General features: G+C 42.7%; 1 protein-coding gene across 1 annotated transcript; it reads left to right on the top strand.

Moving 5' to 3' along the window:
* Positions 1-26,441: 26,441 nt before the first annotated feature.
* LOC141573290 (anoctamin-6-like) lies at positions 26,442-48,505 on the top strand. The gene is given in 9 exon segments (XM_074371191.1): positions 26,442-26,691; positions 38,318-38,370; positions 39,264-39,551; positions 39,777-39,820; positions 39,822-39,886; positions 42,120-42,145; positions 42,542-42,630; positions 47,606-47,740; positions 48,430-48,505. Coding segments are annotated over 9 exon segments (1,026 nt in total).
* Positions 48,506-72,089: the final 23,584 nt, after the last annotated feature.

Raw genomic sequence — 72,089 nt, 5'->3', positions numbered from 1 at the left:
TTTGCTGCTCTCTCTAAAAACTGCTTTGACTTACGTTTGTATCCCAGTCACCAGTTCCAGGGCAACAGAATAAGCATACCCTACATCCCTTTGCACTCAAATCTTCCCCAAAGAGCAAGTATTTGCCCATGAAAATGCCAGCTACTCTTCTAAGGCCCCTTAAATACCCAGCAGTGTGGGCAGTGCACTCTTGATCAGGGACAGGAGGAGAGGGACCAGCGGCTCTGGCAGACTTGGCCCGGTGTGGCAGCTGTGCTGTGGGTGTGTGGTGGGGAGGGCCATGCAGGGAATCCTGTTTGAGGGGCCTCTGTGCACACCTGCATTATGGTCTGAGGTTTCATATAAAGGATCCAGTCCTAACTGGTCAGATACTGCCCCTCACCCTCGGGCTGGAGCCACAGGGAGCTCAGTACCTCCAACAGAGACTTGCCCGGTGTGGGGAAAGGTCATAGGACACTCCGGGGGCAGGGGCAGTGGTGCTGGGGAAGGCAGGGAGTGCAGTGAAGGGTGGGAGGAGCAGAGCCCCTTGCTCTGGAGTGAGGGTTCTAGGGGAGACCACAGAGCAAGGCACACACCATCCCCACCCCATACCCCAAATTCCTAGACCCACCAACACAGGGGCCGCTCTGCACCCTCTCACCGTGTCTCTCCTGTGAGACCACACCCAACCCGGTATCTGGCACCCTATCCCTACCTCCCCTCTTGGGACAGACACCGTCTTCTTGGAAACTGCCCAGCAGCGTGAATTCAAGGCCGGAAGTGGGGCTGGCAGATCTGCACTTCAGGTGCCCTACATGGACAGCCATGCATGCCTGGGCTCAGTCCTCTATCTTGCCCACAGGCAGCCTGGGTCCACGTCTGGTGCAAGCGGAGGCCATGGAGCCCAGGCTGAGCCCCACACAGGGACACGTGAGGGTGCCCCCACCCTGCTGCCCTGCTGCCCCGCCCACTGGTGGCAGCACCGCCTCAGCCTCCGGCCGGTGCCACCTGCAGGTGAGGACTTCCACACGGCCCCGCCCTCCCCAGCCCCGCCCAGCTGTCCCATAAGCCTCCCCCCAGCCCCCGTCCTGGCCGCGCCCTGGCTCCCATTGGCTCTGCAAGTTCTGCCTTCGCACGTCTAGCCTCGGGAGGACACAGACGCAAGCGCTAGGGGAGGGCCCCGCGGTGTTGCCATGGCTACAGGTGCCACGCTCCGCGCGGGCTGGTGTGTGTTTCTGGGGTGGGGAGCAGGCTCCAGAAGTGTGCCGCTGCCCGGGACCATGGCGGTGCTTCCTGCTGGGGATGGCAGCTTGCTCGGCCGGGCGACTAGTTCTGGCCTAGTCAGTCGGTGGCTGACTTCCTGTCTGGGTCAGCATCCCATAGACAGTAAAAGTACGTCCGTGCCGTCCGCGGGGCTGGTGGACATGAACCGGGGTGGGATCGGGGTTGGGGTGGTGGCCGTAGAGGGGCTGTGGTGCCAGGGAGCGGGTTGGGGCGTGGGGGGGGACACGGCTAGGTCACAGCCTCAGGCTTTCCTCCCCCTCAGGCCCTGGGGCTGGGGCCGCGAGTCTGGGTCGCCCTGGGTGGCTGCGGCCTCCTAAAACCCCCCAGGAAGGGCAGGGGGAGGACCCCTCTTAGATGAAGCGGGGCCTTAGCCGGGTTTTGAAGAGCCCCAGAATCAGATGTTGGAATGGGGTGGTTTTTCAGCCTTGTTTATCTGCAGGGAAATTTCAATTCCATCCAGATATTGGTTCCTTCAGTCAATCTCAGGAATAAGACACAAGGGTCAGTGCCGATTAGCTGTTATCTAGGGCTTGACCCAAAATAGACTGTGCGGGGTGTATGGATGGTAGATGGGACCCTCCCGCTCAAAGTTAGCAGACTTCTGGGATTAGAGGCCCCAGCTGAGGATTACATCCTCATCTGCAGTAATGGAGGTTGTGGGAAACACACAGAGAAGGGAGGGGTGTGGCAGCGGTAACTCATTACAGAGTCCAGGACCCTTGCCTGGCTCTTGTGTAGAAGAGTCTCACCTAGGATAGGGCAACAGTTATCAAAGTGTATCCAAGTCCCATGAGGTGCAAGACGATTTTCATAGAAATGCCAGGATGTCACCTGCCTTTTGCACACTCTTGCTCTCCCGAGTTCCTGTGCGGTTTTCCAGGGAAAACCTGGCCTGTGATATCACAAAACAAGGAATGCAGAGGCAGATGGAATTCAGCTCTCACCAGTCCAAAAGAGATTTGCAGAAATTAAAATCACTGCTCTTCTTCTCACTGATTTTTGTTTTGAAAAATAAACTTATTTTTTGTTTAAGAGTATTAATGGTAACATGTAGTAGGTTGTTAATATTTTTAAGTGAATTCATACACTATTTTTAAGTTCTTATTTAACTTCTAACACAGGACCTATTGATAGATTTAAATCACATAAATAGCAACCTTTTGGAGTTCTCAGTAAGTGCTAAGAGTGTACAGGGTTCTGTAGACCAAGAAGCTTGAGAGCTCCTGGAGAACGGTTGCTCAGATGCTAGTCAGGTGCTTAGCAGTGTTAGACGGATGCCAAGATGTCTTCCTCAACTGCTCCCAGACTAGAAGTAATTGGCCACATGGAGATGGGTGGGCAGTGCCTCCACTTTACAAACCAGAAGCTGCTGAATGTGTCCGGAGTCTAGGCCATGGTCTGTGCAGGGATTCCTGTTCTATCTGTTATATCTAAGCCGGGATTCCTGTGCAGAGGCCTGTCCCTGAAGACCCGCTCTCCTTTGCTCCCTGCCAGGTAACTGCTGAGTGACGTCAACCCTCCAGAGGTCTTCAGTCTCCATAGGGGCGTCTGTATCCACATCACCTTCCTCCTGAAGACCCTGCTGAAGATGGAGGAGTCGGTACTGGTGCTACCCCCTTGGGGCCGCTTCTACCACTGGCAGAGCCCCGACATCAACCAGGTTCGGATTCTCTGGTCCAACTTCTTTGATCTCCCAAGTCTCAACAGAAACATCCCTGACATTGAGTATGAGCAGTTCACTGCAGGTGAGGTGGTGGTCATTTAACTGGGGCCAGGTAGTCATTGTTATGGTTCCGATGTGAACGTTGGGCCATCTTGCTTTGGGCTTGTTGGTCTGCTTAGGGGCCCTGCTCATGTTTCCCGCACTGCAGGTGAATTTGGTCTTTCCATAGTTTTTCTTGGGAAATAGATTTGAAGTGTATGAGCTCTGTGTCCCTTCCCCTCTGTAAACCCTGGCCTCCTGGTGAGATGGAGCAGTAAGAAGAAGACCACTGCCACAGAGGCCTTGTCCCAGTAGGACTCACTTCCTATGCAGCCAGGGCCGTTCTTACCTGTAGGAAAACACAATGTGTGTGTAGCATGGGTCACGTGCTGGAGAAGATATGTAACAGCCCATTCTGTATAATTTGGTCCTGCTCAATCTTTCCATTTTAATTTTTGTGGGAGGGAAGAGTTGAAGATTTTCTTTGAATAAAGGTATTTAAAGCTTATCATTTTTTTTAATTGAAGTGTGGTTTATTTACAATGTTTTGTTAGTTTCAGATATACAGCTATTTTGTTAGTTTCAGGTATACAGCATAGTGATTCAGTTGTACATATACATAGTCTATTCTTTTTCAGGTTCTTTTCCATTATAAGTTGTAACATACTAAATATTGTTCCCTGTGTTCTACAGTGAATCCTTGTTGTTTGTCTGTTTTACACATAGTAATTTGTATCTGTTAATCCCAAACTCCTAAGTTTGTTTTCTAAGTCTGTGAGTCTGTTTTTGTTTTATAAAGAAGTTCATTTGTATCATTTTTTTTTAATTCCACATATAAGTGATATCATATGATACTTGTCTTTGTCTGACTTATTTCACTTTAGTGTGATAATCTCCAGGTCCATCCATGTTGCTATAAATGGCATTATTTCATTCTTTGTTATGACTGAGTAATATTCTGTTATACCTAAATACCACATCTTTATCCAGTCATCTGTCAGTGGATGTTTAGGTTGCTTCTATGTCTTGGCTATCGTAAACAGTGGTGCTGTGAACACTGGGGTGCAGGTATCTTTTGGAATTAAGGTTCCTTCTGGATATATGCCCAAGGGTGGGATTGCTGGATCAAGTGATCTCTTTTTTTTTTTTTTTTTTTTGTCTTTTGAGGAATCTCCATAATGTTTTCCACAGTGGCTGCACCAAACTACATTCCCACCAACAATGTAGGAGGGTTCCCTTTTCTCCACAGCCTCCCCAGCATTTATGGTTTGTGGACTTTTGAATGATGGCCATTTTGACTGGCATGAGATGATAACTTATTGTAGTTTTGATTATCATTTTTCTGATAATTGAGTGATATTGAACACTTTTTTTTGTATATGCCTATTGGCCATTTGTGTGTCTTCATTGGAGAATTGTTGCTTAGTTGTCCTGCCCATTTTTGGATTTGGTTGTTTATTTTTTTCTTATTTCTGTGAACTCTTTATATAGTCTAGAAATTAAGCCATGGTCAGTCTTATCTTTTGCAAATATTTTCTCCCATTCCATAGGTTGTCTCTTTACTTTGCTTATGGTTTCTTTTGCTGTAAAAAAGCTTATGAGCTTAATTAGGTCTCATTTGTTTATTTTGGTTTTTATTTCTGTTGCTTGGGTAGATTGTCCTAGAAGAACATTGTTGAGATGTATGTCAAATAATGTTTTGTCTGTGTTTCCTTGTGAGAAGTTTATAGTGTCTTGTCTAATGTTTAAGTCTTTAAGCCATTTTGAGTTTGTTTCTTTTTGGTTTTTTTTGCAACTCTATTGTGTGCTTTTGATTTGTGGTTACCTTATTTTTCAAGTATATCAGCCCATTACTATATCTATTTCCTTTAGGCTGATAATCACATAGGCTCCAACGCATACTGAGAATAATGAAGAAAAAAGAAGAAAGAAAAAAATCTATATTTTCTTGCTCCCCTCTCCCATTCCCATCTTTTTTTTTATTTTGATGTCCTTTTTCTTTTTTACATCTTCATATTTATTCTCTTGTAACTCGTTATTGCATTTCCAACTATGGTTTTCCCGTTTAAACAGCATCCTGCTTCCATTCTGTTTCTACTAGAAACTTTTACTGTCTCTGTTAGGTTCAATATTGCTGAGTTATCTCCCCTCTCCCCTCCCCCCATGCCTCTGAATCCTCAGTCCAGGAAAGCCAAACCATTCTAGCCTTCATTGGTTCTGGGAAAGCAATCTTCAGAGTGGGAAAAAATTGAAAAATAATATTCTGTGTGTTGCTTTCTACTCTTGTCCAGAGATGAGAAACATCTGAAGGTGGAGGAAAAAATTTGGAGTTGAGGGACACAAAGTCTGTTTTTCTTTTGCTACTGAAGAAATGATTGCTTTTGTAATTAATGATGGTGCCCTTTAAAGTGGTGAGATCGAGATTCCACAGCTTCAGCGCCTGTGAATAACTAGCCGGGAGAAAGCTCTCCAAGGGCCCTGCAGTGGGAAAGGTAGCCCCTCTGAGCACCTGTTGTTCTGTATTCTTCCTGCCTCCACACGTGTTCACTAGGCACCATGCAGGACGATGCAGTTACCCAAGGTGAAGGATGGGGAGACCCCTGCTGGGTGGCAAGCCACAGGAGCCCACCCTTGAAGGACAAAGTGAAGAGTAGTGGGTCGGGCGTAGGAACAGAGGATGGTTGAGACCCAGGATGGTGTCCTGGAGTCCAGCAGGCGAGGCTGGCGGGGCAGATGGAGCCCTGGGGCATGGGCAGTCCTTGAGGGATCTGAAGCAAAGATATGAACCAAGAGACTGGATTCGTGTGGGGGTATGGCGCCCCCGGGAGGACGCGGGGCAGCACAGCGAGCCCAAGAGGAGAAGGCACTTCCCCAAAGCTGGGTTGACAGGTCACAACCAACTCACTGGGGACCCAGAGGCACCGAGTTATTTTTAACTTTTTGTCCCTCTTCCTGGAAAAAACTGCTTCCTGTTGAATAGCCTGTGTCGTTAGTGAGAATTAAAGACATGAAGCAACATTTCCTCAAAAGTCATCCATTGTGTAAGTTGTTAATAAGGGTCAAATGCAAACTTGAATAGATTAAATCAAACATTCATCATCGGATTTTAAAATCCTTTAAAATTAAAAATTCTTGCTGCCTTTGTTTTTCATTTCAGGGTTCACTTGGTGATAATAATAGTAACCAAAGCAACAGCAAACCCTTACAGAACTCTGTCCTGCTGTTCCAGGAACTCTGTGTTCACGACAACCCAATGAGTTGGCACCACTATGAGTTCCACTTTACAGTTAAGGACATTAATTAATCACACAGCTAGTAAGTGGCAGAGCTGGGACTTGAACCCAAGCTGTCTGGCCCCAGAGCCCCCTCTCAGCCCCTTCACTGCAGCTCATCACTTGGCATGCCTGACACAGGCCAGCATTTATGAGCAGCATGACCTTGGCCAAGGCTGCTTCATCTCTTGGTCTCTGTTTCCTCATCTGTAGAATGGGGGTGTGGGCAGTGAACTCTGTGAGCTCAGTGGTCACTTCCTCCAGCTCTTCTATTCTACTGCTTTGAGTTAGTTTAGTAAGTATCCGAGCCCCTGCATGGCTCACTCATGGGCTGGCGCTTTGCTAGGCTCTGGGTTACGGAGAAAAGTAAGATCAGCCTGCTTCTCCAGGGAGCTTGTGTCCCTCCAAGGGAAACAGCTGTGAGGCCCAGGCTCCCTTGCTGGCAGTTGGGGGCTGGGCAGGAAAGTCTGATAGGAGAAGATGGAGGCAGAGCCCCTCCAAGAACAGTGGTGGCCACACAGCTTTCAGGAGTGGGAGATCTCTGTCCAGGCTGCTGAGAGGGGAGTCCTCATGAGGCCAGTAGCCCCCCAACCTAAGTCCTCATGACAAAGATCGAGCCATCCCTGCAGTGTCAACATAGAGCCAGTCCATCCTCATCATTGTGCCTCTGTTCTCCTTTGTCCTAGGGCCTCTCTTCCCCTGACACCCAGAAGACTCTTCTCCCTCTCTTCTCTGAGTGTCCCCTCACTTCACCCATGGTCCCTGCTTCCTGGGCAACCATCTCTGGAGTTGATGCTTTGCCCCCTCACACCCCCCGTTTGATCAGGAGCCTGGGTTGGCCTCCTTGTGCTCACTTTCCACCTTCAGATCATTGCTTCTCCTCTCTTGGGAGCACCTGGAAAACCCAGATCCTTTCCTAGCAGTACCTGCCACCCTGGCCTCCCTGCTCATCTGCCTCAGTCAGGAGCACCTGGACCACCAGCTCTGTATTGCCTTGCCTCCTACCATCAGGACCTCAAAGTTGATTCTCCCTCCCCCATGCAGTATGGCCACTTTAGGGTATCCTCCTCCATCAGCCTGAGCCAGCCACCCACCATTCACCCTACCCCCGGGTTCATACCCAGGCATGTCTCCACCCCAGGTCCAGCCTCTCTCCTTTAAGTGCCCAACTCTAGCTATCCAGCTGCTTCTCCACCAACCTCCCTGGCCCTTCTTCACCCTCACTGGGGCTTCAACCGCTGACTCCTCTGCTTTCCTTACTGTCCACGTTCCTCTTACTTCCACTTCCCCACCTTCCAGCTCTGCATCCACAGTCAGCACTCTTTTTATGACAAACAAAACTCTCTTGACCCTTGATCTTTTCAGTTCCTCACCAGGATGACTTCCATCTCGGTTCACCCAGCTCTATTTGTTCTGAGCCTGCAGGCAGCAGGCTCTCCCAGCACAGGTTTCTAAGACTACAAATCAATGCCCACCATGTTGACACTGCCAGGCAATCCTCCAGGATTTCTCTACTGAGCACATTTCCCCACTTGTCACTCAGTGGTGTCAACATTCTCTGCTCTCTGCACACTTCTAAGCTTCCCTCTGTCTCTACCCTGACTCCCAGCAGATGACCTTGCCTCCTGCTTCAGAGAGAATGACATGTTACTGGAAAGGAACTCACTTACCTGCAGCAAATCTGCTCACCTCACCTTTTATCTGTCCCTCTCCCACCTGGACTCTAGCTGTACTTGTTTGTAATTTAGTGAGTTTACTTTACATATATATACACAATTAAAAGCATAGCACACTATAGGCCACCTTCTAGGGCTTACTTTTTCAATTTAACACAGAGTGTGTGATTCATCCACTTTGTTGCATGTACCTGCAGTTCAGTTGTTTTAACTGATCTTAAATGTTGTGTGTGTGAAAGTAACACAAGAGAAGGGTAAGCCAGGATTCAGGATGCTGGTTATTCCTGTGAGAAGAGGCCAAGAGCTGGCTAGGGCAAGAGGACACAGTATGTCACTGTCAATAGTCCTGTTATGATGCTGGGTGATACGTTCATAACTGTTTCTTATAATATTAAGTTTAATACATAAATACTTCTGACAGGCACCTAAGATGAGAATGTGTCATGAACCAAGACATACAATGGGTAATATTACATCATTATTATTATGTAAACTTGCTATAAAATATATTAATCATAATCCTACATAATGTGTTATGTGTTATATATTATATAGATACATGAATTATGTATTATGTATATAAATACCTACATCTGTATTATATATTATCTGCTAATTAATAAACAGAACATAATATTCTAGTATATCTACTATTATGTATTATTTAATAAATAATAACATACTATATCCTGTTATATGACATGGCCCATAATCTTTAATAAAAATAAAAAATATGTCACTATATATAGTGGTAATTAATAAAATTAAATAAAAATGCCTGCAGGTTTTAATGCTGACACCGCTCCAGCTGTCACTGCCTTTTCTCTTCCCTTTCATGGTCGAGGTCCACACAGTGCTATCCATTCCACCTTTCATCTCCTTACCCTGAACATTCCTCCTCCTCCCATCCCATGCTGCCTTCTGCCCCGTGGCCCCTCTAGTCACCAGCGGCCTCTGGGGCATTGATTTCCAGGCATGGTCTCAGGCCCCAGCTCACCTGCCTGTCCACCACCTCTGCCACCGCTGGCAGGGTTGGGGCGGGGGGCAGAGTGCACCTCTTGTCCTGGAAGAGAACACAGCACAGACTCAGTGACCCACTGCAGGTGTGGCTGGGACCTGCAGGACTGAGGGGAGAGCCAGGCTGTCTGCATCCAGACCTGGGGCACTTGGAATGTGAAGAAGCCCAGTCCTCACTGCCCCTGAAGTAAGGAAAACACCCTCAGGTGGGTTAAAGTGCTTATGCCCTAGGTCTGTTGGCTGGAAAGGACAAACGGGCCCCTAAGGGGAGGGTAGTTGATGTTCCAGGCCCCACCAAGGCCCTAAGGGCTGGTGGGGAACCAGGCTGGATGCTCCACTGGACCCAGAGCCCCCATGGGGGTGGGGCCTTCGGGAACAAGCAGAAAGCCCTCGGTCTCTGGGGGGGAATGGGGCAGTGTGGGAGCATCCCTGCAGTGAGTCAAGTGACATCAGGGCCTGTGGGATCCGTTTTTATGGCCATATCGAGCCTCAGCAGAAGCCACAGCAGGAGTGGATTCCTGTCTCTCCAGCTGTCATCCTCGTGTCTGAGTGCCAGGCTTCAGACCCGATCCCCTGGGGCGTTAGGACAGTTATAGACAAAGTCGGCTGGGGGATGCCTCAAGAGGGCGTTACTGGCCTTCCTGCCAACACAATTACACGAAGATTGAAGAATCTGTTGATGGGAAGAAAACAAGGGCCATGGTCACATCTGGACCTCAATCTTAGATGTGGTGCATGGGTAACATTTATCAACAATCCAGCGAGGTTCTGGCCAGAGCTAGAGGACAGGGCAGCAAACTGGGATTGGCACTAAGGAGCATCGTGGTGTAGAGACTGGACTGGGGGCCCACAGGCTCCTCCCAGAAGGAGCCTCAGTGTTTGGGAGATGGCTAACATGCCTCCTTCGTGTCACCAGCAAGTGATGCCGCCTGTGGAAAATCAGCTGTAATCCTGAGCTGGGTCAGCCCTGGGTGATGTGGTAAAAGCTCCTACAAGAAGGGGCGCCAGACAGACAGGGAACCAACCAACAGGCTGGTGAGTTTCCTGCCTGTGTTTATCATGCTTTTGTAGCCAAGAATGCGGAAAGAGCTGAATGGCTCACCATGAAGACTTTAACAACTTGAGAGGGTTCCGTGTCTCACTGCATTTCAGTGTCACCCAGAGGAATTAGGTGGTGTTTAGACCCAGGGAAGGCTAATGGCCTCTCAGTTCCTCATCAACCTGGCAAACCCACCAGCCATCTATGGCCAGACCTTGGCAAGTGCCTTCCCTTGTTATAACAAAACCCTTACCACCCACGCCTGTGGTGAGCTTTTGTTTTTTTAATTAATGGGAATAAATATACTTTACAACCTCCTCAGACCTTTCCTTAGGGTTTCTGCCCTTAGACACCAGCAAGGGGGCCTGCTGCCCTGGATCCTGCACTATAGAGGGTCCCTCTGGCCCTGACACTTCCTCTGGTCACGCCCTCCATGGTGTGGAGTCAGCATGACCAAAGGGACATGGTCATTGGCTGCATCCTGTGCTCTGGAAACACAGGACCCTGAATGCCATGTCTTAGCAGCCCCTGACCCATTTCTAGTGTCTGCACCGGCTCTCCCTGGAGTTCAGATTCCCAGAACTCACAGAGAGGCCAAAGGGCAGCTGTTTGCATGGAGGGTATGGGCAGAGCCCAGATGTGAGGTCTGAGTGTCCCCCTGTGCACATCCAAGGCCCCTTGTGGCAAGGGATGGACCCAGCATTGGGAAGAAAAGGGTCCAGCTAGTGACCAGAGACTGGGAATCAGCTCTCCCTACCCAGTCACTTTCTTTGCGGGACTCCCCTGAGTCTGGGAATTCTATGTTTGAACCTGGTCTTCCCCCTTATAATTAATGTATATTTGTAAAGGCAGGAGTTTAGCACCTACTGCACTTAAAATGTTTACATGTATAGGATGTGAGCTCCCAGGTATGCTCTGGCCCTGCACTTCCAAAGGTCCAAAGCAGTTATGTTGGCTCTACTGAGACTGTAAGTGGCAAAGACCATCTCCAGAGAGGAGGGGCTCCTGCTTCACGCTCCAAAGTCAGGATCTTCTGAGTGGGTAAAACAATGGACACTGAGACCCTCAATTTCAAGTTGATTTAGAATAACACCAAACGTGTGTATGAAGTGTGCATGCACTTGCACGCAAGCGCACCTTGTGACATGTATGGTACATGACTGTGACTGTGTGTGTGTATGAGTGTGTGCGCGCACCTGGGGATGTATGTGGTTGTGTGTATGTTGTGTGTGTGCGCACCTGAGGACGTGTGTGGTTGTGTTTATGGTATGTGTGTGTGTGGTACATGACTCCATGTGTGTGTGCGCATGGGGATATATGTGAAGCAGAGTCAGTGTGTCTGCACGTGTGTTTGTGTGTACGTACATGCATTAGTTTTAATAGTAGAAGCTATCCTTTAGAATTCTGAAGTAGTAAAAATTTTCTGATGTCCTTCACTGTATAATTCAAAATTAAAATAATCTTCAATCACCAGAAATTTATTCCCCCCATATTCTGATTTTTTCCCCATATTGATTATGTCTTCATTTTACTGATGAGAAAACTGTAGCTTAGAGATGTTAACTGAGTCACTCAAGGGCATGGAGCTCGTGAGCCCAGGGCCAGGACACAGTCCAAACCATGCTGCTCCAGAGACCTGGAGCCCTGCTCATGATCACGAGTGGCCTCTTGGCTGAGGGAGCAGATTCTGATGGGCTGTGGCCAGCATGCAGGCTGCCCAAGCCGGGGACTCGGGATGCCAGGCAGATAGTACCAGACAGCAGACAAAGGTGAAGGGCTGCTCAGAAATCAGATAGGTTCCTAGGTCTTGGATGAGTAAGGAGGCTCACTGCTCATCCATGATCCCTTTGCTGGTGGCTAAAAGGGACAAAGGCCCATGAGAGCACTTCTGGAAGCTGCCTGCCAAAACCTGGAAAAGGACTGCTCAGGAATGGCTCTGCAGTAGGAGCAGAGGAAGGAAATGTCGCCTCCTGGTGGACATCCTTAGTGATGGCAGTAGAAGGCCTAGCAGCCTTGGTATGAAGGTGGCAGGACAATGTCCTAGTGGATAATCGTTTTCACGTGTCATAAAAATCATTGATTCATAAATTTTTTTTCCATTTTGGGGTTTATTTTAGGATGGTAAATATGGTCTCTGTTACTCTATATTTACTGGATTTATTAATTTTTTATTGTTCATTTTCTCTTCAATGATTTGGAAGCTATATTGGCTTTTAATGAAAATTCTCTCTAAATTTTTATAAATCATCTCTAAGTTCATAACTTTTTATGCAATTGGATCAGTATTCCTATAAGAGTCTCAAAAATGAAATAATCTATTAGATCCTGTTCCTCAATAATGATACATTTAGCATATCTTACCTCTCTGCTTTTCCAAATTGTGTATGTGTGCGTGTGTGTTTGTGTGCTTCAGTTACTACTTTTTAGACAGTTGCTTTAATTTTGTTACGTTAACAATGAAAATATAGGTATAAACTTCTTGGAATTCATTGCTCACTACCACTGTTTAATCCCATGTATTTCCCACTTTTGAGTTATTTACTTATCGGGGATTTCCAAATCAACTGGACACATGATTGGCTAATTTTTTTCGAGCAGTGGACTTGGAACCCTTACATGTCTATATGCAGTTTATGTTCTCTTCATCAACAACTCTCAGCATGTTGTTGATGGCCCAAGCCTTGTTTTAAAATATGGCATTGTTTTTCATCACCAAAAAAAGAAAAAGTTTTCTTGATTTAAAGTGTTGTCTTTTTATGACTGGATAGTCTTGTCCGGTGAATGGATATTAATAGAGATTTCCTTAACCTTACTCCTTTTTTACGCCATAACTTGGATTCATTGAGTAGAATGTTTTTAACATTTCTCAGATGGGTTTCTGCTTTGACTTCCGCTTTAAATCATCACCCCACTCTTTTTCTCCATGCTTATTCCTGAAAATTGATCTATCTATCAGATTAAAGATGGTTCCCATCAGAGAAGTGTGGCTTCCTGCCAAAGGTCCAAAGGAAGAGAAAAGAAAAGATTCCTGTTTCTGGTGGTTACATTTTGTCAGTTTAGAGATCTAGTTATTCGTGTGGCTGCGGTGGAATCTGCAATGTCTTGGCTCAGAGTTTCCTTTCTCTGGCTTACTAGGGGAGCTGCATTAGCTGGGGTCACGGTGCTATGGCCATTGTCAGGATCTCAGTGCTGAGACAGCCCCTCTCCCCCCTTGTTATTTTGATCTTGCAAACTGGGTCCCAGCTATGTGAACCCTGCACCTGGCGGCCAGGGTTACCCCCCACGTGACGTGTCCCCAGTTCCTCGGCTTCCCTCACTGCTATCAGCTAGCTCCAGAAAGAGTACGAGCTGGCTTCCACTGTGGTCCTTCCTCCTACCTCTCCAGGCAGGCGATCCTTTCCCATTAGTTGGCCCTAAACCTTCTCTCCTGCACTACATTCGCTGAAGGATTTCCTCAGAGTTTCCAGCAGGTAGATGGCGCTCTTCTATGTTTGGACCCCTTCAGTGCTTGCAGTGGAAATTGAGGAATTGGGAAGGAAGAGCTTGGTGGTTCTCTGGATCTAGGGGCTCCCTATCCAGCAGATTCAACTAACAGTGGATTGAAAATATTCGGGAAAAAACAGAAAGTTTCAAAAAGCAATACTTGAATTTGCCATACACTGGCAACTACTTACATAGCATTCATGTTGTACTAGATACCATGAGTAATCTAGAGATGATTTAAAGTATGCAGGAGAACACAGCAAAAGAGAATGTGACAACGAATGTATGTGTATATTCATGTATAACTGAAAAATTGTGCTCTACACTGGAATTTGACATAATATTGTAAAGTGACTATAACTCAATAAAAAAAGCTTGTATATATATATATATAAATTACATGGGAGGGTGCACATAAGTTCCATGGAAGTCCTATGACATTTTATACAAGAGGCATCAGTATCCATGGATGTTGACATCTGAGGGGAGTCCTGGAACCAGTGCCCCATGGTTACCAAGGGATGACTGGAAGTCCAGACTCCTTATCCCAGCCTCTCAGGTCCCCACGTGGTCTGAATCCTGCCTGTACTACACTCCCCCGGTCACTCTCCTCCAGCCCTGCCAGACTGGCCTCTGATTCTTGTACAGACCACACTCACTGCATTTCATGTCTGGCCCCTAGAAATACCTGTTACTTTCTGAGCATGGCTCCACTTTAATAAAACGGGCTGCATTGTCACTAGAGAAGACAGTGTGGAGGTTCCTTTAAAAACTGAAAATGGACTTAACTCATGATCCATCCTTCCCACTCCTGGGCATATGTCAGGAGAAAACTCTAATTCAAAAAGTCACATGCACCTCAATGCTCACAGCAGCACTATTTGTAATAGCCAGGACATGGCAACAACCAAAATGTCCATCGACAGGTGACTGGATAAAGAAGTAATAGTATATTTATACAATGGAATACTACTCAGCCATTAAAAAGAACAAAATAATGCCATTTGCAGCAACATGGATGGACGTAGAGATAGTCGTTCTAAGTGAAGTAAGCCAGAAAAAGAGAAAACTGCCATATGTTATCACTTATATGTGGAATCTAAAAAAAGACACAAATGAAATTAACTACAAAAGAGAAACAGACCCACAGACATATAGAAACAAACTTATGGTTTACCAGGGAGAGAAGGGGGTGGGAAGGGATAAATATGGGAATTTGAAAAGTGCCCCTCTTGGGGAGTGATGGAAATGTTAGCTATCTTGATTGTGGTGATGGTTTTCTGGGTGTTTTACATCTATCAAATTCATCAAATAGTACATGTGAAATATGTGTAATTTACTGTGCAGGAATCATACCACAATAAAGGTGTCTGTAAAAAAAAAAAGAAAGAAAAGATTGGTGGCATTGTGTCCTACGTTTTTATGTGTCTTCAGTGAGTGGGTCTTCAAGTTACTGGTCTGCCATATTTTCTTAACCAGAAGTGCCCTCCTTCCCTTTTCTTTGATAAACTGTCAGTGGGTGGCATTTATTCCCGTGACTTCAACTGCTCTCTGTCCACTGATTAACTGTCAAATCTTTTCCAGCATGGACATCTCAGTTCAGTCCCAGAAATATACTTATAATTGACAAGTAGACATTCCCACTTGATTAGCCCATAAAAATATCAAGCTCTGTATGTTTGAATTTATACTCGCTCAGAACTAGGTTTACTTCTTCAAACAATGGCATCACTATCCCATCTGTATTCCGTGCCATGCATCTGGGAGTTTTCCTTTACTTTTCCACTCCCTCACCCCCGTCAGTACTACAATTCTATTCCTTAATGTCCCCCAACTAAGTCCCTGCCCCTCGCTCCCCACTGCATTAATTCACACCCCATGATAGTCTCCCCAGTGCTGTTCTTTAGAGTGAACAATCCACTTTTCTCACTTTTAATGACTAATCTGTGCCACTCTCCTCCTTAGGACCCCAAAGAATTCCCCACTGCGTATGTGAGGAAGTCCACGCTCCCTGATTTAACGTTACACCTTCTCATCACCTAGATGCCGCTTTTTTTCAGCCTCAGCTTCCGTTAGTTCCTCACAGCCTCTAGCCTCACTTACCTTCCTTCCCTAAGTGCAAAATGCTCTTAGACATGACCAGACCTCTGCACGAGACACGCAAGCTGCCAAGAATCCCGTCCACACCACACACTCTCCTGGTCTAGAGATTTCCTGGAATACTTCAGATGTCAGTGTAGGAAACATTTCCTCTCTGACACCTTCCCTACCTTCCAGAACCCTGCCCCAGGCAGTGCAAGAGCCCCTCTGAACATACAGTATACATGATGCCAAGTGACTCTTACCACATTGTTGTGAAAACCTATTTAGATTTGTCTCTTCTGCGACACACTGTGATCTCCTTGAGAGATGGGTGGCTGTGTGGTGTTTGTCTAGACAGCTAATGTCTGGCACAGACCCCGGACCATCAGAAACAGTCTGCTGACTCATCAAGAAGAACTGTCATCTTTGTGATATAAGAAAGACTACATGATCTCTGATCTTACACCATCTGGCAAGGGTCAAAATAATTTCACATACAACTACACAGGCAAAATATGTGTATTCTTCTCTTTGTAAGCCCGAGATCATAGGCATCCTGGAACCTAGGTGTCACTCTAAGCTGTCTGTCCCCTAGGCTGTCACGTCCAGCTTCAACATATTTTTTAGAAGTTGTAAGGATACGTGTACATCACCCCATCTTACAGCAAACAGTGCTTCAGCCTGAATAAGTTTAATGTCCATATGAAAATCAGAAATCTTCCAATTTGAAGCCTGAAGAAACATTTCCCCTCTCTCCTTCCAGTCTGTCTGCCATATGCATCCCACATCCCCACTGCTGACCTGCATCAGACCATCTTCCATCTAGAAACATTTTTGGTGGGACACTTGGATGAGAACTAATTACAGCAGTAATGAAAATGATCCCATCAACGTAGGCTCTGTACAACAAGGATGCTTTGACCAGAGACCTCAGCTGTGGCCTGCAGGGTCTGTTCATGTGTTCTGCCTGGCTTCCCTACAGACGTTCTGCAGAAAATCAAGCCTGCAGTTAAAGTCATAGAAGGCCCAAGAAATCCATAAAAATAGAGTGAGATTCATCTCCTTGGGAATATTTTTGAAAACCATCCACTAATAGAAGAAGAGATTTAAGAGGTTTGTTTCAGAGCAGATGATGTCCAACTGCAGACTGGGTCAATTTTGTCATTTTTGCTCACTAGTTGGCTTTCTGCTGCTTCTAACACACCTCTGTTTAAAGAAGTGGCCTGAATCGCCACTCAGAGCAGAAAGGTGAGCTAGGCCTGGCGACAGCCAAGCTCCTCTGCTGTGTAGAAAAGCGTTGAGAAGAAAGGGATGGCCCAGGGCTTCCTCTGACTCTCTCCCTCCGTTATAAACTCTCTGAAGGGAAAATGGAATAAAAATTCTTAATTCAATATGGTACTGTCAAAGTATAAAAATAATTGTCTTTGGAGGGAAGGGTACACTTCAAGGGTTAGAGTATGTGCTGGGTTTAATTCCCAGTATCTCAAAGTAAAAAAATAAATAAATAAATAAGAAAAATTCTTTTAAAGAAAGAAAAAGAACAAAGAAGAAAAGAGATCTCAAACAACCCAACTTTAAAAAGAAAAAAAAAATTTTTTTAAAAGTAATCAGCTCTGTCTTTTGCTAGTTTAGGAGTTTGGGATTAACAGATACACACTACTATGTATAAAATAAATAACCAACCCCCAGGTCCTTAAGAATCTACTTCAACCTTAATCCTTTCTCTTTTGTTCCCTAAGCAACCCGTGGAAGCCTCTGAAATTCTCATCTTATAAAAGAATTCATTTAAAGGCGGTTTGAAAGTTACTGGTTAAAACAGTTATTTGTGGTTCCATGAATATAGGTATTAAGAAAGATAGACAATAAACCAGTAAGCAAATAAATATATGATGTACTGCCAGGTACTAATAATTGCCACAAAGAAACATAAAGCAGAATAGGAGAGGAAATGATTGAATAGGAAATATGTGCATGTTATTTTAAATAATGTGGTCAGATAAGTCCTCTCTGAGGGTAAAATAATTTGAACAAAGTTCTGAATGAAGTAAAAGAATAAGCCACGTAGGTAACAGACAAGAAAATCTTCCCAGTCCAGGAGAAGTGTAAGTGCAAGACTTGGAGTTACAAACAGAGCTGTCCTGGTGGGTACCATCTGGGCAATGAAGATGGGCTGGAGCAGAACGGTGAGAACTGAGGCTGCAGAGACAGGTGAGGGACCGGATCACACAGGGCCTTGGTAGGGAGTCTGGATATCCTTCTGAATACAATGGAAAATCATGAGAGTATTTTGCAAATCGGAACAACTTGATCTGGTTCATACTTTAATAAGAACATTGTGGGTAATGTTTGGGGAATAAACAATGGAAGCAGGGCAAGGTAAGCTGATGGGAAGCCAGTGGGAAGAGTGCTGCTGACCTGGAGAGAAACACCGAAGTTGGGCTGGGATGATGGCGGGAGATGGGCTGAAAGGGGGACACGACTTGACGATAATGGTCACAGGCCTTAGTGCTCCAGTTGGACACAGAGACACAGAGTGTTTCAGGTTGATGGCTATGTGATATTTGGAGCTAAGTCACAGTTTTTGTGCAGGGACCTGACAGGAGAATAAAGTGGGGACGTCGATGTTGGTAAGAAGGGTTGGTGGGCGTTGAATTCCCCCTAGAGCCGCACCTCTGTTTCTCTGTAGATGAGGTCAGCAGAGCAGGGATGGGTGTTCCTACTTCTGCAGAGAATTGCGTGTCCTCCTCATAGACAAATTCGAGAGGCCGACCTGCCCATCCAATTGCAACATTTTGAATCTGCTTCTTTCTATCCAGGAGGAGATTTCTGACTAAGATGCCAATCAAAAATTCCCGTGTCCAGAGTTAGAGCTCTGTGCCTTTGTGATGATCTCAGAGATGCCTCCACAGAGGCTCGGTGTGCTCTCTCTCCCTCAGAACACACAGTTCCCCTTCAGCCTGGTGGGTCTTAGCAGACAAGGTTTCACAAATAGCCCCTCTCAGGGCCAGGGGGTCAACCTCCCACTGGGCCAAGCTCTGAAAGCAAGCATGAGGTCCAGGCAAAGGAGCTGGCCATTTGCGATCTTGGTAAGGGCTTTCTCCAGGGAGCCATCTGGAGGAATACATGATGACAGTCTACAAAAGGGTGGGAGGGTTGATGGTATAAATGGATTTTAATTTTTGCTCTGAATCTGCTTCTGTCCTTCCATTTTGTTAAGGAAGTGTTCTTAGGCTAGCCACGATTCTCCCTTGTCTTTCTTTCTATTTGATCATCTAAGAGGTTTAGATAGGGTGTTTGTTTTAGGGTAAGAACCTTTAAAAAAAAGTCCTTGCAAGTAGTATCTTATTGGGCATTTGGACAAGACAACCAGTAAATTATCCCAGCAGTATTGAACCCTCTTGTTCCTCCAGGGGGTCTGCAAAGGTATACATGTTCCAAATCTGACCTAAAACCAATGAGTCTTTTTTTTTTTTATCACTTCACCATGGACAAAAGATGTCACTAAAGAAGGTGAGAAAAGAGCAGGTCCCCATCATCCAGAGGCCCTCCCAAAGAGCCCACAGAAGAAAAGAGGAGATGAACGAGAGAAACACTTTATTTATACACACGGAGTAGCCAACCAGAAAAGCAACTACCATGTTAAATGGTGAAAGTGAAAGGCTTTTTATCAACCTAACTTAATAGGGCAAAGGGAGAGGAGAGAATTGGCTTCCATGTCAGGTTTTCTTCTACATCTATTGAATCTCAGGTATCTCAGCTTAAAGTGCTTTTGTATTAACCGTGGGTTCCATCTGTCTTTCCATTCCTCGAACTTTGTTCTTCTTTTTCAAGATTCACTCACCTATTCTGAGCCCCTGGATTTTCCACGTGAATTTTAGATTGATTGTCAATTCCTGCAAAACACCACCTGGGATTTGGGTAGGCATTCTTTGAATCCTAAGATCTATTCTTGGACTATTGTCATCTTAGTAGAATGAAGCCTTCTGCTCCATGAATATGGGATTATTTTCTGTGAATGTAGGTCTTAATTTCTCTCAACAAAATCTCTCATCTATTGTAGTCTTCAGTGTCCAAGTCTGGTACTTCTTCTTCACCTCTATTGGATGCTATTTCAGAACAGACATGACCTCCTGGAGAACCTCTGCTGCCACGGAGCTGACATGGAACTGAGTCTTGAGAAGGCTTTGCTCTTTATGGATTCTTAACTCCTGTAGAATTCATATTTTACTCTCATAAATGCTTATTGTCCTCATAATAAATCTTTTAAAAATAGGATAAATTTACTTTAATTATTCCATAAATGAGTAATGAATGGGTTACAATAACATAGGATTTTAATCCTTTTAAAATTAGTAGAGCAATGCAGACACATTACAAAAAATTGAAATATTACCTAAAAGAGAAGAGAAGAGATTTGTAAATCCCATCCACAGAGGTGACTGTCATTAATGATTTGGTGCTTATCTCTCAGTCTCTGTCTGTCAGTATGTCTCTTTCCATCTCTGTCTCTCACACACTCACAATCATATTCACTTACATCTAAGTTGATTTCATACATATGTGGTCTTGCAGATGGGACCCTGGATGCAGATGGTGGGTCTGCATACTTCCACCCTGTGGCCTCCCTTGACATTGGGTTGAGACCAGGCACCCACTTTTCCAACTGCACAGCATTCATTCATTTACATGAACCAGAACGAATGGACCCCATCCCCTCTCAATTTACCTTAGTGTTGCTTTAATTCCAACTGTTTCAACCAGTGCTGTGATGAACACCATTGAAAAGACATCTTTGAATATGTGTGCAAGGACTTTAGTGGGATGAACTCTAAGGATCCTGGGGAAGAGATGCACCTGTGGCCCTTTGATGTGGGCTGTACCCTGTTCTCTCGGAGAGGAGTGTCCATTCACTCTTCCCTCCAGGGTATCTGCTGGAGCCTCTGCCTGCTCACATTGTCACCAGGGCTGGTTGTCACCCAACTAAACACCTGCCAGTGTGATGGTGACAAGTGTTGTTTCCATAGTGTATCCTTCTGCCTGTGTCCTCACCTGAGAGATCAAGCATCTCTGACACACACTGGCCACCTGCACTGCCTCTCATTGGAACTGCCCATGTCAGTTCTGTTTCTGTATAGAACACTGGGTTTCAAGAAGTTTTTGGGCTACAGGGATGTGAAAACTTTCTCCAACCTTGGGTTATGAGGAACACTTTTTCCAGGTTGTGGTTTGTCTTTCCAGCTGTTTTTCTGGGATTTTGCTTGTTTCTTTTTTATTTTTTTGGATTTGCTTTTGCCACAAGAAGAGCTAAGAATCTCCTTTCTGTCTTCTGGCTGTGGTGTCACAGGGGGAACAACAGTGTCTACCCTGAGATTATGCACAGAGTTACTAAAAGGGCTTCATTTTGTACATCACATCTTTAATCCCCCTGGATTTCCCTTTCAAATAATAAAAATGCTATTTCAAGTGAAAACAAACAAACAAAAGAATCACCAGCCCCAGCTTAAAACATGTGGGCAGGCACAAAAAGCCACCTTTCATAAAATTTCATTGAGAGGGAACACCCAGTAGAGGTAAAGACACCCAGAGAGAAAGAGGACTTGGGGTTGTCAGGAGCTAGGGGATGGAGGAAGGGGAGTGCGCACTCTAGCTCCAAGGTTTTACTTTGAGGAAAGAAATAGTGTGAAACTAGATGGTACTGATTGTCGCACATCAGTGTGAATGCACCTAATACTCCTGAATTGCACAATTTAAAAGGGGAAAAGTCTATATTTTATTACAGGAAACTTTAAAAAGAAAAATAATATCTGAAACAAACAAACAAAAGTAAAGGAAAACCAAACAAAAACATCTCCAGCAGAAGGGAAGTCAACTTTAGGAGGTGGAGGGGACTGGTATTGGGATTTTGGAGAACATTTTGGAGAAGAAGGTGTGGGTGGGTGCAGAGGGGGCTCTGCCCCAGGGGGTGGTGATGCCTGAACTGGTTCTCCATTGCCCAGCAGTCCAGATGCAGATGCAGTTTCAGGAGGAGCTGCAGGAGCAGCAGGAGGCAGCTCGGGGTCTCCTGCTGGGTCCAGATCATCCTTTATTTGGTTTCTGACATCTTCCTCTGACCCTGCCTGCCCTGAATCTGTAACTGTTGGAAGTGGAGAGAGTTTCAAGTCTTGTGGAAGTCCTCATGCTGTGAGAGAGGAATAACTTATCCACGTGCCTCCCTTTCCATGTGCCTCTTCAAGGACAGAAACCTTCCCAGAGCTTTCCAGACAGCTCCCACCCAGAAAGTGCTCACAGGATGTGTTCTGTGACTGAATTCTTCCAGAAAGGTGGTCTGAGGCCATTCTTTGCTCTGGTCCCAACAGTATCCTCTGGGGATGCCTCCCTGTGTGGCCTAGCCCTCGCCACTCCCTCACCTACACACATGCACCAGCCCTGCCCTTCTCACCTTCGGGCTCTGCTTCTGGGGCTCCTGGTCCTCCACCTGACTTGCAGTGAGGTGGGCATGGTGCTCCAGGTCAGAGCTGGGTGTGCTGAGCTACCCGTCAGCCCCGGGCAGGTTCCTGGGGAGAGCCCTGGGTGATGTCTGGGTCGGAGGCCTGCCGCACTGATTTCTGGGCCATGGGGGTGGGGACCCCTCCATATCCAGACCCACCTGGAGCCTGCACTGGCCCTCAGAAGAGTGGCACACCAGCCCCTCACTTGGGGAGGTGGCATGGGTGTTCTTATTCATCACCTCCTGTTCAATATGTGGTGTCTGGCTCTGCAATGACAGTGAACAGCAGCTGGCCCAGCCTGGAATTCTCAGAGCCCTGCCCAGCCAGGACCACTCCTGCTTCTGTCCACTCGACCTCTGCTGCCAGATCAGACTGGGACCTTGGTCAGCTCAGACAGCCTGGAGGGAAGAGACAAACCCAGAGAGCATGGGCTCCACCTCAGACAGCAGGGCCCTGCCCTGGCTCTCCACATCCCAGCCAGCCAGCTTTGACCTGGGCTATGGATGTGACCTCCCCCCCCAGGCCTCTGACCTGCTCTTGCTTGAGGCAGAAACCCATCCCCAACATGACTGCCCCACCTCCACCAGCCAGGAAGTGGCCATGGGTCTACCTGGGTGGCATCTGAGTGGTGACCCAGCCTGGGCAGGCCTGACCTGGGCCTCCCTGTGTTACCTTTGGGTCTCTCTGGCCAAAAGGCCAGAAGCGCCTGGGGTGAGACCTGACCCAGTATCGGCACCATTGGTACAGCCCCTCGGTGCCGGCTTTCTGAAGGCCATTGCCTCAGGATGTTGGGATGCAGTAGAACATGCCTCTGTCTCTAACCAAGTGAGCTGAGTAGGGTCTTCCCTACAGAGTGGGTGCCTGGTGACCTCGGTTCCAAGTTGTTGGGCTCTATTGCCAGGGCAGTAAGGTCACTTCCTGGGGTCCCCTTCCCCAAGCTTCCTTCTTAAACAAAGCTCCCCAAGGGACTTTCTTGGCTGCCAATGTCTCACTTCCCACCCCATGCCATATCCTCACACAGCGACACCAACTCAGCCCCCCGCCCCATAGCCCTGGGGAGGCCTGGATGCAGCCAGAGCCACAGCTCTGAGGACACAGCTGAGTTCAGACCCGGTTCCCCCCACTCAGCAGTACTATCACCCTGGACAAGCCACGTGCCTCTCAGGTTCTCCCCAATCCCCCATTGACACAGTGGGAATCATTCTGACCCCTGCTTTCTAGAGAAGCCATCCTGTCTGTAGACCAAGAAACACCTACTGCACCTGTCACCCCCTATGGGCTGGCATCACAGGGATCTCGTGCACAGACTCAGCAAAGGAAGGACCCCACAGAGGGCTGGCGGAGCGCAGAGCACATGCCACATAGGCCGGGGTCTCCCCTGGGGTCTAGAGAAAGTCACCTTCCTTGCTGCTTGCTTCCCAGCTCCTGGTCGTGGGATTGAAATTATATACAACTCTGACATCGTCCGCTCTGGCATACAACCTCCTAGGTCATTCTGTCATGTTGACATACAGGCCCAGTGTCCCATCTCGGCCTCTGTGGTGGGCTGCCCCACAATGGCTTCCTATTTTTTATCTTCTTTTCCCACACCCTTGTGTGATCCCCACACCCTCCTCTGGAGGGTGGATGGACATTGGGACCAGGTTCTGACATGTAGACTGACTTGTGAAAATGTGCATGAGTTCCACTCCTTCTCAGCTCCAGTGTTCATTTTCTCTGTCTGTCTCTCAGTGTCTCTCTCTCTGTCTTGTCTGTCTTTCTGTTTCTCTGTCTCCTTCTGCTTCTCAGTGTTTCACTCTGTCTGTCTCTTTTCCTGGATGTATGTGTGTATATACTTATGTGTATATGTGTGTATATATTTATGTGTATATGTGTGTATTTATATGTGTGTATTGTTAGGGCCCAGGGAAGGTCACTTCTGAAAATGCCTTGATGACATAGTGATTATCTTGAATTCATGTTACTGAAGATAAATCATCTTTGAAAGTTGCACAAGAACTTTGGTGGGATCAGCCCTAAGGATCAGCACTACTGGGGAAGAGATGCACCTGTGGCACTTTTATGTGTCCTGTATCCTGTTCTCCCAGAGAGGAGCGTCCATTTGCTCTTCCTTCCAGGCAATCTGCTGGGTCCTCTGCCTCCTGACATTGTCACCAGAGCTGGTTGTCACCAGGCTAAAGACCTGCCAGTGTGATGGTGACAAATGTTGCCTCCGCGGTGTGTCCATCTGCCTGTGTCCTCACCTGACACACACTGGCCACCTGCACTGCCTCTCATTGGAACTGACTGTATGTGTTTTGTTTCTTTTCAGAACACTGGGTTTCAAGAGGTTTTTGGGCCACAGGGATGTGAAGACTTTCTCTGAACTTGGGTCATGAGGAACGCTTTTTCCAGGTTGTGGTTTGTCTTTCCAGTTTTCTTTCTTGGCCTTTGTTTTCTGGTTTTGTTTGGTTTTATTTTGCCACAGGAAGAGCCAAGCATCTCCTTTCTGGCTCTGGTTTCACACTTAGAACAGCAATGCCTACCCCGAGATTATGCACAGAGTTACTAAAAGGGCTTCATTTGGTATGTCTCATCTTTAATCCATCTGGAGTTTCCTCTCAAAATACAAAAATGCTAATTCACATAAAAAGAAAAAATTCACCCATTCCTGCTTAAGATATATGGGCAGACAAAAAAGAAAAAGCCACCATTTATATGATTTCATTGATAGGGAACCTCCAGGATAGGTAAAGATACAGAAAGAGTAAGGGGATTAGGGCTTGTCACAGGCTGAGGGAGGGAGGATGTGGGGTGTGCTTGGGATACAAGCTTTTACTTTGAGGAAGGAAATAGTCTGAAACAAGTGGTGTTGGTCTCACAGCATTGTGAATGCATCTAATGCTCCTTAATTGCACAATTTAAAATGGGAAAAGGCTAAACTTTATTCTTGTAAACTTAAAATATATAAATAGAATATACTATATTAGAAAAGAACAAACCTGACTCCATATTAGATCTCTTCTTTTGGCTTTAAACCTGTGCCCTGTTTTCTAGGCTTAGTCTTGCTGGCTCTGCACCTTTTGTAAAACAATGTTACCTTTAGCCTGAAATACACAGGAAAGCCTATTCTCAAGGCTCTGATCTTTAAGGATATTAACACTTTTGCACTGATATGAAGACAACAAGTTGCAGAATAGAAAATAACTTTTGTCTTGTTAGAGGTTTTAGAGAGGCACTATGACCTGATCCACATAGACAGCTGCAGACCAAGGTAATGCCAGACTAATGTCCTGGAGAACTATCTTCCCCAAGTCAGACTTCAGGCCCTTTTTTTAATAAAAAGGGCAAGGGCTGTGGTTGGTTGTTGCAAACTTCTTGGTGTAGGATTTCTTTGTTCTTGGAATCCTTTGCAGCTGTTCATGTGGATCAGATCATGGTGTCCCTGTAAAACCTGCAACAAAACAAAGTTTTTCTACTGTGCAACTTGTTATCTTTATAGGAGTGTAAAAGTGTTAATATCCTGATGCAAGGGGCCAGCATTGTGGCGGGCTCCAAGGTGACCTGGCCAATGCAGCTGCCTGCTTTGCTCTCCAACCTTGGCTTCCTAATATTGACACTTTCAAAGCTCCTGTCCCTCTTCCCTCTGGTCTGGTGTGAATGACCAAGTTCCCTGCACCCACCTGGGCTGAGCCCAGGCCATGCACACAGCCCCATGCACACAGCCAGCCCACTATCTGCTGTCTACCCCTGGGCTCAAGTGCACCCTCTGAACTCCCCCACCCCCAAGGGTCCACGTGCTCAGTGCCTCTGCCTAGGGGTCCAGATCACCACCAGGACCATCAACCACCCAAGGCCCACAGGCCAGTGACTGGTAACCTGGGATCACTCTGACCCATCAGCTCAGTTGAGGCACAGGGCGTGGGGATCAGGGCACCATGGTGGGAATTGGAACCGCCTCCAGCCGAGCCGGCCTCACCCTGTAGCCTCAGACACTAACTATGCGTGTGCACACTAGGCTGGATCCCCTACTGGTGGCAGTAGTCATCGTTACTGGAGCCTGGATTTCCCCACCCCAACCACAGGGTGAAGGGTGAGGGAGTCAGGTCAGGGTAGGAGTGCACTCAAGAGTGAAGGGGATCCCGTGGTGAGGGGGTACAGGTTGTGTGGTGAGGGACCCATTCTGATTGGAACTGACCTGGCTGAGAGGTGAGGGGTACAATCTCAGGATGTTGGGGGTCCTGCAGTGAGGCATGAGGGGTAAGCTTCGGGGTGCAGGAGCCATAGGTTAGGACCTAGCAGGATGGAGTTTTGGGGCAGGGACCACGGTGTGAGGAGAAGGAGCCCTGTCTTCAAGGTCTGGTGGGAGGGTAGTAACAGGGAGGGGAAGGTGAGCAGGGGAAGTGGTGCTGGGAGGGGCTGGCCTGGCCCAGGGCGGTCATGGTTCTAGGTCAGTGCCAGAACCCAGTCAGTGGCGGGATGGGGGTGTTGGAGATGGAAACCCGGCAGGGCAGGGAGCAGGGGCCCCACTCACCACCCTGCTCCTCCCGGCCCCAGTGGCCAGGTCAGGTACAGCAGGAGCCCCACCTGAACAGTTTACGCTGTAGGCGGGAGGAGAGGGGCATGCACACGCAGACACAGAGACATGTGGATGCTGGAACCTGCCCAGAATGCGTGGAAGCTGGCGGAAGTGGGGTGCTCCTGGACCAGCTCCTGGAAGAGGAACACGGCCTGGGGTCTGGGCTGCTGCTTACCCTCAGCTCCGTAGCTGCTGCCAGGCAGGTAAGGGGATGCTGGTGGGGGCATGCTGGTCGAGGAGCCAGAGGGTGATGCCTAGGCTGTGCATTTGGGGAGGTGCACGGGGAGGTGCACAGGGAGTGGTGCATAGGTGAGGTCCAAGTACCGCATCCCGTTAGGACCCTGAGGTGGGTCCCGGCTGCCACCGTGGTTCTTGGTGCTGCCCCCCCACATTAGTAGTCCCTTAACCCCATGTTTTTGCCACCACTTATACCTGTGTTTAGGATAGCAGGTACAGCCTTGGGAGGTGGGAGGGCGCCGGAAGGCCCTGGAGCATCACTGACTAGCCCTCAGACCATGGCCTGCTCCTGGGAGGCGGGTTAGGTGCGGGTCGTGTAGCCTCGGATGGGATAGGGGCTGCCCTGTGTGAGCCCCTGGATTTCCTCCCAAGTCCCCCATGGCCTGACCTTGGGGGCAGCCTCTAAAGCCCCAGGTTTGCGGGACTCAGGTTACAGGTCAGTCTGCTCCTGGGTGGTGGGCATGGTGTGTTCAGTGTGTGGGGGTGGCTGCAACAACAGCAGGAAGTGGTAGCAAACCCCCGTGCTCTCACAAGGAAGCCCCCATCCTGCCATCACAGCCACCGCCATCCCCTGACAGCACAGTGGCCATCTTCCAGGAGCAGGCTGACCTGTAACCTGAGTTCCACCAAACTGGGGCAGCAGAGGCCAAGCCCAGGCCATGCGCTGGGGAGTTTGAAGCAAATCCACAGGCTCCCATGGGCAGACCCCATAACCTGCTGCTGCCTTCGACCACACCGCACCCTCCTCATGGGAGCAGGCTGACTTGGGGACCATGCCAGTGGCAGCAGAGGCCGAGACCAGGACAGGCCATGGGGGAGATGGGGCAAATCGACCAGCTTGCCAGGGGCAGTGCCCCTCTCCCTGCTGCTGCCCCAGGTTCGTGGATCACTTGTTTCCAAGTCAGTGGGCTCCTGGGAGGCAGCAGTGGTGCCGTCAGGAGGCAGGGGTTGCGGGGAGGGGTGCTGCCCCAGGGGGAGCAGGTGGACTTGCTCCCATCTCCCCCAGAGCCAGTCCTGGAGATGGCCTTTGCTGCCCCAGGTTCACAGGATGCATGTCATGTAAGCCTGTTCCTGGGAAGTGGGCTCAGTGTACTGGGGGCAGCCTCAGGGTCTGACAAGGAATTTAGAAGTGGGCTCTAGCCCAGTATAACTAACTCTCTTTTCTTCTCTTGCTTCCTCAGTTGGTGGCTGTATCAGCTTTCTCATTATAGGTTATTGCTGGATAATGAACGTAGGTTTCTGTGCTATACAGAAGAAATTTCATTTAAAATCTATTTTTATATATAGTGGCTAACATTTGTAAATCTCAAACTCCCAAATTTATCCCTTCCCACCTCCTTTCCCTGGTAACGTTATGATTGTTTACTAAGTCTGCAAGTCTATTTCTGTTTTGTAGATGAGTTCACAGTGTCTTTTTTCTCTTTTTTTAGGTTACACACATGAGTAATATCATTTGGTATTTTTCTGTTTCTGGCTTCCTTCACTTAGAATGATGATCTCTAGGTCCATCCATGTTGCTGCAAATGGTGTTATTTTGTCATTTTCATGGAAGAGTAGTATTCCACTGTATAAATATACCACAACTTCTTAATCCAGTCATCTGTTGCTACATTTAGGTTGCCTCCATGTCTCGGCTATTGTATACAGTAGTGTTATGAATACTGGGGTGCAGGTATCTTTTCACATTGGAGTTCCCTCCAGTTATATACCCAGAAGTGGGATTGCTGGATCATAGGGTGTGTCTACTTTTAGCTTTTTGAGGGATTTCCATGTTTTCCATAATGACTACACCAAACTGGATTCCCACCAGCAGTGTAAGAGTGTTCCCTTTTCTCCACAGCCTCTCTAGCATTTATCATTCATGAACATCTGAGTGATGGCCATTCTGACTGGTGTGAGCTGATACCTCATTCTAGTTTTGATTTGCATTTCTCTGTTAATTAGTGATATTGAGCATTTTTCCATGTGCCTATTGGCCACTTGTATGTCTTCATTGGGGAAATGCTTGTTTAGGTCTTCTGCCCATTTTTGGGTTGAGTTTTTTTTGTTTGTTTGTTTGTTATTAAGTTGTATCAGCTGTTTATATATTCTGTAAGTTAAGCCTTTGTTAGTCATATAATTTGCAAATATTTTCTCATATTCGTCGGTTGTTGTTTTGTTTTACTTATGGTTGCCTTTGCTGTGCAGAAGTTTATGAGTTTAATTACTTCCCATTTGTTTATTTTCTCTCTTATTTCCACTGCCTGTGTAGATTGCTCTAGGAGAACATTGCTAAGATTTATGTCAGAGAATGTTTTGCCTATGTTTTCTTTTAGGAGATTTATCGTGTCTTGTCCATTTACAACTTGAGTCTGTACTCTACATCTGTGCTTCAGTTTTGAATTTTGAGCTTCTTAGAGAACACCTACTCTTAGCTCATATGTCAGATTCAACATGTCTAAAGCTGATTTCACAATCTTTTTCTTGCATTGTCTTCACTTATTCAGTGGGATAATCATTCTTCTGGTCCTGAATACCCAAAGGCTTGGAATGGTATTTGATTTATCTTTCTCTCACCACCCTCCACATTTTTTCAGCTCCTGGAACTGTATGTTTTTGGTTTCCAGTGTCTATTCTGATTGCTGATACTCTGATGAAGAGCTTTCATCCCTCATACATGAATTTTTTCTTCTGTTGAATTCTTGGATATTCTTTCCCCTCCTCTTTCAGTCAACCTACAGTTTTGACCCTCCAACATCTAGAGCCAAGTCAAAGACTTACCACAACCAGATGTCAGCCAGGTAGTCTCGACCCTCCATCATTTTGGCCTTACCTTATTTGTTCCAATCATTATGTGCCTTAGCCTCCTAGGATAATCTGTAGCTTATCAAAAGACAGGAGTCTGAAGCCTTTTCCTATCCAGTCCTCAGTTAAAACAGCTTAGAATTGCCCTGAAAACTAGTTGGAGCCCCATTCCCTTCATAGAGTCTTCCCTATTTACTCCAACTACTTCTAGCTCCTCTTTGTATTCCTGCACTGTTTATGATCAGTAGCTTGTAATCTTGGCTCTGAGTACTGACTTTGTACCATTCCCGGGTGGTTTCCAATGTGCCTCCTCGCTTAGCTGGTAACTGGAGATTCCCTTGTTCAGCCTCCTTTATACCCCTCACCCTGCTTAGCATCGGGCAATAGCAGGCATCCAGGCAGTGCTTACCTACTTTATTTATTCACAGGGGTGACGGTGTGGAGTATAACTAATAACTTTTAATTCAGTGTTGCAATTAAAAAAGAAAGCCAAGAAAATCCATAAAACTTTATCTCCATGTTCAGTTTAGTGCTTTACCTAAACAGTTTTCTTAACTCTGTGTTTACATTCACATAGTGTTCAGTGCTTGTACAGTTCCCTGAGGCAAGCAGGTGAGATATTATTATGTTTGACTTTCACATTACATTTCATATTGGATATATAAGTGGAATGACTAAACTTTCTTTTATAAGTAAACAGCCGGAAGCCCAGAGAGAGTAAGAGCCTAACCCAGGGTCACATGGTTAGTGTTGGGCACAGGCCAGGGCCGTGGTTCACATCTTCCAGCTGATCCTCTTCCAGTGCCTTTTCATTCCAGTGCTGGGAAATGTAGCCCCATCAGCCAAACGACCAAGTCATTTTGCTGCCCCTCTACCTGCCAGTGATGGTACTGCTACAAAAAGTGGCAAAAGAAAGGTCAGAAATAGGAGTGATAAAAGACATGGATGTGCTGGAAATGGATCCTCAACCTCCTCCTCCCTATTTGAGTGCCTCACAAGTGTCCCACTCTGACAGTGCTGTTCATTGTTTATAACATAGTCTTTAAAATCAGACTGATATTTTATAGGACATGCTTTTATCCTGGTCCCTTTCCTGCTAGTAGTCACCGTCATGGGCAGAAAGTGCCTGACTGTGCTCTGTTTGTCACGTAGGTGGGAGGGAAACTGGGAGAGGGAGCGGGTTGGACTGAAGCCGAGCTTTTTACAGCTCTGTTCTTCTAGGACCAGAGCAGTTTCACTCTTGCTTTCATCACCTCACTGCACGCCACGTCCTGGGGGAGGGCAGGGTTGTGGGTAATGCCCCCACCATCCTCTGCTCTGGGAGGTGCAGAAGTCTGCTTTAACTGTTGAGCTATTCTGGTAATTGGGCATTTCCAGCTTTTCTACACATCTCCTTTCCAGCTCTGAGAAATTGGAGATGAAACTTAACCATACATGGACTATACTAATGTATTCAGTGGCATTAATGTGATGTTGTCTGTAAGGTGTTCTGTGACTGGATAGGAGGTTTTTATCTTATAGGATGCTTCACATCCAATTCTAAAGGCCTACAGACTGCAGGTATAATTCAAGTTCTTACATGTCTAAGGGCAGACATGAACATTATTTGGTAATATGACCATGTGTTCATAGATTAGAATTAGTCTGCCGGCTCTGTATCTAATAAAAGTTTAAATTCCAAACACTTGAAGAACATTTGCAGAACATGTCTTTTTCCTTGTAACTAGTTGCAAAAACTGGAAGCACAACTCTACCACAAACCACAGTGTTTCCAGTGGAGAAAGCCCACTACTTTTACAACCTCTAAGTAATGCAGTGGTTCTTTGGGTGAGATGAGGGATACCATAGTATTTTGTTGGGAAAATAGAGTGGCATGACAAGTATTCTGGGACTGGTTATGGTTGAATCCCTACTTCCTATATCTTGGACTCATTACAGAGGCAATGTTAGTGTGGTAACCAGCTTTTGAATGCAAGTGTAGCTAGGAAGACAACAGAGAAAATAGAAGGAATATAAAGTAATGGAGGAACATCAGAGCAGTACAAATGGTGACTTTGACACCACCAGCTGCTGACGTGAACTTGGCAGGAATTTGTGAGAAGTGGTGGGTGTCATTGCAAGCAGGAGAGTCCTGCAGCTTTTGGGGTGAACAGGCAAAGGGGAGAGCAGATATGGTGGCCACCCGGGGGCTGAGTATTTGTGTCCTGAATGTGAAAATATCTGGTCCCCTGTTCAATTTTGCAGCCACAACTTCACATGACTCAGGGCATTATTTCCACCAGAAAACCATAAAAACAAAAACAGCCTCTGTTTCTCAAAGTGTTTGTTCTCGATCTGAGATGATTGTCCTGTGGTGGGAGGTAAGTGGGAGATGGGGCCTATTACATCACCCCCTTTCACTAAAAGTCTACCTCGCTGCTTTTCACCCTACTCCTAGAGGGGCTGTCATTCTGTTACACCTAGACCTGTCAGACGGGCTTACCTGAATCCTCACGTGAAGAGGGATGGTTATGTGTAGTTTTAAAAAATTGCTTGGGTCATGTGGTCCTTTGTTCCCTCCATTGGAAATCACTATTCCAGAACAAATAGTATGCATCTATAGAAACTATGTTATTTCTAAGATGTCTTCAGAAGTTTTGCAGTAGGTTTAAATCTTTGCTTGGTGATGGCATCTTGATTGTTTGAAGGAGGCAGCCCTCATTAGAGGCTTTATTTGCTTCCTGTCTGAGAGTTCCATTACTGGCAGTAGTATGTTCTTAGGCAGAGTTAGAAAGTTACCTGGTCTGAAAAGCTGACCTTGCCCACAGCTGGGAATTGGCAGAAGGGTCAGTTATGGAAGGAAGACTTTAGGATTATCTGGTAGCAGAGTTCTGGGATCCAGACCCTGGGGAACCTCAGCTCTTGTAGAGTATGTTCAGTAACAATAGGTTATTGGATATTTTTAACACTGGTTATGGGATGTAGAGTTGGAGAAAGACTTAAAAGTGAAAGAACCTTATAAAAGAATCTCCAAATATTTTAAAGAAGACAGTTCTCAGAATGAGAGCTTTTCTGGAAATAAACTAGCTCTTCACTTCACAGGGGAAGCAGGGAGAAGTTGTAATTGCAATTATGGTGACTTAAAAGGTAAACCTTTCCCTCCCACTTGGCTGTTTCCTGGTGTACGTTCATCTTCCACATCTGTAGTTTTAGACATGATGTGTCATTTTCTGGTACTCCATTCTGCTTCTGAGTGAGAGAATGACATAAAGTCACATAGCAATTGGAAAATTGTACAAAGGACTTTATTGTTAAAAATGTAGACCTGTGGAAGGGTGCTGCATTTGCAAGTGAGTCTCAGTACAGAGAACACTTAAAAGAATGCTGTGTTATTTCTTCTTTATTCCTTTAAGCCTTTGAATGGAAGCTTTTCTTTGCAGTGTTTCTGGAGTACATCAGAACAAGCAGGAACTAAAAATAGCTTTAAGAAAGCACCAGTATAGATGTCGCTTGTTGTGTGGTATCTGTCTTAAAATTAATTCTTTAAAGCAGGAAGTTGTAACTCTCAATTTCTTAAGCAAATATAAACATCCTTGACTCTTAATGACATTCTTTGTAGGATAGAGCTGCTTTTGCTTCCATTCTGAGCATTGAAAGGCCTTCTGTGATAGTTCTACCAGTCTTTAATATTTTATTTTCCCTCTGTTGTGAACTTAAGTTATTAAACTTGAAGCAGATATAAATATCATCAACTTGCTACATATGTAGATATTCAGTGTTACATGGCCAGAAAATTTGTGTACATCACAAGTATCTGCATAATTCCCCCCTTTCCAATTGTGTTCCTAATGAAAAAATGATGGGAAATTGCATTATGGGGATATGTCTTACAGTACACAGTGTTTCCCCTGTTCCCTCTACCAGATCTGGATGTTCTTTTTATCTTTCTGCTTCTAGACTTACTAGCTGTTTTTCTTAAGCCAGATGTAACTTATCCCCATGTGCACACACACATGCGTACACACACAAACACATGGCCGTAGGGAGTAGTGTGCACCATCCCATTCTCCCACTCCAGCTGTGGGCCCACCCACTGGAGGCAGTGTCTTGCACTAATTCATTTGTAAGTTCCCTTTAAAAACTCGAGTGGTTGGGAAACAGAACTGATATACACACCTAGTAGGCAGGCCCTCAAGGGATCAGGTGTCGCTCAATTAGTGTTGATTCTGGACTAGGGACACGAAAAAGGATAACTTCTATGGTTAATGCCAGGTTATCTTAATGTTTGAGTACCTGGGTTTCATGGCTTCCTGTACTGCCTGTGTGACCCATGATTCCCAAATTTCTGTCTCCCACTAGACTTTTTCTCTCCAACTCTGGACTATTACAATCTTCTGCTGATTTGACATCTTCACTTGGAACTCTGAAATCTTAAAACCAACATGTGTAAAAAATGAGCTCTTGGTCCTCCTACCCCCAAAATTGGCTCTTTCCGCAGCCTCCCCCATTCAGTTAGTGGAAACTTAATCCTTCCAGCTGCTTGGGTCAAAAAACTTGGAGTTACTCTGACTCTCACTGACATACCACATGCATTCTGTCAACAGATCTGGTTTAACGCTGCCTTTAAAACATATCCAGAATCCAGCCACTTCTCACCATGGCTCCTGCCTCCACTGCCACTTCTCTTCCCTGAGCCACTGTCCTCTGCTCCTGCACAGCCCTTCTCAGTGGCTTCCCTCTTTTCATCTCTGACCCATATAGGCTAGTCTCACCTGGCAGTCAAGTAAGCCTTTGAAAACCTAAGTTAGATTGTGTCATCCTTTGGTAGTGCCTCCCCATTTCACTCTGGGTAAAAGCCACAGTCCTTACAACGTCCTCCAAGGCCCTACAGGATCTGCACTGCCCCTTCCCCGCAGCTGCAGCCCTTCCCCCATCCTGGAGCATGCGAGGTGCGTGCTGGCCTCGGCGCTGGTTATTCCATCCCCCTGGGCCTTCTCACCTTCTAGTCCTAGTTCTAACCTCAGTCCTCAGTTTGGCCTGCTCTGATGTTTAATACACCACCACCCTCATCCCATACTCTCAACTCTCTTTACCTTGCCCTTTTTTCTTTTTTCCATGGTTCCTCTTTCCTAACATGCCACCTCCTCTGATGCTCTGTTGTGTGAATTGTCATCTCCACCCCCGCTCCAGCTAGACTCCAAGCTCCATGAGGACAGGACTTTTGTTTTATTTAGTGATCTATTCCAAGTGCCTAGACTAGTCCTGGGTACATAGTTGGCAGTCAAAAATTATTTGCTGAATAAATTAAAAGACTATTTTAAAAATGAATCATCTTTTCAGGAACGGGTGAGGAAAGGAAGCTGCATGAAGGGGAATGGTGCAGTAAATAATGATATTTGCCTGTTGTTCTTTGTGTGATGTGTGTGTGTGTGTGTATTATATATATATATATATATATATATATATATATATATATATATATATATATATATTACATATATCAGTATTTTTAGGCTTAATTTTGTATACCAGTTTCTTAATTTAATAGCTGTATTAAAGTATAATTTACAGGCCATAAAATTCACACATTATAATTGTACAAGTCAGTCATTTTAGCTATTTCTAGAGTTGTGCAATTGTGTCCTCAAAAAGTCCCCTTGTGTCTGTCCATATGCAGTTAGCCCTCCCCCCAGTGGCACCCTGATTTTATTTGTTTTTGGTTTTTTTGGCAACCACATCTCAAAAGAATAATTTACCCTGCAGTACTAATATAGCTTTGCACTCTTAGAAATTACACACTTAAATACGAAATCAACTGAATGTAGGTAGCAGTATTAGACATCTGTGAGAAGAATGGACTTGAGTGTCAGACTGGCTGCAGTCTTACCCAGCTCCACCACTTACCAAGTTACCCAAATTATTTTCTGCCTCAAGCTCTTTATCTGTTATATGGGGGTAATAATAACAGCTTACAGAGTTGTTGAGAGGATTAAGCAAACAGGGAAACAAAATTTATTATAGTGGCCAGCTTATAGTTATTACCTGATAAATAGACTTGCAGGTAGACAGCAAATCTCAAATCAGTCTCTAAGTTTCTAAAGTATGTGTAAACTATGATCCAGTTCCTACCTGGTTTGTAAATACATATGCCTACTGCAGAATGTAAAAACAGGTTAATTTCCAACAGAGAAGATCATTTCTCAGTATTTCTTTTGAAGGTAATTGCAAAACCATTTTTACTAAATTTTCTGTTCCCAACTTTGACAGAGCTTTGACACCAGGGAGGTAATTATCTACTTTTTTGTTAAAATCATGCTGACCATCAGAAAGAGTTCTGAATTATATTTTAGCCTTTATGTTGGGATATCCTGTGAGACTTCCTCTAAATGAATGGGGGAGGAGGGACATTCACTGTAGCTCTTGTAGCCTGATAAGCCTGCACTAAATTATATTTTTTTAATTTTAATTAAAGTAATTAATTAATTTTTGCAGGAAGATGATAATCAGGTTTTGACTTATTTATTTTCTTTTTAGAAGAATTCCTGGGGATTTAACCCAGGCCCTTGTGCATGCTAAGAATATGATCTTTCACTTGAGCTATACCCTCCCCCCTAAATTACCTTTAATAAGGTCTTTTTTTCTGTTTTGTTATTTTCTTTTATGTACAGATGCACAAAGCAGGGTCATCAGAAGCGTCTCAATTCCAAAGATGATAATACTGAAAAACACTGCCCAGTGACAGTGAATCCTTGGCCTATGAAGAAAGGTTGTAAAGTCCTGAATTAATTAAGAAGGTATTGTTACATTAACATACATGTAACCATGGCTCTCTTACCTTTATTTTTCACTTCATAATGAAGATGTTCCCCACCCTTCAAGGTTGCTTTGTTTGATATAGGGAATATCTAAAGCATTTTCTTCAAGTTTTTTAAATAAGGAAGAGAGCAGGTAATTTATCAGAAGTGTGAATGGTGTAATCTTCTCTGTCTAGTATGGTAGCCACCAGCCACATGTGGCTATTGTGAACTGAGATATTCTATACATGGAAATGGATTTTCAAGACTTAGTGCAACAAAAATGTAAAATATTTATTAATAAGTTTTAAAAGTGTTAATCACATTTTTGAAATGATAGTATATTGGATATTTTGGGATAAATATAATTATTACTGGAATTAATTTCACTTATTTCTTTTTATTTTCTAAATGGGATTACTGGAAAATTGTGACTTGCATTATGTTTCTATTGGATGGCGCTGGCTTCTAACTTATTGCAAAGAATATGGAAAGAAAACTTTTTAAAAAATTTGTAATTGAGTAGTTGATTTACATAGTATTAATTTCAGGTGTACAACACAGAGACTCAACATTTTTATAGATTATGTTCCATTTAAAGGAACCATAAAATAATGACTATATTTCCCTGTGCTGTATGATACATCACTGTAACCTGTCCATTTTGTACATAGTACATTGTACCTCTCAATCCCCTGCCCCCATCCTGCCTCTCCTCTCTTCCTCCCCACTAGTAACCCCGAGTCTGTTCTGTATACCTGTGAATCTACTTCTGTTTTGTTACAGTAATTAATTTGTTTTATTTTTTATATATACATATGTTAATACATAGAATATTTGTTTTTCTTTCTCTGACTTATTTCACTTTGTATATATACATATATATGTATGTATGTGTGTGTGTGTGTGTGTGTGTGTGTGTGTATAAAAACTATACCACACCTTCTTTATCCAGCCATCTGTCAGTGAACATTTGGGTTGTTTCCGTGTCTTGGCTATTGTAAATAGTGCTGCTGTGAACATTGGGGTGCATGTGTTTTTTGAATTATATTTTTCTCCAGACATATACCCATGAATGGGATTGCTGGATCACACAGAGTCTATTTTTAGTTTTTTAAGGAACTTCTATACTGTCCTCCATAGTGGCTGCACCAATTTACATCCCCACCAACTGTGTAGGAGGGTTCCTTTTTCTCTTAAAATGTCAAAAAGCGTCTACCTTTATATACTTTCCTTACAGTTTAGGACACAATTTTGGCAAAAGCCAGTTAGAATTTAATAGCAGTAAATGCGGTATTTTTTTTTAAATGGCCATGTAATATGGATAGATATGTTATTGATGAGTTGGTTCCCTATTTTTGTAGATGTAGAAGTTTTTATAGCTTCACAGACATTTCAGTCTTGCAGAGAGAAAAATTTCTTTGCATTTTGCTGAACTTGTCTGGGTGGTTTTATTGAATTTGGTCCAGGCCTGCAGAGGTGAATACACATCCAAACCTGTACCATCTGAATGTCTACAAGATTTTAAGAGTCTAGAATGTCAGATCTGGACTATAACTCTGGTAAATTACATCAGTGAGTGGGACTTATAAAACCTCCATTTAAGTGCAAAACCTTTCATAAGCCCAAAAAGGCCTTGAAACTGTGGCAAAGCCAGAGACTTTTGTGCACCACAAATGGCCACAAACCCATGGGGACAACGGGCCTTATGGAGTGCCAAGGGAATTCCATGTGAGGAGTCCAGCACCCACAGGAATCCAACAAGTTCCTGCCAGCCTGAGCACCTGCATTGCTACTGTGCTGTTTTGAGCAAATGCCTTTTCATCAGGTTCAAATTGATTTGTTGTTATTTTTTGCATAAAAATATCAAACTACTTCTTGTTCCCTTGGTGAAAGTAAAAGCCTAAAATTTCTTGATTTTTTTTGACAGAGAAAAACATGAGCCTATGAATCTAACCTCATCTATGATGGTCTGCAGCTGGGAGCAACCAGATCAGTGTCAGTCTCTTTGCAGCCATTGGCTGGGAGCCTGCAAGTTACCTGGGATGCTGGAATGGCATTTGAAATGTCACCCCAGCCATGCCTTCTCTGTGGGCTGGGAGGGAAGTCAGTCAGAATCTGCATTGTGGAATGTATGTTTCAGATCTAAAGCTAGGAGATCTTTTTTAATAGCCAGAGAATGCAGTCATAAATATATCTATTAACTTATTTAAGCAAGAACATTTTAAAGATTTTTTTATTATAAAAATTTACCCCCAAAAATTGAAAATGTAAGAATAGTGGAATTAAAAATCATCTATACCTTAATTATCCATAAAGAATCTTAAAATCCTTCTAAACATTTTTGCTTATATGTAGATATTTTTCTCTTCCAAAAAGGAAGATTATTATTTCATAATATTTTTGCTTTTTCCTTTTATTATATATTCCATATCAATAATTATAACTCTTTTAAATCCTTTTTAATGGCTGTTAAACACTATGTTGAACAGATATGTAAATAGTCCTCTTCTAGGTTTGAGAAATTAAAAAAAATTGTCATTACAATACCACTGCAAAGAATATTTTAGTGTTTTTATTTTTAGTTACTAATTTGGACTAAAAATTAACAAGTTTGCTTTTCTTCATCTAAAACATTTGTAATTTTATGAATGGACTGTAAGGATTTTAATTAATTTTTCAGTAATTTAAGACAAAAGAAATTATCTTTAAGACAAAAATGTATCATGGTTTGCAAATTTATTTTTATTATATCTTCTTTTTTACCAGCATCATATGTGTGTGTGTTTGCACACGTGCTTTAACTACCAGCAACGTAAGAAAAATCTGTGTACTAAAAATGTGAAAATAGTTAGTTTCCTGGTTTGTGTTTTCATTCTTCCTATATAGGTTTTGGATGACAAGCATGTATTTGTAAAAGTACACACCCTGTGGGAGGTGCTGTGTACATATGTTGAGATACTGCACATAAAATTGCCTCTGAAACCCTATGATCTGAAAACCTGGTCCTCAGGCTTCTATAATTTCTGCTGTTTTATGAAAGTCCTCCAAGGGGATGAAAGTATCATCAAGCCAGAGCAAGAATTTTTCACTGCCCTATTTGAGAAAAGCTGCATGAATGATTTTTATATTCAGGGTAGAGATATGTTCTTCAACCCAGCCACCAGAAGCTACATTGTAAGTCTAAACAGAGTTTAGCTGCTGCCTTGGGGTTGATTTAGAATCTGCTGTTGAATTATCAGTGATTTGGTTTGGTTGGTTTGGTTTGGTTTTTAAAAGCTGCCAAAAAAAAAAAAAAAAAGAGAGAAAAGAAGTATCCCTACAGATTCCTGTTAGGATAGTAAACAGTGGCTGGTTAGTTACCCTGTATAAACCACACACTCTCTTTTAGAATCTTTTTAGGTTTACTTCATCTTTTCTCAGATCAAGTATCAAGTAAGGGACAATCAAAAAATTTGGGATTAACAAGCTTGTGAGCAGCAGGATCTGCAAGACAGCTTTCCCTCCCCATGGTGTAAGTCAAATGGCAAAAATGAAATAAAGCATCTCATGTACCCTCTGGTGTTAACAAGAAAGGGCTAATCTTCTTGACTTTGTTTCTTCCTGGGTAAAATGAAGATAATATGTCAGAAGGCTACAAGCTCATTTAGGGCAGGAACCATGTTGTATTGTTCAGTGCTGTATGACAGGCACTTGGAAGGCCAAGTTTAAAGGAGTGAATGAATGAATGAACTGTAGTTCCCCCAGAGTTACTGTTTGGGGCAGTGCAGATTAGCAGCTAATAGCACAGACTCGAGAGGGGAGGGTACAGCTCAAGTGATGGAGCGCATGCTTAGCACACAAGATCCTGGGTTCAGCCCCCAGCACCTCCTCTAAAATAGAATTACCTTATTACCTCCCCACCACTGAAAAAAAAAAAAAGAAAAAAAAAAGAAAAAGGGAAAAGCAGTGACCAAGAGCATAGACTCAGGCTGGAACACCTGTGCTGGTTTCTCACTGTCCACCTTGTAAAAGTCATTTAGCCTCTCTGTTTATCCAGTTCCTCATCAATAAAATGGGGATAATAATAGTACCCACCTTGTAGAGTTGCTATGGGGATTAATGAATCCGTGTCAATGTTAGAACAGCCCTGGCTTATAGTAAGTACTATGCATCTGTCAGCTCTTTTCATAATTACTGGCAGATGTTATTATCAACCAAAAAAGTATTAGCTCTTTGTAAGAGAAATACATGTTAGACCATTTCATTTATCATTTTCTGTAATTCAAGCTTTGTCCCTCTGAAATATCGTTTTCTGGCTGTGCACTAGAATGTCACAGGGCTTTCCAAAATTAATCTGTCTGGGTTCTTGTCATGATGGCAATACTGCAGAGTGTTGACGTTTTTTAGGGACTCCGTCTGAGATGACAGCAACCCCTCAAATTCAGGAGCACTTCTCTAACTGATAACATCTCGCATGAAATGAAGTTTTTAAAATGTGACTGCTTCAGATGCTTAATGATGCCATAAATGCAAGGATATTATATCTAAGCTCTTTAAATAAATTCTGTCATTGAAATAAAGGAAATACTATATTATAGCACTCTATGACTTTGTTATCTTTGCTATCCATTTATCTGACTCTCTAAGACCAAAGAAAACAAAGACTGAGATTGATCATTACTACTGTGTGGTACATGTATTTGCAGATGAAGACAATGCTGAAATGTACTGTATAAGATATCTGTCAGCTGAGGGAGGCTGACGTAGGGTTCTAGGAGGTGAGCAGCCCAAACGAAAAAATGCACGAGGAGTTGCCATACCGCTGGACAGACTTCAGCTGGAGACACCATGGGGCTAACAACACTTTATTGACACAGGGAGGTGTGCTCCTGATGCACTTGTCCTGTTTCTATCTGTTTTCTGTCAGCACATGTGCAGTCTGAGTTTCTTTGTTCATTAGGCTTACAGAATATCTCTAGCACATACGTACTTCTATTTTCTTTGTTCTAAATCTTATATAATTGACACATGTGTGGAGCAATTATTTACTGCATACTATAAACATGCTCTGATCGTGGCCTTGGGTCCCATGGCTGTAACTCACCTCAATTATCCGATCGTGGCCTTGAGTCCCACGGCCTTAACTCATCTCAAGACCAGCTCACAATATTAAAATGACACTAAACAGCTGCTCGATACACAAGCATGAACAGAACAGGGAGCTGGGTGCAGGGAGCAGACACTGAGCTTCCTGGCTCAGAGACACAGCATAACAGTCCAGCCCGGCAGTCCACATGTTTTATATATATGCCCTAGCAAAATTAGCAGTGAGAGCCTGAAATGAACTCTGGGGACACTTGCAAACAGCTGTCATGATTACCAATATGGGACACCAGGATTCTACAGTGTTTAGATGGCACCTGCACACAACCAGTTCTTTCCCACTAAAGCCTCTTGTAATTGCTGGCTCCACATCTGGGCTAAGGAATAATCTCATGTGGTGTTTGGGAGGGAGGTAAGTGGAATCAGGACCCATGTTAAGGCTGGGTGGGTGATAATCTGGTTCTAGTACAGGAGGAAGGAAAGTAGGTAAGGTGGGAAGGAGAATGACTGTATTTAAACTTTGTTTCTTGAATAAGCTAAATATATAACATCACATCAAGTTTCTTTGTTGTTTATATTCCATGTGCTGTCACAGAATAACTACTGAATTGGGACAAAAAAGCCTAGGTTTTATAATTGACCCTGCCTCTAACCAGCCAGAGTCTAGATTCCTCAGGGTGTCCAAGGTGGGGGCTGGACCATCAGGTGTCCCTCCACTGCAGCAGTTTGGGCACTTGGGTGGCCTAGTTTCTTTGCTATGTAAGACTGGCCCGCTTGTAGGACTTTAAGCATCTGAAAGGCTCTCACCAGGTACCCACTGTGGTCCCAGGACTGTAACATCCAAGCGTTCCTTTCCTTCCATATTTGCAAATGACCCTCAAGGGGTTAGTTTTAGCCCTGGGTGAGAATTATGAAAAATTATATGATACTTCCATCCCTTCTGGCAAATGATTTCCCCTTATTTACAAATGAGCACGAAGTGTTAGCACCACATTTTATCAACAGAACATGTGAACACGTGGTGATTGTGATGCTCACATGTTTGCTTCTGCTTCCCAGTCCAACTTCGGCCTCCATCAGAGGACCTCATCTGTCCCAGCAAACAGGACCTTCTGTACAAGGAATGGGCTCATCCTCAAAGAATATACAAACAGGCCTTGGATCTCATCAGGTGAGCTGTTGTGGAGAGCACTACAGTGGGAAGGGCTCAGGGTTGCACTCATGGCATCTGAGTGTGACAGTCCTCCAAAAGTATTATCAACCAAGAAGCTCACAGGAGCTCTGAGCTTCATTGCCCCAAGTTTTTACTGGAGGCTTTATTACAAAGACATGATTGATTGAGTCACTACCAACATGGCTAACCCAAACCCTAACTGTAACTCAAACCTTTCCTTAGCCCTAATCCTTGAGCCCCTTCCTCTCCTGGTGGTCACTCACCTGTCACACAGCTCACAGCCCCACTCCTCTAATCACATGGTTGGTTTCTCTGGCTGACAGAGACACCTGAATCATCCTGAATCATCTCATGAGCACAAGCCATCCAAGGGTCCAACATGAATAGCAAAGACACTCCTATCTTGGGAAATTTCAAGTCTTTAGAGGTTGCCTTCCAGGAACTGGGACCAAAGACCTACCAAACTCTTCATTAAACAGGAGTAAATGTTAGATTTCACTTAAATTATAAAATAATAGATAGAAATTCTCACTGCTTTGCTGTATCTGCTGTCTGACACCGTCCCACTACACCACATGACTGTAACTTCTCGCTCAGCATGGCTCTTCTCAGAGCACCAATGTCGGCTGCTCCCCAGGAGCTTATGTTATTTGGCAAGGTGGCTGGGGAGAGGGAGGCCAAGAACAACTGAACAAACAAACATAATTGGGTAAATAAGGAAAGAAAACTTCTGATTGAAATGAAGGAAATAACACAGTGTTGAGATGGGGAGACATAGGGGGAAGTGAGTCAAGCAAGCTATCTTTGAGTAGGTGACATGTGAGCTGAGATGTGGATGATGAAAAGGAGGCCAGATTTTGAGGATCTGGAAAAAGTCATCCCAGTGATAGAGGCAGCTTGTCCAGTGGCCCCGAGGCACAAATGCATTTGGCAGGTTTGAGGAGATACTGGAGACAGTGCTTCTGAGAATGATGAGATGTGAGGTTTAGAAGGGCATCAGGAGCACGGAAAGGAGTGTAGACTCTAAGTGCAGTGAGAAGCTGTCATGATAGTTTAAGCACTAAAATAATTTTCTCTCACTCACATTTTGCAAAGATAATGTGGAGAATGGATTGCAGGGGCCCAGGAATCAAGGAGACCAGGTAGGAGGCTCTTGGAGTGGGCCAGATGAGAGATGGTGGGAGCCAGGGTGGAATTCATTTGGGGAGTGGAGCTGACACGATGCAGTTATGGGCTGGTTGTGGATGGCGAGGAGAAGAGGAGGGTTAAGGTAGCCCCAGGTTGGCCTAGAGCCAAGTGCCTGTTCTCTCTAATCTCAGTGCCCCATGCAGGTGCCCACCTACTTGGGCAAACCTCTTAACCGTCAAATTGAGAGTTTTAAAACACTGAAGTGTTTTTGTTTGTTTCACATTTTATGGAAAGTTTCAAACATGTACAAAAGTAGAGATAACAGCACAGCTAACCTAACTGTATCGGTCACCCAGCTCTAGAATTATAAACTCAGAGTCACTGTTGTTGCATCTTTCATCCCTCCCCTCCCCCACTACTGGATCATTTTGAAGACAATCCTACATAGCTTAACCTTTCATTAGTGAAATGACAAGCTCTCTTTTAAATACAATTGGAATATTCCTTTTCTTTAGGGTTACAAAATAATTCCCTGGTTGTCACAAAAATATATGTTTAAGTAGTTTTTGGATTGCAATCAGGATATAGACTAGGTTCAGACATTGCAGCTAACATATCTCTCAAGTGGGTTCTAATCTATAATTTTCCTGTTTCTCATTTTCCTTGAAATTGCTGAGGGGTTTCTCTATTTCCTGTTTGGCTGATTTCATTCTCCCCTGTGGTGTTAGCCTTGTTTCTCCATCCTATGTATTTGCTTTAACTAAGTGATTTGATCCTCCCCTAAAAACTTGATCTGACTGAGGTTCAACTTTCTGCAAGAATACTTGTTACATGGAGTTTCATACTCCTGTCACAAGGTACATAATGTCCAGTTGTCTCTCTTTTTTGTGATGACAGCAGCCAGTAAAGATTGTCACCTAGGATCATTATTTCATAAGGGATTTTATTTCAGGTGGTCATACTCTAATTTCCTTCCTCATTTATCAGCAGGATCACAGTCATGAAGAGGCACTTTCCCATTAACCTGGGTTATCCTGTAGAACACAGTTTTAAGAGGATGTTTGTATATATGTAAATATTTAAAGTTGATACTTTTTTTCTTTTCTTTTTAATTTTTTTTCTAGTGGAGGTACTGGAGATTGAATCCAGGACCTCATGCATGCTGAGAACACACTTTTCAATTGAGTGTACCCCATCCCTCTAGAGATTCATATGTATATGATGTTTTCCTTCTGTTATTTTTGTTTTATGTTATACAGTATTTGATGGCAGGGCGATGGGTTTGATGGCTCTTTAATCATTCTTTATGGGCTTTTGGGGTTTGTGTGTGTGTTTGTAAAGAAATCAATTTTCCCACTATTTTAAGTATGTTTTGTGAAGGAAAATACGTTGATCTGTTCCCTGCTCCTGGTCCACATGTTCCCTTTGTTGTTTCCCACTAGTGGCCCCTTGAGCTCTGTGACAAGACTAGCATGTCATTAATCCAGGTTGAAGGAGATCTGAAGAGATTTATTCAAGGAGATGAAATTTGTAGACAATGTATTAGAAAGTAGTGAGAAAGTTTTTCATTAGGAGAAGGTCTGGGGTTGAATTGCTAAGTGCACAGAAAACTAACCTACAAACCACCAAGACAATTATTAACTCCAGGAAAAACAAAGTAGGAAAGAAAAAAGTAAGCCTAGCATACAACTTGCTACAGCTGTGAACAGTCTGTACAGAGTCCCAATAATGTAAAATAAAGATATTGAGCTGATCAAAATTATAATGTAATCATGTCAAAAGTTTGGGAGAATGAAGGTTTGGGTGTGTAGATGAGATGGGATTTTAAAGAGAGCTTAATTGTCATTTTCCAAAATAGAAAGTCAAATAGGTGATACATACAGCTGAAAAAGTCAGTAGGCTATGCTACAAGGATATTACTCAGAGATAGGGGGGTAATTATTCCAAGAGTCAGCAGTAGGAGTTGAAAGTGTTTGCTGGTGGCCAGGAAATGGGGGAGGTTGTTGGGAACTGCTCCTTTTTATAATCAGTGTTCTAGAACTCTTTGACTCTTTAATGAATATATAGTACAACTTTGATAAAAAGAAATCAAGCTGAAGTTTAAAAAATTGATGTTGAGTATTAGGGTGTTTTTGACAGAGAGAGATAACAATCAGACAAAACTACATTTGAAGGGATCCTCATTATTCCTAGCCTTTCAGCAAGGACTAGGAGACAGACATCTGTTTAAGGTTCAAAAATTCTTTCTGACCTTGCCGACATGTAACCTTCAGAAGTAATGAAATCCCCGTCACTGTAAATATCCAGGCAGAGGCTGCCTGACCAGCTCTCTAACTGTAGCAGGATATATTTACCATTAGGCAGTTGGAGCAGGCAACTTCCAACATTCTTTCAGTTTTGAATGTGGCATTTCCAGGGCGGGTAGTTGATAAGAATATATTACAAAAAGCTTAACAAGAAAGAGTCCAAGACATCTCAAACCCATTGCCAGGGTTTTCTCTCCCAGACACCATCCTGAGCCTGCCATCTGTGAGCCAGGCCACGAAGCCCAGTCACATGAGAATGAACACACTTTGTCCTTCCTATCTGATTTGGCATTGGGCTCAGCCCTTTCCCCCATGGAATGGTCCACGCCCAGGTCTCTGACGATGGAGCTGGTCTCACAGCAGCCCTGTGAGCGCTGGTCCAGCCGAAGGGGGTTCCTGCATGAAGTTTCCCAGGACTCCAGGCTGTTCTCAGAGCTGAGTTCCCCCTAGGCTAAGCCCACGGAGCTCATCTCAGCTCCAGACTGAGCCGGAAGCCTCAGAGAGAACTCAGAGCTGAGGAAATCCACAGGTTTTACCCAGCACTGCTGAGTCCACAGTGAGCCAGCTGAGGGAAGTATCAGCAGCAGCAAGACACATCTGAGCCACCGCCTCATTGTTCCGCCTCATCCCTAAGCCCTCTGTGTCTGCCTGTCTGTGTCTGTCTCCCTTTCAGGACCAGCCTGGCACTGCTTCATGCCCTGCCTCCTTTCTTCTAATCTTGCTTCCCTGGCCTGTTCCATCTACTCCAGATTAACTGAGAAACATTGAAAAGTTTTTAAAATCTAGGAACAATAGACATGCTAGATACAAAAAATACAGGGCAGTACCTTCCTCAGTCACATCCCTCCTGCCCTCTCCCATTCTCATAATGAGTTTTATAAATATTTTGTCAGAGAGACATTGCACTCCTAGTTGTTATCATTATCAGCCATTTTCTTATTATCTGTGGTTTACGATGCATTTGCTCCAGGGAAGTTCCAGAGATAAAGCAGAAGCAGATGACTGAGCCAATTGTTGACGTTCACTTCTGTCACACCTATTAAGAATGATCTTTGGGGGGATTTGTTGAATGTGCCAGTCTTTCCAGTGAGTGATGATGATCCCCTGCATCTGCTCCAGAGTCAGCCTTCTTCCCTCCTTTGCTCTGTTCTCATTTATCTCATTTTGGCAGGTGAACCAGTGATCATTACTTCAATAATAAATAAAATACTTCTTATTTCACAGTAGAATGTGGGATCAGCTATGAAAACGCATATGTTTTAAGTGTGAATCGAGTCAGAGGTTTAAACTTAAAGCACCCTTGATTTAGAATTGGAAATTAATATGATGGAGGGAGAGTATAGTTCAATGGTAGAGTGCATGCCTAGCATGCATGAGGTCCTGGGTTCAATCCCCAATGCCTCCATTTAAAAAACAAATAAATAAACCTAATTATGCCCCCCAAAAAACAACCAAAGAAAATAAAAAAGAAATTAATATGAGGATGAAGCTACAAGGTGATTATGTGTCTTCTGAAACTACCTTCTGTCTTTCTGAAGGAAATTCCATGGAGAGAAGGTCAGAATCTACTTTGCTTGGCTGGGCTATTACACTCAGATGCTCCTCCTGGCAGCAGTCGTGGGGGTGGCTTGCTTTCTCTGTGGATATTTTAATCAAAATAACTGTACCTGGAGGTAATTTCTCTTTATTCCTTGTTACCATGTTGAAAAGTTGACTAGACATAAAATGATTTTCAGGATCTCCAACTGGTTTAGTAAAAGAAAACTCACTGCAGATCACTTTCTGCTTTGGATGATACATCCCCTTTGTCCTGAGGATAATAACTAAGCGAAATGGAAAAAAAAGTTTTCTTAGATAATGCAGCCCAGCTTCTGACAGGAATATTACCCTTAGAAAACACTCCAATATCTTAAGACAAGACTTCATTTGAAAAAGAAAGAAGGTCTCAAGGGAGAACCATCCTTGAACTTCTGGCCCACAGAGGAATGCTTCACTCAGCCCTACGGATGTGTGCCAAGTGCAGCCCTGATTTCTTCAGTGTTTCAATGGCAAAACTGGTAAAATTGGTGTTTTTCTGTGTTTAGAAATGAATTCTTAATATATATGGAGAAATACATGTTCAAAAAGTCGAATGAGCAATATTTTATTATTATTTTACTTAAAAACAAACAAACAAACAAGCAAGCAAGCAAACAAAAACAGCCCTTACAGTGTTAGGAAGGAAAAAAAGTGACAGTTTGTGTTTGATGTCAAAATTAAAACACCAGCTGCACTGTCTGAAGGGAAATACATGGGTGCCAGAACACTGAATTTCACCACCACTGCTCTGAATTGTGTGAGTAGTCCTTTCCCCCCCCCCCAGTGATCTGAACCTCCAGAGGGGTACAACACTGAACCAGGAGTTTTCTCTTGTTCATCTGGCCTCCGTCCAGACGTGATGGCCAGATCCACATTTCTGGGCACCAGCGATGAGCTGCTGATCAGATTTCTCTTGCCCTGAGCCTATCGGCCTGGCTTCACAGGAAGGAGCTTACACGGCAGCTCTGATGTATAGGCATAATTATCCGTTCTGTTTAACAGGATTCTGAGGGTGTGTGCCCAGTATGGCTTCTTAGTTAGAAAGCTGCAGATGGTCTTTGAAGTACTTTCCTCTCTTCATCAAAAAAGAGTTTAGGGCCAAAGGCTGAATGTTGATATCTTTTGCTTAAATTTGTCTTTGGCTTCTCCATTGTTTTGTATATTGTTCCAACCAGGAAAAGGCATCTCAGAAATACAGCGGCAAAGTGAAAAGGTAGTATTTTTATAAGGTTCTTGCATGGTAGTTTTTCTCATTATAGTTCATTTTAGGAAATGACAGTCACACCACAAACGTCCTACTCTTTGACACAGATTAATTTATACAAATTGTAGAGGGCAGAGGTAGGTGTATCTTGGGGATAATCTCCCTGTGCTCAAAACTACTTGGGCTCTGTTTATTTATTTTTAAATAGTATTGATGTATTTAAAATATATACATTTTAAATAATTTTTTAATATTTTTATTTTTTTTCATAGAGGTACTGGGTATTGTACCCAGAACCTTGTGCATGCTAAGCGTGCACTCTACTGCTGAGCTCTACCCCCTAAATATTTTCAGTTAATTTTACCCCCTACTGAGCAGATTCACAAGAGTTGGAAATGTATTTAAGCTGTAAGGAATAATGATCTGTCTCCCAGTTTAAGAAAAAGAACATAACTGTTATCCACAAAGTTCTTTGTTCAGATTCATCACCTCACTTTCCACTCTGGAAGTAACAACTACATTAAATACTGATTTTTTTTAAACATTTCTTTTTTATTGAGTTATAGTCATTTTACAATGTTGTGTCAAATTCCAGTGTAGAGCACGAATTTTCAGTTATACATGAACATACATATCTTCATTGTCACATTTTCTTTTGCTGTAATCCACAAGATCCTGTATATATTTCCTAGTGCTACACAGTAAAATGTTGTTTATCTATTCTACATTTTGAAATCCCATTCTGTCCTTTCCCACACACTGTCCCCCTGGCAACCATAAGTTTGTATTCTATGTCTGTGAATCTGTTTCTGTTTTGTATTTATTTATTTATTTTTTAGATTCCACATATGAGCGATCTCTTATGGTATTTTTCTTTCTCTTTCTGCCTTACTTAACTTAGAATGGCATTCTCCAGTAACATCCATGTTGCTGCAAATGGCATTATGTTGTTGGTTTTTATGGCTGAATAGTATTCCAGTCTATAAATATACCACATCTTCTTTATTCAGTCATCTGTTGATGGACATTTAGGCTTTTTACATGTCTTGGCTATTGTAAGGAGTGCTGCTATGAACATTGGGGTGCAGGTGTCATTCTGAAGTAGGGTTCCTTCTGGATAGATGCCCAGGAGTGGGATTCCTGGGTCATATGGTAAGTCTATTCCTAGTCTTTTGGGGAATCTCCATACTGTTTTCCACAGTGGCTGCACCAAGCTGCATTCCCACCAGCAGTGTAGGAGGGTTCCCTTTTATCCATAGCCTCTCCAGCATTTGTCATTTGTGGACTTTTGAATGATAGCCATTCTGAGTGATGTGAGGTGATACCTCATCGTAGTTTTGATTTGCATTTCTCTGATAATTAGTGATATTGAGTATTTTTTCATGTGCTTATTGATCATTTGTATTTCTTCCTTGGAGAATTTCTTATTTAGGTCTTCTGCCCATTTTTGTATTGGCTAGTTTGTTTTTTTCTTATTAAGTCGTATGAGCTGCTTATTATATTCTGGAGATCAAGCCTTTGTCAATTTCATTTGCAAAAATTTTCTCCCATTCCGTAGGTTGTCTTTTGTTTTACTTATGGTTTCCTTTGCTGTGCAGAAGCTTGTAACTTTAATTAGGTCCCATTAGTTTATTCTTGCTTTTATTTCTATTCCTTGGATAGACTGCCCTAGGAGAGCATTTTTGAGGTGTATGTCCGTTAATGTTTTGCCTATATTTTCTTCGAGGTTTATTGTATCTTATCTTATGTTTAAGTCTTTGATCCACTTTGAGTTTATTTTTGTGTATGGTGTACGGGAGTGTTCTAGATTCATTGATTTACATGCTGCTGTCCAGTTTTCCCAACACCATTTGCTCAAGAGATTGTCTTTATTTGATTGTATATTCTTGCCTCCTTTGTCAAGGATTAGTTGACCAAAATTTGGGTTCATTTCTGGGCTCTCTATTCTGTTCCATTGGTCTATATGTCTGTTTTTGTACCAATACCATGCCCTCTTGATTACTGAAGCACTGTAGTATTGTCTGAAGTCTGGGAGAATTATTCCTCCAGCCTCTTTCTTTTTCTTCAGTAATGCTTTGGCAATTCTAGGTCTTTTGTGGTTCCATATAAATTTTGTTATGATTTGTTCTAGTTCTGTGAAATATGTCCTGGGTAATTTGATAGGGATTGTACTAAATCTGCAGATTGCCTTGGGCAGTATGACCATTTTAACAATATTGATTCTTTCAATCCAGGAGCATGGGCTATCTTTCCATTTTTTAAAGTCTTCTTTAATTTTTTTAATCAGCGTTTCATTGTTTTCCGTGTATAAATCTTTCACCTCCTTGGCTAGATTTACTCCTAGTTATTTTATTACTTTGTGTGCTATTTTAAAGGGGACTGTTTCTTTACTTTCTTTTTCTGTTGATTCATCATTAATGTAAAGAAATGAAACTGATTTTTGAATGTTAATCTTGTAACCTGCTACCTTGCTGAACTTTTTTATTAGTTCTGGTAGTTTCTGTGTGGACCTTTTAGGGTTTTCTATATGTAGTATATGTCATCTGCATATAGTGAGACTTTTACCTCTTCTTTTCCAGTTTGGATACCTTTTACTTCTCTTGCCTGATTGCTGTGGCCAGGACTTCCAAGACTATGTTGAATGGGAGTGGTGATATTGGGCAGCTTTGTCTTGTCCCAGATTTTAGTGGGAAGCTTTTGAGGTTTTCACCTTTGAGTGCTATGCTGGCTGTAGGTTTGTCATATATAGCTTCTATTATGTTGAGATATGTTCTGTCTATACCCACTTTGGTGAGAGGTTTTTTTTTTTATCATAAATGGGTGTTGAATTTTATCAAAAGCTTTTTCTACATCTATTGAGATGATCATGTGGTTTTTGTCCTTTCTCTTGTTGATGTGATGTATTACATTGATTGATTTGCATATGTTGAGCCATCTTTGTGTCCCTGGGATGAACCCCAGGGACACAAAGCATGATGTATAATTTTTGAGCATGATGTATAATTTTTTTTATGGGCTGTTGGATTCTATTTGCTAGTACTTTGGTAAGGATTTTTGCATCTATGTTAATCAGTGATATTGGTCTGTAATTCTCTTTTTTGGTGGTGTCTTTGCCTAGTTTTGGTATCAGGGTGATGGTGGCTTCATAGAGTGAGTTTGGGAGTATTCCATCTTTTTCAATCTTCTGGAAGACTTTGAGAAGGACTAGTATGAGTTCTTCTTTGTATGTTTGGTAGAATTCCCCGGTGAACCCGTCTGGTCCTGGACTTTTATTTGTAGGAAGGTGTTTTTGTTGCTAATTCAATTTCATTTCTATTGATCGCTTTGTTCAAGTGGTCAGTTTCTTCCTGATTCAGTCTTGGTAAACTGTATGTTTCCAGAAACTTGTCCATCTCCTCTAGGTTATCCATTTTCATTCCATATAGTTTTTCATCATATTCTTGTATGATATTCTGTATTTCTATGTTATTTGCTGTAATTTCTCCATTTTCCTTTCTTATTTTGCTTATTTGTGCTCTCTTTTTTCTTCTTTGTGAGTTTGCTCAGAAGTTTGTCGATTTTATTTACTCTTTCAAAAAAACAGATTTTGATTTGATTAATTTTCTATGTTTTTTTAAATCTCTATTTTATTTATTTCCTCCCTGATCTTTATTATTTCCTTCCTTCTGCTGACTTTTGGGTGTTTTTGCTCTTCTTTTTCTAGTTCTTTTAACTGGTGGGTTATATTGTTTATTTGAGATTGTTCTTCTTTTTTTGAGGAAGGCCTGTATCACTATAAACTTTCCTCTTAACACTGCCTTTAGTGCATCCCATAAGTTTTGTGTTGTTGTGTTTTCATTTTCATTTGTCCCAAGATTTTTTAAATTTCAACTTTGATTTCATAATTGACCAATTGTTTTTTTATGTTTTTCATTTTTTTATTGAGCAATAGTTATTTTACAATGTTGTGTCAAATTCTAGTGTAGAGCACAATTTTTCAGTTATACATGAACATATATATATTCATTGTTACATTTTCCCCACTATGAGCTACCACAAGATCCTATATATTTTTCCCTGTGCTATGCAGTATAATCTTATTTATCTATTCTGCATTTTAAAATCCCAGTCTGTCACTTCACACCCCCTGCCCCCTTGGCAACCACAAGTTTATATTCCTTGTCTATGAGTCTGTTTCTGTTTTGTATGTATGTATGTATGTATGTATGTATGTATGTATTTATTTATTTATTTATTTTTAGATTCCTCATATAAGCGATCTTATATGGTATTTTTCTTTCTCTTTCTGGCTTACTTCACTTAGAAAGACATTCTCCAGGATCATCCATGTTACTGCAAATGGTGTTATGTTGTCAGTTCTTGTGTCTGAATAATATTCCATTATATGAATATACTACATCTTCTTTATTCAGTCATCTGTTGATGGACATTTAGGCTGTTTCCGTGTCTTGGCTATTGTAAAGAGTGCTGCTATGAACATTGGGGTGCAGGTGTCTTTCTGAAGTAGGGTTCCTTCTGGATAGATGCCCAGGAGTGGGATTCCTGGGTTATAAGGTAAGTCTATTCCTAGTCTTTTGAGGAGTCTTCATACTGTTTTCCACACTGGTTTTCCTTGCTTCCCTCTCCCATTCTTAACGATTTAGATGTCTTCTTTTACAATTTTGTGTTTATTCTTTTTGTGTATCACGGCAGTTATCTCCTTTCCAGTTATGAGTTTCTCATTTCTGTAGCATTCTTCTTCTTTTCTATTTAGAGTAGACTCGTCAATATTTCTTTTAGCATGGGTTTAGTGTTGCTAAACTCTTTCAGTTTTTGCTTGTCTGTGAAATTCTTTACTTCTCCTTCTATCCTAAAGGGTAGCCTTATTGGAAAGAGTTTCCTAGGCTGCATCTTTTTTTCATTCAGTACTTTGAATATATCTTGCCACTCCCTTCTCGCCTGTAATTTTTGTGTAGAGAAATCAACTGAGAGCTTTATGGGGGTTCCCTTGTAACTCACTCTTTGGTTTTCTCTTGCTGCCTTTAGGATCATTTCTTTATCCTTGAATCTGGCCATCTTGAATATGATATGTCTTGGTGTGGGTCTGTTTGGGTTCTTTCTGTTTGGGACTCTCTGAGCCTCCTGTACTTGGATATCTGATTAGCTCTTTAAGTTTGGGAAGTTTTCAGTCATGATTTCTTCAAAGACCTTTTCAATTCCCTTTGTTCTTTCTTCCCCTTCTGGAATCCCTATCATTCATAGATTGGCACACTTTATATTATCCCAAAGGTCCCTTATATTGCTTTCATTGTTTTTTTATTCGTTTTTCTCTCAGCTGTTCTGATTGGGTGCTTTCTGTTGTCCTGTCTTGTAGGTCACTTATTCATTACTCTTCATTATCTATCCTGCTTTTTAGAGTCTTTAGATCACTTCTCATTTCAGCCAATGAGTTTACCAATTCTACTTGGCTCTTCTTATAGGTTCAATTTCACTTTTGACATATTTCATATCTCTAAACACTATCTTTTTTAGTTCCTTCTGTATTTTGATTGCTCCTTTTTTGAAATCTTGATCTAGTAGGCCATCAATGTCTATTTCCTTGATCATGCTTTCCTTGATCTTTTAATTGGGAGTAGGTCCTCTGCCTCTTCATATTGCTCATATCTCTCTGGCACTGTAGCTTAAGGAGTATCAGTTATCTATTGTGGTCCTTAAGGAGTTTATTTATTTATATATCTAAAACCTATGCAGGAATAAAGCTTAAAAAAAGAAATAATTTTAAGAGTGGAGGACAAAACGGTTTGAAAATAGTGTATAATAAGTAATATAAGAGCAAGTTGAAGCAGAGTAGCAATTGAGTTGAGATGTCTTTTAAAAATATTAAAAAAGGAGAAAAGATCAGAAAACAATATTTGAGACCTGTGTATAATCAATAACAGGAAGACCAAAACCAAGAGAAATAAAAATGAAATAAGGTAGATTTTTAAATTTAATAAAAATAAAAATAAAAATATTTTAACAGAAAACTTTAAAAGGGATTAAAATTGGATACATATACAATTGTTTTAAAAGCATGTTTTTAAAATATAATAGAAAATAGAACAGATTTTAGCAAAAGATATAAGATAATTTTAAAAGAAGGGAGGGAAAAAAGGTTTGAAAACAGTGTATAATCAACAAGAGAAGACCAAGTTGAAGCAGAATAGCAATTGAGTTGAGATGTCTTTTAAAATCCTTAATAAAAAGGAGAAAAAAGTCAGAAAACAATATTTGAAACCTGTGAATAATCGATGACAGGAGATCAAAGCCATGAGAATTAAAAATGAAATGAGGTGTATTTTTAAAAATAATAATAATAAAAAGATTTTAAAAGAAAAATTTAAAAAGGATTAAAATTGTAAACATACAACTGCATTAAAAAAGTAATAGAAAATAAAACAGATATAAAAAAGATTAAAAAAAGAAAAAAAGGTGTGTTCTCCTGGAGACTGCAATTTTAATGGTTTTATTGAGAACTCTTTCTGTCTTCACCCTGTTTCATGAACTCAGTTTGCTGTTACCAGAGGCCCTCCTTTGTTGCCCTCATTTGTGCTGCTCCCAGTGCCTTTCTGCTAGATGATCATGCCCCCTCCCAACACTGGGTCAGGTGCTGCTCTCCTTCAAGGTGGGTGAGTGGGTCATTGCCCCTCCTGAAGCTGCAATAACATGTTGCACTCTGGGGGAGGCAGGCAGGACGATTGTGCCCCCTCCCAGCACTGCAATCAAGTGCTGCATTCCTGCCAGGAAGGCGAGTGGCCCCCTGCCTACTCCCAGTGCCAGTTGCTCTGCTGCTCTGTGCAGCTGCCTGCTCTGCCTCAGGTCGGTGCTCCATAGGTGGGCTTGGAGAAGACCACAGAACTGCCCCGCCCCTGGTCCGTGCCAAAATTCAGCTCCTTTATCTTGGTGGCATGAGTTCTCTGAGGTGCCAGGGCAGAAAGAACCTATCTGTCTCAGGCTGTGAACAAGACTCAGTCCTGTCTAGGGGGTTGTGGAGCCACCAGGTGTGGATTCAGGGCTCAGCCCCACCCCTGTCCAGGTGCTGTGCAAAGGAGGACATAGCAGCTGGGTCTGCACCCAGCCTCTCTTCTCATGAGAAGTACCAGTAATGGTGGCACAGGTCTGAGGATACATAGTCTATGGCACCCTCCCCCTAGGGCACACCAGCCATGTTACTTTGCTTTTTTTCTCATAGTTTATGGGAGCCCAGGTTGTTCTGCTCTGTATCACCTCCCAGCCATGGCACACAGTCCCCCAGGGCTGCCTCAGTGCAGCCACCCTAGTCCTCTGCCTGGCTCAGGCAGACTGTCCCAGCCCCCATCTGCCGGCTCTCGTCTTGGGCTGGGTGTCGCAGGGATCCTCCTTGCCCATTTAACTTGGTTCTGTTGGTCAAAGGGTGCTCGGGTTATATCTGAGCCTCAGAGGCTCCCCCTTCATCCCCCTGGCCTCTCCATTGGAGAAGGGGAGACCCAGTGAATGAGCAGTGTTTCTCCTTTGCTTCTCCCTTCCTGCGGGACCAGTCCTGCAGTGTTTTGCTTTTTCTTCTTTCTTTATTCATTTTCTCCTACCAGATTTTTGGCGTCCTTGTCTTTTGAAGAGGGCGATGTTCTGTCGGAGTTCCGCAGGTGCTCTGGTTGGCTGGGTGGGTCCATAGATGTGGGTTGTGGTGTATTTGTGCGAGAGAGTTAGCTATGAGCGTCCTTCTACTCTGCCATCTTGGATAAATGCTCATTAAATAGTGATTTTTATCATTCCTTAACATACACTGTATATTCCTTTTCACATATGCTTGTATCATTACAAAATATGATTAACTTTGTGTGCTTTTGAAGATATATTTGCATAAGTGGAGGATACCAGAAATATTTCCTCTTTTATAAAAGGCCTGTTTAAAGCCTATGTGTCCTTCAAGAATAACAGCTTTATGGAGATATAATTCACATACCATAAAATGCAGCCTTTGAAAGTGTACATTATGGGTTTTAAGTACATTCCAGGTTTGTGCATCCATCACCACTATCTAATTTTAGAACATTTTCATCACCCCCAAAAGGGACCAGTACACTTTAGTAAGTCACTCCCTAAACTTCCTTTCCCTTAGCCCCCAGCAGCCACCACTCTGCTTTCTGCCTCTATGGATTTTCCTTTTCTGGGCACTTCATATGAGTAGAACCATACAGTATGTGGCCTTTTGTGATTGTCATCTTTCATTTAGTGTGACGTTGTCAAGGCTCATTCATAATGTAGTATATATCAGTACCCCATTCCTTTTTGTGTTCAAATAATATGCCATTGTTATAAAAACACCACATTGCTTATCCATCCATCAGTTTATCAGGAATAATTCTGCTACAAATGTTCATGGACAAGTTTTTGTGTGAACACATATTTTCTGTTCTCTTGAGAATATATCAAAAAATGGAATTGCTGGGATATATTCTACTTTTAATATTTTGAGGAATTGCTAAAGTATTTTTTAAAGTGACTGCACCATTTTACCTTTCCAATAGTAATGTATGTGGAGTCCAGTTTCTCCACATCCTCATCAACACTTGTTATTACCGGGTTTATAGATATGTATTTATATATTCATATATCATATATATTTGTCATCCTAGTTGGTATGAAGTGGTATGTCATTGTGCTTTTGATTTCTGTTTCCTTAATGACTACTGATGTTTAACATCTTTTCATGTGCTTATTTGCCATTCATATGTCTTCTTTGGAGAAAGAGCTATTCAAATTCTTTGCCCATTTTAATTGTATTTGTCTTTGTGTTGTCAACTTTTAAGTGATCTTTGTCTATACTGGATAAAAGTCCCTCATCAGAGAAAATACTGGAAAAATTTCCTCCCATTCTGTGGATTGTCTTCTTACTTTCTTGATGATGTCCTTTGAAGCACAGAAGCTTTTAATTTTACTGAAGTCCAGTTTACTTGATTTTTTTTTTCTTTTGTTGTTTGTGCTTTTGGTGTCATATCTTAGAAGCATTTGTAATCCAATGTCCTGAAGATTTTCTCAGTGTTCATTTTCTAAAAGTTTTATAGTTTCAGGTCTGTGATTTATTTTGAGTTAATTTTCATAAATGGTGTAAGATAAAGGTTCAATTTTCTTTCTTTCCAGGTGTATATTCAGGTGTCCCAGCAACATTTTTGTATAGATTCTTTTTTCCCCATTGGATTGTCTTGGGACTTTGTCAAAAATTAACTGGCTATGTGTAAGAGTTTGTTTATGGACTCTCAGTTCTTTTCTATCAATCTATTTGTCTGTACCACATTGTATGGATTACAGTTTTGTTAGTGAGTTTTGAATTTGGAAACTTCAAAACTTTGTCCTTTTTCAAGATTGTTTTGACTATTCTGGGTATCTTGTTTTTCCGTATTAATTTTAGGATCAGCTTGTTCGTTTCTGCAAAAAAGCGAAAGTTGCATTGAATCTATAGGTCATTTTGAGGATGATTGCCATCCTAAGAGTAATAAGACTTCTGATCCATGAACACAGAAGAGCTTTCCATTTATTTTAGGTCATCTTTAACTTCTAACAGTAGAAATTTATAGTGTTCAGTATACAAGTTTCACACATTTTTCTCAATATTCCACACATTTTTTCTTAATGTTCCTATGTATTTTATTCTTTTTGATGATATTGTAAATGAAAGTGTTTCCTTCATTTTATTTTTAGATTATTCAGTGCTGTTGTATAAAAATATAATTACTTTTATATATATTGATTTGTGTCTTACAACTTTGGTCGGACTGGCTTATTAATTCTAATAGATTTTTGGTGGATTCCTTATGATTTCAATATACAATATCATGCCATCTGGAATATAAATAGTTTTATTTCTTTCTAATCTAGAGGCTTTATTTTCTTTGGTTGCTTTGACTAGAACCTCTAGTACAATTTTGATCTTGGGAGGAAAGAATTCAGTCTTTCACCATTAAGTATGATTTTTGCTCTAGGTTTTTCATAGATGTTCTCTGTCAAGTTGAGGAAGTTCTCTTCTATTCCTAGTTTTTATCCATTATTCTATTAATATGGCATATTACATGAATTGATTTTTATATGTTGAACTACCTTTGCATACCTGGATGCATACCACTTGATTGTGGTCTGTTTTATATGTTACTGGATTGGATCTGTTTGTATTTTGTTGAGGATTTTCACATTTATATTCATAAGAGATAGAAGTCTGTAGTTTTCTTGTGATGCCTTTGTCTGGTTTTGGTATCAGTGTAATATTGATCTCATAGAATGAATTTGGAAGTGTTCCCACTTCTTTATTTTTAGATGAGTTTGTGAAGCTTTTTTTTTTTTTTTTTTAATTAGTTCATAGAATTCACCAGCAAAGCCATATGGGCCTAACATTTCCTTTTGGGAAGTTTTTGGATTACTATTTTAGTCACTACTTACCGTAGGAGTATTCGAGTTTTCTATTTCTCCTTGAATTAGCTTCAGTCATTTATGTCCTTCTAGGAATTTATCCATTTCATCCAGAGTATCTCATTTATTGGCTATATAATTATTCATGGTATTCCCTTATATTCCTTTTTATTTTTGTAAGGGCAATAGTAACATCCTTCCTTTCATTTCTAATTTTACTAATTTGAATCTTCTCTTTTTTTCTTCAATACTAGATAAAACTTTGTCAATTTTGTTGATATTTTCAAAGAACCAACTTTTCTTTTTGTTGATTTTTCTCTGTTCATCTATTCTCTAGTCCACTTATTTCTGCCTTTTGTATTTTGATTGCAATGTTTAATTCATTTACATTAATGTAATTTCTGATCAGTTTGAAGTTACATCTGCTATCTGTTTTCTATATGTCTTATGTCTTTTTTTCCCATTCCTCCATTACTACATTTTTTGTACAAAGTAGATATTTTCGAGTGTGCCATTTTAATTTGTTGTTTATTTTACCTTCTTCTTCTTCTTCTTCTTCTTCTTCTTCTTCTTCTTCTTCTTCTTCTTCTTCTTCTTCTTCTTCTTCTTCTTCTTCTTCTTCTTCTTCTTCTTCTTCTTCTTCTTCTTCTTCTTCTTCTTCTTCTTCTTCTTCTTCTTCTTCTTCTTCTTCTTCTTCCTTCTTTTCTTCTTCCTTTCTTTTTCCTTTCTTCTTCTTCCTTTTTTTTTTTGTATTTTCTTAAGTGGTTGCCCTGGAGATTATAATTAACATCTTGTTTTAAAGCATTCTGGTTCACATTAATGCCAACTTAACTTCATTAGTATACAAAAACCTTGCTTTAGTATCAATCTTTTCCCTCCCCCTCCTCGTGCTGTTACTGTCATACAAATTACATCTTTATGCATTTATAAGCTCCAAAATACAGTTTCATAAGTATTGTTTTATGCAGTTGTCTTTTACATCAAATAGAAGAAAACACTTACATGTAAGACTACATTTGTACTGTTTTTTTTTTATTGTTTTACTCATGTAGTTACCACTACTAGTGCTGTTTATTTTTTCAGGTGATTGTCCTTTCATTTACTCCTGCTGGACTATCCTGAGTATTTCTTGTAGGGCGGGACTGCTAGCAATGGATTCTTTCAGAGTTTGTTTTTGTAGGAGTGCCTTAATTTCTCCTTTAATTTTTTTGAAGAATCATTTTGCTGGATATAAACTATGTGGTGACTGTCTTTTCTTTTTATCACTTTGATGATACCATCCCACTGCCTTCTGGTCTCCATGGTTTTTGATGAGAAATCAACTGTTTGTCTTACTGTGGGGCCTTTGTATATGTTGAGTCACTTTTCTCTTTCTGCTGTCAAGATTCTTTGTTCTTGTTTTTTGACACACCGAATCTGATTTGTCTATGTTTAGGTATCTCTAAGTTTATATTCCTTGAAGTTTGTTGAGCTTCTGGGATGTACAAGTTAATGTTTTCATCAAATTTGGGAAGTTTTTCAGCCATTATTTCTTTGTATATTCTTTCTGCCCCTTTTTTTCTCTCCTTCCTTCTGGCACCCCCATTATGTGTATATTGGTATTGTTGATGGTGTCCCACCCATCTTTGACGACACTATGTTCATTTTTTTTTCATTCCTTTTCCTTTCTGTTCCACAGACAGGATAATCTCAATAGTTTTAAGTTAGCTGATTTTTTCTTCAACCAGTTCATATCTACAGAGAAACCTCTTTAGTGAATTTTTCATTCTAGTCATTATATTTGTATCTCTAGAATTTCTAGTTGGCTTTTAATATAAGTTTTATCTATTGGTATTCTCTGTACAATGAGATGTTCACATACTTTAATTCTTTAGGCATGGTTTATGTTAGTTCTTTGAACATATGTGTAATTGCTTATTTATGTCTTTGTCTAGTAAGTCCAGTGTCTGGGCTTCCACATGGAGTTTCTATTGACTACTTTTTCCCCTGTGTTATGGCCAAAATTTTCTGTTTCTTTGTATATCTTGTAATTTTCTGTTGAAAACTGGGCACTTAAAATACTACAATGTGGCAGATCTGAAAGCCAGATTTTCCTCATCTCTAGGATTTATCACTGCTTCTGTTGTCATTGTTGTTGCTGCTGTTTATTTACTTACTTTCCTGAAAAAATTCTGTAAAGTCTGTATTATTTATCATGCATGGGCATGAGATCTGTATGTGTGCAGAAAGCCTAGTTGTCATCACTGTAATAATGATTGGACAGTGATTTCTTTCAATGCCTGGAGCCAATTATTTTATGAGCTGTTGCCAGGTGGCATTGTGTCTGCTTGCTGAGGGAAGCCCTCAGCACCAGCAGGTAGTCTGCAGCTCTTCATAGCCTTTACTTCTTGCTTATGCAGAATGTCAAGTTCAGCCAGAGTTGAAGGCTTAAGGTTTTCTCATATCTTTCCTTGCCATGTGCCACACATGTGTATGGCCTTCTACAATTCTCAGAATTGTTTGGAGCTTTTTAACCCTACCTCCACCCCCAGGATGTCTCATTATTTAATTTTGTCTTCTACATTTCCTAGTCAGCATCTAGTTAGCCTCTACTAGTATCACTGCCTCAGGCAATTGTAATGTTAAATACTCACTGCTGATCATTTTCTACAAACACTCTGGGGATAGGCTGTTTGCACAGCATGAGTTTGAGATAGGTCAAATAGTGTCAGCTCTCTGGGGATGGGTTTTTTGGGTAACTTCAAACCACTTCTACCCCTACCTTGATTGTGAGACTGTTGCTTGTAAAGGCCACCATTTAGGTTAATATACTGGGATGGGGGTAGATCAAGTTATAAAGATGCAAAACTCGCTGCCTTTATGGAGATTTAGCTGTTTTTTTCTCAAATAAACACTCCTCATATTGCTGGAAGCCTTTGTTTAATTTCCAGAATTCTGCAGAGGTTAATGTTGACAAATTTTGCCAGTGTCCTTGCTTTATAGAGGAATAAGTTTTCCAAGATCTTTGCTCAGATATTCTAGAAGTGTATCCCATGTCCATTAGATTTTAACTGAGTTATTTGCAAGACTAACTAATTCTACAACTCCAGCCCCATTCACATAAGAGTCCATCTGCATGGCTTCTCCTACAGGGAGTAGTGTGCAACCTGTTGTCAGTTTGTTGTTTTCCTTATTAATGTGTAGGAGTTTTTAAAAATATGCTTATGAATAGCACTTTGTCATGTTTACATGTTACAAAACTTCCACTAGTCCATGGCTATTTTTTTCCCTCTCTTTGCATTGTTTTAATGAAGTTCTCTGTTTTAAAGATTTTCAGTATATCACTATGTGTGTGCTGAACACAAGGGTGAGACATTTAACTACTGTCTAAAGCTCAGTCTTTGCTCTGATTCACTGTCTAGAACATCTGAACACATCTACTGAACCCTGTATACCAATGGATGCTGACAGCCCTAATTAAAAAAAATACTTTTTAAGTAAAGCAAAAAATAGTAACTTTGACACTGGAAAAGACAAATCTCAAATTTCCTAGCTGATCTTGCTTTCTGTGATCATTAGCTACATCATGTTCATAGATCCGACAAGCATATAGAACTACTGATTTTATTTCATCATATTTTAGAACACAGAACACATTTCAGCCCCTCTCATAGCACCATATATGTAACTTTAAGGACATGTAAATATGATGATGACTTTAAGTACCTTATTTTATTTTAAGTACCTACTGCAGTGAACCTCATTAAGGAAAGCCTGGAACTACAGGACTGAAAATGTTCATACCACCATCATCCCGTAGCATTTCTTTTGCACTTAGATGTTATGTGGCAGAGTATTTTTCTGCTTGCTAGAAATGATCAATGTTGAAGGAAAAAAAAAAAACCTCTTCTAATAAATATAGGCCAAATCACACACTTATCTGAACAATGGCCACCCTTGTAGTTCACACCAATCCATCTACTCATACTGACCCAGAGTCCTCAACACCAACAAACCACTACTGAAGTCAGGGTCCTCAGCACACATTCTCTCCCCTCCCCATTCCTTGTTGTTTCTGACCTACTTCTGTCCAATGCATCCTTCCAGCCTCTTGGCTGCCTGACTGCAGTTTTTAATTTTTACCTTTGAGTTCCAGGCTGGGCCTAGTGATTTCCAGAGTAACACCAGACACTTGGCTCATCAGAAGGGGTGGGGAGGATTTCAGGAAGCTGTTACCCTAATTCACTTGCCAATCAGTGAATGGCTGTTGTGACCATTCCTTCTAGATCTCTGCCGTGCCGGCTGCATCCACCCCAGCAAAATAACATAGCTCCTCCAACAACCTCTGCCTCTATTCATCTGGGTTTCTGCTTTCAGTGACACTCAGATGCTGCTGATGGGCATTTTATATATATATATTTTTTTTTTTAATTGAAGTACAGTCAGTTACAATGTGCCAATTTCTGACGTACAGCACAATGTTCCAGTCATTCATATACACATATATATGTATGAATTCCTTTTCATATTCTTTTTCATTAAAGGTTATTACAAGATATTAAATATAGTTCCCTGTGCTATACAGAAGAAATTTAGTTTTTTAAGCTATTTTTTATATAGTAGTTAATATTTGCAAATCTCAATCTCTGATGGGCATTTTTAAAGCCACATCTGGAACCCTTGCTGCAGAAGAGTCTGAGAAATATATTTTCAACCTCATAGCCTTTTGGTTAGGAAGTTGGAATAAAGGCTGAGCTGGCTCACCTAACTTGTCTGCCTTTGTGAGTAAAGAAGTCTGGCGTTTTAAGGCCCAATGAAATGTCCCAGCCCTTCAGCAGCAAACTCTTAAAGCAACCAGAATACTCCCATCTACCACAGCATGCCTTGTCCTTAGACACTGCTGGACATAACCACCAATGCTGTCTACAGGAGTCATCTTCATCTTGTGCATACTTTCTTTAGATGTCTAATATCCTGATTAAAAGGACAAGATGGTTTGGATTCCCAAGGTCACAGGCAGCCTTCTGCCTGCCTTTTGTGTATATATGTTCATAAAAGAGTCCTCTGATCAGCTGCAGCTGCCTGGTGTGTGGTTTGCCAGAGAATGTGGGTGTAGTGCTCCCCACCGGAGTCCTACCAGTTGTTTTATTGCAGGAAGAGAGAGAGCAAAAGAGACAGAACAGGAAGTTCTTGTCCAGCCCCAAACACAGTCACCCCACCCAGGGGTCTTGCTCTGGGACATACAGCAGTGCAGGTCAGCAGCGATGTGGCCCCGGTGTACTCCAAAACATGGCCTGGTTGTACTGGGCTATCTGTGTCTTTCATGGACCCTGCAAAGTTCTCAGCTTTGTGAAATGGGGAACTAAGGAACTCCCACCCATGCCTGTAGCTCCCAGGGTTTGCACCCTTACAGGTTTTGAGGATTTGCTTGCAACTCATTCTTTTTCACCAGGTCATTTCTTGCTTACACGGCAGTCCTGTGACTTCCTTATGCTCCTTAAGTTCAGGATTTAGTGGAAGATGCCATTTTACCCTGTATGTTCAAGTTCATGGAGGAGGAGGAAGAGAGCACAGATCAGAATTGCTGTTTTGCTTTTTGTTTGTTTGTTTTCATAGGCTGTCTCCTGTTTCTGGATAGACACTGAGCAAATGAATGGCTGTTACACTCCCATTTGAAGGATGAGGAAAATGACACAGGGAGAGGAGGCAAATTGCCTGAGGTACCAAAGACAAAAAGGGATGAGCACAGAATAAGAGCCCTGCAAATTTCTTGGCTGTCATCAGCCTTTTGGTCAGTGACAGAGTGCCGTGTGTTGTAGCGTGCTTTTAGAAGGGTGCAGACGTACTTGTTTTTGTTGATACAATTGCACTGTTTGTCTGGGACTCTGAAAAATAGAAACGGGTTAGAAAATGTTGGTTTCTAATCCTTGGTCCTTCCTCACCCTCACAGATACGGACCTTCCAGCTGTAGCAGGAATAAGACAGCCCAGCCTTCCTGACTCATGAGATCAGTCCTTATTCATTTCATCCCTGCCCACGTTTAGGTGCTAAAGCACAGCAAGACTTTCATGTCTTGCATCACAGATTCTTGTGAAATTAAGTGCTTGAAGATAGAAACTCATGAAAGGAAGCTACTTTTTTATATAAAGTGCAGCAATTTTCTTAGTGGAGAAGGAAATTGAGGATTTTCTTCATTGAAAATCAATACAGGTTTCAAGAACATCTGTATTTCTAATGCCTAGATTAAAATGACAAAATCTAGGAGGATTACAGAAACACAAGGAAGATACCAGAAGTGTCTTTAAAGAGCTTTTCTCACTCTGGGCTCATAAAGAGACTGCTAATTGACAGAGATGCTCTTCTCACATGTAGTCCCTTTCCTTAGGTTTCAAAGGGCCAGTGTTTCCCCTGTGTGCAGTCCTGGTGCTTCAAGTGAGTTGTGGGGTAGGGCGGTGTACAGGGTGCTGCCTTCAGTCTTTCTGTCCTGAGTAACCCCTGGCAGTCAAGGGGGGAGGGTGTTGCAACCTCACAAACCAGCTGCCATGCTCTCAGGGGTGTGTGCTCATCTCAGATCATCCTGGCTCAGGTGATGGCAGAGCAGAGAGTGGTGGCAAGAGGTCAGCCATGAGTAGCAGGGAGCAGCTGGAGTCAGCTGGGACCCAAGTGGCTAGGAGTTCCAGGTGGAATTCCCAGGACTTCCCACAGCTCATTCATTCAGCTAGTACTTCTCCAGCACCTGTGATGTGCTGGTGCTTCCACTGTGAACAGAACCAAATCCCTGTCCTCATGAAGGTGACGTTCTAGTGGACATGAGAAATGATACACGCAGAAGCAGATCCAGGTCAGGATACATGAGTGCTGTCTATTTTGGAGTGCACAAGGTGAGATCTTTTGGGAAGGAATGTATGAAACACGAAAATTTTGGGGAGAGGATGGCCATATCCCAGATCTCAGTTGGGTCCCTGGGACACACCTCACCACGTGTGGGTCTTTGGCTTTGCAAAGGAAAGATTTCAGGAGTGAGCCACATTTCAGTAAAGGTAGATTTATTCAGAGAGATACATATTCCATAGACAGAGTGGGCTGTTTCAGAAGGCAAGAGAAAGGCCACAAGTCGTGGGGGTTAGGTGCTCCAGTTTAAAGTAAAAGTAGATACACACTCCATAGACAGAATGTGGGCTGTCTCGCTCAGAAGGGAGAGCAGCCACAAGGTGTGGGGTTGTTAATTTTTATGCACTCAGTATCTTCATATGCTAACAAGTGGGAGGACTATTCCAACCACTTTGGGGAAAGTGCTGGGATTCCCAAGAATTGGGTCACCACTCACCCTTTGACCTTTTATGGTCAGCCTTGAACCTGTCCTGGTGCCTGTGGGATAGCCATTTAGCATCCTGCTCTATTTTGGTGAGCGTGTGTTGAAGCTCAAGATCTACAGGGAGTTCACACTTCCACCATGTTGGTGCTAATGGCTGTGTCATTCTTTTAATGGCTGTGCCCAGCCCCCTTCCCCCCAGTCTCATGAAGGAGCTCTGGACTGATTGCACAGTTGCAGAGCAGAGGACAGAGTGGAAAGAACTTCATGAGTGGAAGGTGGAAGGCAGTGTTTACAGTAGAATTCTCAAGTCAATTATAAAGCAAGGATCTTCTGTTTGCTGGGGATGCCTGGAATTCCATTAGGGAGCTGTGAGCCTAGGGGACTTCAATGAGTGGGTGGCTTACTGTGTATACTGTGTTGCTTCTTAGGCGGCCTGAGGACAGTTGGCTTATAGGTGACTCATTCCCCCAAGCAGGGGTCTCTTTGGAGATTTTCTGCACATGAGGCTAACATGGGTCACGTGATGGGGAGCAGGACCAGCCAGCACAGCTTGGGGATACATTACCTCCCCCCGGATGGGGACAAGGGCACAAGTGGTGGGACAGCTTTTCAGTTGTGGAGGCATTGCTCTCCAGACCCAACACTCAACAGGATGGACCCCTGGCATTGGCCAGTCTTGGCTAGATGAGGCTGTTGGGTAGCTGAACTCATGAGATGTGGGTGCCATGATTCCATTCTCACCAAGAGCTCTACTTTTGAAGGTTCTGGTCAGGGAGCCACAAATACTCCCTTACCCATAAACAAAGAACAGGCTTTTTAAGTCAGAGAAGGGCACACAGGAGAAAAAGGACCATCCCGATAGCAGGAGAGGCCAAATCAGTCCTGCCATCAGGGATCTGACAGATGAGCCAGCTCAGTTTCTCTTACAAGTTGTTTACTTGTAGGATCTGGGCTATTTGGGTGACCTGCAAGTGTCAGGAAGTAATACAAAAGGGCTTTGTAGATTTGCTGGTCTGGTGTTAACTCACCCCATTGTAGCTGTCATGCAGGGAGACAGAACTTGGTGGACAACAGGCCATGGCCTCTGCTCCCTGCTGGAGCCAGGAGATTACAGTGTTAAGTACGACTGCAGGGGCATCATTTCTATGTTGAGAGGCCAGATGGCCTTACATAATTCTCATGCTGGATGTCTAAGTTGCAGAGGGAAACTAGATTCCATCCAGCTCTCCAGCCAAGGAGGAGGCCAGAAGTGGCCTCCCCCACCAACTGTGAGTTCTTTGCCTCCACTGACAGCAGCATCTATAGCAAAAAGCTGGGCTGCCACCTGCATTTCCCTCTAAACACAGGCCACAGCAATGGCCTCATGAGGGTTGGTATGCCCATGGATACGGTGTGTGGGATTGAGGGAAGAGTGCCAGGGTCAGACACTGGGAAGGCAGGCAGGCAGGCAGGCAGGCAGTAATGACATCTGTGCAGAGCAGGTGCCATGGAACCAAGCCAGAGGGAGACAGGTTTTGGAGCAGGGAGCTTGGGCAGTGTCATGTTGTTCATAAGAAGATCCTGGGTTCTGGAGCCAAGAAGGCATTGGCTTGATTCCTGACCCCAACCCTCATCTTGGGCAAATGTTTGAAGCTTTCTGTGCTTCTGTTTCTTGGAGTCCCAAATGGGGACAATAGTAGCAATTACCTCTGAGAGTCAGGAGGGCCTTTATAGATGTCATGTCATTATGCTCACAGCAGCCCATGAGCACGGTTCTAGGTTTCCAATTTTACATGTGGCAAACAGGTAACCTTTTAATCAGCAATCATGCAGCTAAAAATGGTCAGAACCAGCATTTGAATTTGATCCTTTTGTCCAGATTTTTTCTATTCTCATTCAGTATTACTGGAAAATTAGTAAAGTCAGAACAAACTCTGTTGGGAAGTGGGTGTTTGAAACACTTTTGTTGTCTTTGCCATTGGGGATTGTTGAGTTCACGTTCCTCACAGCCTGTCCGAGGCTCCCTGCATATCCAGCTGCCCCTGGTGGGGTCTGCAGGACTCCTGACAGCTTCTCCTTGCTCTATACCCCAAGGCTGTCTACTCTTTACAGGTTGATTCTCAATCCTGACTGCTCAGTAGAGATAATGTCTAAAAACAAAAAAAGGTGGGGAGGGTACAGCTCAGTGGTAGAGCATGTGCTTAGCATGCATGAGGTCCTGGGTTCAATTCTCAGTACCTTCATTAAAAAAAAGCTAATTAACCCCCCAACAACAACAACAAAAAAGGAAGAAATATTTAAAAAACAAAAAACAGCACAAAGGCCCCACTCCAGGCTGGGGCGCACTATTTTTTAAAAGCTCCCAGATGCTTCCCATGTGCAGGAGGGTGAGAGCTACCCCTCCACAACTCATCTCGTGAGCTTGTCCACTCACACCCGTTAGCCTCTTGAAACAGGAAAACTTCTTGGCTCAGCCTAGAACTTTCTCCCAATTTCTAGACTTTTATTTGCCTACTGGACATCTCTCCTGGGGCCCACAGGCACCCAGTCAGAACTGAATCCATTGTCTCCTCTCATGACTTGCCCCTCTTCCTGCCCATCTTATTTCAGGGAATGGCACTAGAATTTAGGACACTGCCAAAGCCAGAAAGCTGGCCGGCATCTTTGACCTCTTCCTGTGCTTCCATCATACATGTGGCCAATCCTTCCACCTGCTTAAATGCTTTCTTCTCTCTCCTCCTGGCCAGGCCTCAGCAGGCCTTGCCATGTACCTGCTAGTAGGTCTCCCTGCCTCTATCTAATCTCTTTCTAGATCACTTTGCATGTCTTCACTTTGAAGGCACACAGAGTCCTTTGTGATGTGCACCTGTGATCTCTCCATCTGGCTACCTCACCTGCCTCCCACACTCTGTGCTCACTTCTAGACTATTTTTGGTTCCTGGAAGGGACTTGTCTCTCTTTGGCCTCTCGCATTTGCATGTGCAGCTCCCCAGGGAGAAATGGTCTTAACATTCTACCTTCACCTGATCACCTCTAGGGCATCTCAGAACTCACCACAGTGGTTCCCTCCTCTGGGATAGCCTCGGCTACAGTTCTGGCTCTCTGTGCCCCAAGCACACTGTGCTGACTGTTATCCAAGCCCTCTTAACATGCTTCCACAGCCATTACTTCATGATGACTCCTGTGCACCTAGGAGCTCCTGGAAGTAGGGACTGTGTCTTTTTTCTCATTATTCTCAGAGCATTGTAGAGACTCAGATATAATGGTGGAGGGAACAGTGATTATTCTGGAATTTCTCCATAGGTGGGGCCTAGGGGTAACAGTCTGGTTGGAAGAAGGGCTCAGGGGATTTACCCTGAAACCGCATTTTCAATTAACATTTCATGTTGTTTTTGTCTACTATTTGAAGTTCCGAGTCTTAAAACAGAATAATGATTTCTAAAAATTACTTTACCGAAGATTGAGAAAAATGGTAGTTTTCCATATTTAAGAATATTATTTTTATTTCGGTTGACTGGGGTGGTGGAAAATAGAAATGCAGGGGCTATTAAAGCATTCTCATCCCCTCCCCCCACCCTCAGGTCCTTTGGACAGAAGAGACCGAGGGATGTGAGGAGAAGACTTGGAGGGTGGGCCATGCACTGCTTTTAAATTATGACAGCTACTTGTGCTTTCTTTAAACTTTTTTTTTTTTTAATGGAGGTACCAGGGCTTGAACCCAGGACTTTGTGAATGCTAAGCACGTGCTCTACCAGTGAGCTATACCCACGCTTCCCCCTGATATTTGTGTTTTTAGTGGGCATAATGTGCTGGTAGCAGGTGCTTTAGCATCAGACACAGTAACATGCCTCTGACCATCACGTTACTATCTTTCCCCTGAGCTAGAGAGCTAGATAAACTGTTTTCACAAGTTGAATAAATTATCTACACTTTCTTTTTTCTTAAAAAAAAGGCATTAACTCATGTTTCTCTTTAGTGTCACCTATAAATAAAATGTGATTTTATTATCCATGTACCAAAGTGTTAAGGGGTAATAAATATTAAGTACAGATTTCTGAAGCATCAGTCATCACTGAAGATCCACATTCTGCTGTTCTCTATCTCTGTTAGTCACCTTATTTCTGGAGTTCTGGAAGCTGTGCCAGGCAGAACTTGAGTACAAATGGGACACGGTTGAGCTACAGCAGGAATAAGAAGCCTGGCCAGAATAGGAGGCACAGTGTCCCCACGTGGGGATAGATGAGATTATCCAGGAAAAGTGGGTGCTGTTTAGATGCACGTTAGTCTGTTTACTGCAGGACTTGTCAGCCTTGGCTGCATGTTGGAATCACCAGGGGACCTTAAAAATGTTGGTGACTGGATTCCATCACTGCAAACTCTGATGGTACTTAGTGGCCTGGGGTGTTTTAAGAGCTCCTCTGGTGATTCTAATGTGCAGCCAATGTGAAGGAGCACTGCGTGGAATGGTGGACACAGAAGAGAAGTGTGGTCCCTCCTTCATAATAATAGTAAAAATGGTGGAAAAAAAGACTGATATAAATGTATAAAAAAACAGGCATTGATTTGTGTCCTTTCATAAGACCAATAAAAAATGCAAAAAAAAATAGCCACTATGACATAGATGTAGAAGGAAAGACACATTGGTTTATATAGTTGATACCCATTTTTTCACATGTGCCTTCATTATTGCAGCCTCCTTTTCATCATAAACTAGCTGCCCCTTTGTCTTGAACTAAGTCACGATCACTGCTCCCCTTCCTGGTTGGGATGTGCACAAAGCAGCATTACTCTCATCCTAAAGTCAGAGAAAGGGTAGAGGAAGAAGGGAAACCTTTGTTGAGGTGCCAGCTGTGTTTGGGCACTGAGCTAGGCATTTTATATAATTGGAAAGGTAAATTTATTGCTGCCACTCATGCTGCAAAATTAAAAAATAAAACTATGTATCTTTGTATAAACATTCCAGAGCTATGAAAGATGATTTTTTGAGTCATCTGTATTATTGCTTCTTTCCATCAGCTGAGATAACTTAGAGCTGATGGTACTTGCAGTCAGCAGCAGCAGGACAGTAGGTTGTGAGCATGAATAACTCTTTGAAAGAAAATGATTTACCAGGAGCATCTGAAAATTTCTCCAACTATAGATTTTATAAATTGAATTACGGATTTACAGAACGTTGGCACTGGAAAGGTCTGGAGGGAGCAGGTCAACCTCTTCTTTTTATAAATGGAAAAAAATGAGGTTCAGTTACCAATAGAAAATGACATTTGTCTTTTACAGTGTAGTAAGTTTCTAACAATCTCCATTATGAATAGTTCCCATTGTTTACAACTGAAGACGGGGGTCAAAGCATGTGTTGGTGAAAGACTGTACATTCAGAAATGAAAGCTGAAACTTAGACAAAATTAGATGTTCATAATATTTTTGAGTCCTGAAAAACAAACAAACAAACAAAAGATCATATTGGCAGCATACAAAAAATACTGAAGAAGTCATTTTTGTCATTTAAACTGCCAATTTTAAATTTAAAATTGCCAACTAATAAATTTAAATTTGCATTGGAACATCCTTG

This window comes from Camelus bactrianus, chromosome 9, assembly GCF_048773025.1.
Source record: "Camelus bactrianus isolate YW-2024 breed Bactrian camel chromosome 9, ASM4877302v1, whole genome shotgun sequence".
Lineage (NCBI taxonomy): Eukaryota > Metazoa > Chordata > Mammalia > Artiodactyla > Camelidae > Camelus > Camelus bactrianus.
Note: the sequence above shows the minus strand (reverse complement) of the source record. Positions and strands in the feature narration are given on the sequence as shown.